This window comes from Ipomoea nil, unplaced genomic scaffold (genome assembly GCF_001879475.1).
Source record: "Ipomoea nil cultivar Tokyo-kokei standard unplaced genomic scaffold, Asagao_1.1 scaffold1034, whole genome shotgun sequence".
Taxonomy (NCBI): Eukaryota; Viridiplantae; Streptophyta; class Magnoliopsida; order Solanales; family Convolvulaceae; genus Ipomoea; species Ipomoea nil.
In genome coordinates, this window is record NW_017617462.1 from 171,068 (window position 1) to 243,156 (window position 72,089).

The window sequence follows — 72,089 nt, forward strand, 5'->3', positions numbered from 1 at the left end:
CTCAGCTTCTTGGGATAACCCCATTATCTTTCATAAGAGGCGGTTAGCCCTTTTCTACTCAAGTTAGGGGTCTCTTTAGGTCTATCTCAACATAGACCATGGTAGCCCTTTTCCACTCAAGTTAGGGATCTCTTTAGGTCTATCTCAACATAGACCATCCCAATTGAGTATAAGAGGCTAAACTTCCAATGTGGGACAACATGGATAGGCAAAAGGAAGCCTTTCCTTTTAAATGCTCCCAACACATGCAACCCAAAAATCTGCTTATTCTACAACAACAATTGATCGATGGGATGACACTCAATCCGGAGTTCTTCATGATTGGAGTAGTCGACAAGGAAATAGCAAAGATGATTCTTAATGCTTTGAAGGATTGTGGACTATATGACTTCTTCACCTACAAATATGCTGGAGCTTTTGAAATAGATGTGACCGAATTCTATCTTCATGCTACTGTGAAGGACAACGTGATTCATTCTAAGGTTGGAAGAACAGATGTCCAAATTTCTGAAAAGGACATCAAGGATTGCTTCAAATTCCCTGATTCAGAGTTGATGCCAGAAGCTCACCACTATGATGTTCAAACTTTCTGGGATGAAATTCGTGGGCCAAAAGCACCTGTAGCTCATGGCTTGACCGAACCAAAGAACGTGTTGAAACCGAAGTATGATATGCTTATTGAGATGATGTACAAAATCCTTGACAACAAGCTTGGAAGTGTGGACGATCTATCTGGAACTTCCGTGAGTTTAATGAACGGAATCATGCAAGGAATAACGTTCAACTGGGCTAAGTACATCTTCAATCGCCTACTATTCTTTGTAAACAATGCAAAACCTCATGGAAGACCACTTGAAGGAAATCACTTTCTTCATAAAGTTGGGTACGAACTTATTGTTGGAGAAATTCTAAGAAAGAAGAATGTGCCTCTTAGAAGACATAAAAGTGTTAGAATTTACAGAACACTTTTCAGAAAATTTGGACCCGACTATGGCAAGAAATCAAACCGAAAGAACGGATCTGAAGGAGGTGGTTCCACAAGCACACCACAAAGTTCTCGAAGAAGGAACAGTAGAACTGTATCGGCAGCGAGTGCACATATGGGTTCTAGCAATCCAAGCAACAAAGATCAAGAAGCCGTAAGCTCGGCTCTAGCACTTATTCCATCTCAAGAAGTGGTAGAATCTGAAGCTCTTGAAGTAGACATACCCGTGATGCCAGCTGAAGAAGAAACCACCCAAATGGAGTTTGCAGGAATTGAAGTGCAAGTTTCAAATGACTTGCAAAGGAGAATCTCGAGTCAATCAGCAGTGGAAACTAATGTTGAACCCATCGTGTTTGACTCAACACAAACCCGAGATGATCCAGAACTGATGGAGGAATTAAACCAAGTTCAAGCATGGAAGGAATGGAGACTTGAAAGATATCATTCTTTCATCTCAAAAGTCGACTCAGAGTTGATACGAAGTGAAGAATTTGCCTTTGAGTGGCTTAGAACCAACTCAATGCTAGAAGCACTAAACATGGATGCAAATCAAGTTTATGGACTAAAGCTTCAAGAGAAAAATAGTAAAGGAAAACGAGTGGCCGCAGCAGCACAAGAAAATGTCACTCAAGTCCATTCTGACAATATTGAAAAGGAGAACGAAGTGAGATTACAAATTGCTCTACACAGATCTCTGAATGACACTCATCGACATCCAGGTGATACTTCAATTAATATAGCCAATGATTTTCTTGAAAATTTTGAAGAAAGGGCGAATGAAGGAAGTACACTTGTTGAGGTACCAATTTCAGCTTCTGAAAATCACGAGTCTATTGCTGTCAGAGTTCACTGTGCTAAACTTTAAATATCTAAAGTGACCCCCACCAATATTGATATAAATGAAATGGACCCGACATGGGATGAAGTAAGGGATCAAATTGATGGTGAAATTAGACCCTCAATTGGGGGGGGGGGGGGGAATGTTTGTATGAAGTGCCAGTGCACGCTAACAACTCTGTGATGTCTCTTCAAAATAACTCTCTGGAAGAAGTCAATTTAAATACAGAGATTATTTCAAGAACAAAGGTTATTGCAGAAGAAACTGGAAATCATCTTGCAGAAGCCGAATCACCAGAAGAAAACTTGCAGCTTGTTGAAAATCCAGTTCTTGGTGATCCACGAAGAAATTTGTTCAAAAGTCTACACTCTCTGAACATGAGTAGAAGCCGAACCCGAGAAGAAGATGAAGAAGATTTTTTAACATCACTATTTGCAAAAGTCACAGAATCAAGTGATGTTGTGTGTCAAAAGATTGGAACTACTCTTACCGAGCAAGGACATCTCTCTTTGCAACACTTTGAGGACACACGAACAAATTTGAAGGAGCTTTTGGAACATCAAAACGCTCTGCAAACAAAGATAGACAGAGCCGAAAGACATTTGAAAGGAGATCTCACCGAAGGATTATTGAAGATAATCCAACTCATGAAGAAGGAACGAGAAGCTACCGAGAAGATCAACAATGAAAGACACATGAGACAAATAAAGGCCATACAAGACTAAGAGACAAGGATAAATCACCTTGAGGTAGAATTATCCTCTATGGCTAACAAAATATCTGATTTGCAGGATGTTTCTCTCAAAACACATGATGGTGTTAAGCTTGTTAAAGCCAATCAAGAACAAGATTCCAAATCCCTTGGCTTTTTGATTGATAATCCCATAAGGGGGGAAGAAATTCTCAATCATCTGGCTTTACAACGACAAGAATTCATCCTTGGAAGTCAACCGCAACAGCCAATTTTGACCGCCGCACCAACGAAAGGCCGTGGACGAGGACGTGGTCAACAATCCCAAGTTGGTTTCGCTCAATTTGCAAATCCGAGTCTTGGATCAAGCTCATCGAAAGTTGCTGAAACTCGAGGCTGGTTCGAATGCTCAAAAGGAACCATAACACCGCAAAAAATCTAGACATCCGAGAATGTGCCAAGTATGGTGAAAAGATGGCCCAAAGTTGATCAAGCTCAATGGATATCTGAGAAGAATAAGGAAGAAGAAGCAAAAAGGAAGCAAACCGAGATGTGGTATGAGCTTAGAGATTATACCAACAATAATGGTGAAAGTTTGGGATTCCAAAGAAGCTTTGAAGAATGCATAATTTGGTGGGAAGTCGGAGCTCTTCCCGGCACCAATATTAAAGAGGCCTTTGGACACTACATGGCTGGAAATGTGACTAAGAGGTTTGAATGTGAGAAGTTCAAAAATGATATCTGCAAGATAAGAGAACATATCAAGGACATATTGAAAGCTGACATGGGAGTCAAGAAACCCAGAAGATAATCAGACATGAACTCCTAAAAAATATGATGTTTTGAATATCTATATTTTGGAATGATTTTGGCTATAATAAATATTTCCTTTAATCGACTAATATGAATAAATATTTCCCATGGTCTGATCTAAGTCTGTTTTGATTTATTTTGGCTATCATGTATTAGTTCGTGAATTAAAAGACAAGAATTGTCAAACGCATGCAAAAATTTGAAAATATAAAAATTGATTAAAAATTAATCAAGGATGCGTATATGACTTGTCTGAATTAATTCACAAGTATTTCCTTTCCCCTAGAATTATTTTTTGTCAAACTCATCTTGGCTTTGTCAAAATAAAATTGAGCAAAAATTAAAATTTTTCAAAGACTTAAAGCCAATGTTTGAGTATAAGTTATGTCATTATCAAAAGGGGGGAAATTGTTAGGAATAAATTGTAATAGATTTTGATATGCCATATTGTAAATCGTAGATCCCCAATTTTATTTTGGTTAGACTAGTCGAGTCATAGACCAAGAAAAGGAAAAATAAATTCATTAGTTGAGGAAATGGATGAAGAAGATATAAAGCCTAAAATGAAGAATTTGCCTAGTGAAAATGGCAAACAAAAGAGGAAGATGTATGCATATGAAAATATGTATACAAGTTATGAAGACTATCATCCGAAGAAGAAATCTCTCAAGAAATCAAGAAGAAATCACTCAAGAAATCCCAAAGAAGAAAGAACGTGACATAAAGTTTGCATGAAGCTATCTTGAAGATCAAACATCTATAGAAAGAAAGGAGTACACCAAGTGAAACAAGATGATAACCAAAAGGCTGTATGGACGAGTAGGATGAAGCTTGAAATATTATATGCAAGGTCATAAGTTTGAATATCACATCTCACATATTTTAAAGAAGCCAAGTTTAAATCCATCATATGAAGTATGGGCGATGGTTTGGCCTTGAAGGGATGAAGTATCTCAAAATTGATATAGGGATACAATTTGAAAGGATCAAGTAAGGGATGAGATTTCAATTGCAAAATCAAGGAAGGATGAGATTTCACTTCCAAATATAGTAAGGGATGAAGTTTGATGAGATGAGATTTGCAAAGGGCTTCAATTCAAGAGATGAAGTTTCAATTCCAAATTCCAAATCAAGTAAGGGATGAAATATAGTAAGGGATGAAGTTTGATGGGATGAGATTTGCAAAGGGCTTCAATTCAAGGGATGAAGTTTCAATTCCAAATTCCAATTCAATTCAAGGGATGAAGTTTCAATTCCAAATTCCAAATCAAGTAAGGGATGAGATTTCAATTTCAAAATCAAGGAAGGGATGAGATTTCACTTCAAAATATAGTAAGGGATGAAGTTTGATGGGATGAGATTTGCAAAGGGCTTCAATTCAAGGGATGAAGTTTCAATTCCAAATTCCAAATCAAGTAAGGGATGAGATTTCAATTGCAAAATCAAGGAAGGGATGAGATTTTACTTCCAAATATAGTAAGGGATGAAGTTTGATGGGATGAGATTTGCAAAGGGCTTCAATTCAAGGGATGAAGTTTCAATTCCAAATCAAGTAAGGGATGAGATTTCAATTGCAAAATCAAGGAAGGGATGAGATTTCACTTCCAAATATAGTAAGGGTTGAAGTTTACATGGGAAGAGATTTCCCAAGTCAATTAAGAAGATGAAGTCTGGAAGCAGTCTACAGACCCAGACACATGAAGTACAGAGGAATTACAAGAAGAATTTGTAGAAGCAAAAACACTAGTCTAAACTAGTAAGGGATTAAATTGGAGATTATATTTTGAAGATAAAAATCCCAAGAGGCGTGATCTACACCAAATGAAGTTTTTGGGATGCCATTTTTGCGAAAACTTCAAGCTCAACTTGCAGAGAATATCTAACATATCTGCAAACGTTATCATATCCTCTGAAAAGGCTATACAGCTAGATGAAATTCAAAAATGAGAACGTTTCTTTCCAACGGACGGATTCTCATTACCAGCTATAAAAAGATGAAGATTGAAGCTTTGGAAAGCAGGGGGCGAATAAGTAGAAACAAATAGCAAGAATACAAAGAGAAAAGAACAGAGCTAAACAGAGCATGCAAAATTCAAAGAAAGCTTTCCATCTCAAGAGTTTAAATTGATATATTCTTTGTGAGATAAACACTCAGAGTGATACAGAGCTTACAAAAGAAATATCCAAGAGTGTTAGAATCTTCATCAACTACAAGAGACTGAGCGCATCAACGAAGATCATCTACAGAGTCTCAAAGTTGGAAGCAAGGGAAAACTTGTTTTGGAGCAAAACAAGGGAAAGGAGGAAAGTAACACGGAGTTGTGAAATCCTGGATTGTCACACGGAGTTGTGAGATTCGAAGCAGCAGTGTCGGAGGACATTGGGCATAATTAGTGCGGGCTTTGTGATCAAAGCACTAGATCACGGAGGATACGTTTCTACCGGATCGTAGAAGACGGGGGGAAAGTAACGCGGAGTCGTGAAATCCTGGGAAAGTAACGCGGCGACGTGAAACCCGAAGCAGCAGTGTTGGTGACACTGGGCGTGATTAGTGTGGGCTTGGTGATCAAAGCACTAGATCACGGAAATTCATTGTATCTTAGAACCAAGAAGTGGTGGATATAGTGAATTGCTCTTGGAGATAAGAGCAATTGGAGTAGGAGGATTACACCACCTCGCGAACCACTATAAATTGCCTTGTGTTCTTTACTGCTTTCTTTACTTACTACTCTTGTTTGCTTCTCACGAGAATAATCTTGACACAATCTACACACACACCGTATCGTTTATTTATTTCCGCTGTGCACCATACTCTAACAATCTAGTTAAGAGTTTTGGTTTGTCTCTGGCTTAGCAATTGTGGTACTGTGCTAAAAAGTTTGAAAGTCTATTCACCCCCCCCCCCTCTAGACTTTCACCTTATCTCTTTATGGACCAACAATATATATATATATATATATATATATATATATATATATATATATATATATATATATATGTGTGTGTGTGTGTGTGTGTGTGTGTGTGTGTGTATATACATATATATATATGTGGGCTAGGTGGGGCGGGCAAAAAAGCCCGTTTTTAAAACGGGCTTCAAAAACACAAGCCCTCCCCGCCCTTTTGGCGGGCGGGGTGGGAAAGCCCGGCGGGCTAAGCCCATTTTGACGGCTCTACCTGTAGGTAAACGACCAATGGTTGTAAATGAGTGTTTACCATCAAAGTTAATTCTGATGGATCTGTGGCTCGGTTGAAAACCTGTCTTGTGGCTAAGGGATATGCCCAAACTTATGGGGTTTGAAATTTATATAAGCGCAGCACACAGTGATGTTGAAACTGCCGTTGTAACACAAACGATCTGTAACGCAGTTCGGGCAAACAACCCTAATCTGCGAGGCACTTCTCAATTTGAGAACTTGCCTAAATCCACTAAAAGCTCAATATTTAAAGTACACTGTTTGGAACCTGAGATTACACAATAGAATGATCTTTCCTACCAAACTATTGAAACCTAAACACATGTACTACTTTCTAGGGGAATTTAGTATCCTATTCTCAAAGACTCTCGTACCTCACAAGATTAATGTTGAATGCTTGGGTTTTACAAGAAAGGACAACCCCTATTTATAGTAGCTATTCCTAACAGATTCGTGAATAATAAAGCTATTCCTAATCAGACTAGAACTAAATACTTCAATAACAATTCCCTTTAGAACTAGTACTCTTCAATAACTACTCCTCTTACGCTTGGTATTCCTTTATAGATCTGGTATTCCTTTTGCACATAACTTTGACAAAACACTTTGAGTCAACAATCTCCCCCTTTGTCAAATTTTTGGCAAAAACCTTGATCTCATAGTGGCTTGATTTCCTATTCTTCTCCCCCTTAGTTGATTCTTCTCTCCCTAAACTTGATTCCTGGAGTTCTTGGAAAAAAAAACTTGAAACTTGTATTTGAATGTGTGAGTGAAGAGAATTCTTTACTGTCTCTGTACATTTTACCAATGTGTGGTAAAGTAGATCCACACAGTCACAAAAGTAGAGGATTTGATCATAGATAAGTTCAAATGGTTTTTGGATCTGTAAATCAAACTTCGCCATTTACGCAGGGCAAAGCCCGCCTCATGCATTTCATTTGGAGGAGGAAGCACCGGGCCATCAGAGATGAATATTCCGGTGGAATCTTCTCCGAGATCATATGTATTTCCATTGCCGTTTGAAACCGGAACGGTAGAGGATCCGAAAGCTGGGTGCAGATCCGACCCGAATCCATAGGGATCGGGACTGTGGACGGATTGAGGAAAGTGCTCAACTGTCACTTCATCGTACTCTCCCGGAAATCCCCCGGCTGATTGGTACGGTGGCGCGTATCCGCCGTAATCGCCGTCATCAAACGGCGGAGGAGCCGTTCTGACGTGCTCATCCATGGTAGATACATCGAAGATGCTGATTTCCCCGTCTTGTTTTCTTGATTTTCTGGTGATCCTTCACACCAGGCTCTCTTCTGGGTTGTTGAGGTAGCAAGAAAATGAAGTCACCCGAAGACTCATGTCATTGGCTTCCATGGAGATTATTATAATAACCGGACAGTAACGGGTTTTGATTGGAAATCAGTCTCGTACTTGTATTCATTTATACAAACCCCTCTCGCATTTGGGTGCGCCCCAACTCTTCGACAGAATTTCGGAGTCATTGTAAGTGCAATCCAAACTTCATATTTTGTTCACATATGTCATAGCTCAACTTTATACCCCAATCATGTATATCTGTTACAGTTTAAGGCTTCATCAATGTTTTTTGGGATCAAACTTGGAGGTGTGGCAGTATACTCCTTTTATTTTGTGGAAATCTTGTTTCTTTCCTCTAGTCTTTATTCTTTGATTGAGATCTCCCATGATATTTTCCAAAGGGTGATTTTTCTGATTTTTTAAGACAGTAGAATGACTTTTATCCTTTTCTTCATTTGGCTCTGTTTCTGTTCTGCAATTCTGCATATCATTAGTCAGAGGTGTTGGAACAGTTGTTTCAACAACTCTTGGACTTTTGTCATCATCAGTGGTTATTGCTGGAGTTACATCATCAATGATCACACTGTTTGATGAATAGCCTGGGGATGCTCCTTGGTCATGAAAATTTATGTGTCCCATACGTTGGTGCCATAATTGTGTTTGACTGAGGGTTGTCTGTAAACCGGATAGATCACTATCCCATGTGTAGCATTTGTTTGTAGACCTTTTTCCCATCATGACACAATCATGATTCTGATTAAACACATTGCAACTGTCTCTAGAGAACTCTACTTTGAGTTCATCTTCACAAAGCTGACTTATGCTGATTAGATTTGCTTTTAGGCTTTGTACTAAAAGGACTTTTGACAACTTAGGCAGCCCATGGACATTCAAGGTACCATTTGCAATAATTTGTCCTTTTCCACTGTCTCCAAAAGTGACATGCCCTTCATTTTTGTACTGGATGTTCTCAAGATTTTCTGAATTTCCAGTCATATGCCTTGAACATCCGCTGTCAAAGTACCATATATCTTGCTCTTTGTTTGTTTTGGAGGTATATGCAACATTTTGGTCTTTTCTTACCCAGATTTTCTTACTATTATTTCTGTTCTGTGTTGGCCACACCCTGTTGTTTTGTCTGTAGTAAAGATCATTATGTCTCTTGTAGCAGTGAGCTTTGATGTGTCCTAGTTTCTGGCAATAGTAGCACCTTATTCTTCTTCGGTGTCGGAAGTGCTGTTGTGACACTTCCTGTGTCTCGGTTTGATGATTCTCACTAGTGTCTGTGCTTGGAGTCCTGGGTCTTTCGGTAAGCTCCTTGATTTCTTGTAGTAGTTTAGCTTCTTTGTTTTTGAAGTCTAATAGTTCGTTTTGAGCTTCTTTGTATTGTTTCTCTATTCGTTCTTTTTCATTCTTCAAATAGTGATTATCTTCCATGAGTTCCAAATTTTTCTTGATGATTTGCTCCCACTTGGCATTTAGTTGAGTGTATGTCTCTAGTAACTCTTGCATGTCATCGCTATTGTTGCTTTCATGGCTAGCCGTGAAGGCTACGAAATTTGTGTTGCTGTCATCTTCTTCACTATCTGAGTCATCGCTTAGGGTTGTTATATATGTTTTATTTTTCCTTTTCAAGTATGTGGCACATTCTGATTGGATGTGTCCAAAACCTTTGCATTCATAGCACTGTATTCCTTCTGTATTTGAACTGTCTCTTCTTTTTGAAATAGATTGATTTTGTCCAGTTGGAAAGTCCCCTTGATTGATTGAAGCACTTTTGTTTCTAAATTTGTTGAATTGTTTGAGAACTCTGTTGAAATTCTTTGTTAGGAGAGCGATTGATTGTTCTATTGTTTCAGTATCAATTTCTGGACTTCCTTTCTGCTTTGATTGGAATGCAATTCCTTTGTCATTATTTTTCCCTTTTTGCAGTATCTCAAGCTCATATGTTTGAAGGTTTCCCATTAGATCACTCAATTTGTAGGTGTTTAGATCTTTATGTTCTTGAATAGCGGTGACTTTCATTTGGAATCTTCCAGGTAGTGAGCGTAGTACCTTTTTTACGATCCTATGTTCGGGTATAGGTTCGCCTAAGTTGAATGCATCTCCGGATATACTTAAAACTCTGGCACTGAATTGGGTGATGCTTTCATCCTCTTCCATTTTCAGGTTTTCAAATTCAGTTTGTATCATCTGAAGCTTAGATTGTCTTACATTTGTGTTTCCCTCATGATGATCGCACAATATACTCCACGCAATTTTGGCTATGCGAGTGGAGGCAATCAGTTTGAAGGTATCTTCGCTCACAGCTCCATAGATTGCATTCATTGCCTTCGAGTTGAAGTTATATTCTATTTTTTCTTCTTCACTCCAGTCAATTTTAGGTTTTATATTTCCTTTATCATCAACTGGAGTTTTCCATTCGTTTTCTATAGCATTCCAGACACCTTCTCCTTGTGCCAGAATGTATATTTGCATTCTGGCTTTCCAGTAGGAAAAATTCGTGCCAATGAGGGCAGGTGGCCTAGTGTTTGACAGTCCTTCTCTGGGAAACTCCATTAGGATCCTGCTAATAACTTAAGCAGTTTGGCTCTGATACCAATTGAAATTTATATAAGCGCAGCACACAGTGATGTTGAAACTGCCGTTGTAACACAAACGATCTGTAACGCAGTTCGGGCAAACAACCCTAATCTGCGAGGCACTTCTCAATTTGAGAACTTGCCTAAATCCACTAAAAGCTCAATATTTAAAGTACACTGTTTGGAACCTGAGATTACACAATAGAATGATCTTTCTACCAAACTATTGAAACCTAAACACATGTACTACTTTCTAGGGGAATTTAGTATCCTATTCTCAAAGACTCTCGTACCTCACAAGATTAATGTTGAATGCTTGGGTTTTACAAGAAAGGACAACCCCTATTTATAGTAGCTATTCCTAACAGATTCGTGAATAATAAAGCTATTCCTAATCAGACTAGAACTAAATACTTCAATAACAATTCCCTTTAGAACTAGTACTCTTCAATAACTACTCCTCTTACGCTTGGTATTCCTTTATAGATCTGGTATTCCTTTTGCACATAACTTTGACAAAACACTTTGAGTCAACAGGGTTGATTATTCTGGCACTTTTTCTCCTGTGGCTAAGCTTACTTATGTCAGGTTACTCATCTCAATGGCTGTCATTCATGATTGGCCTTTGCATTAGCTTGATATCAAGAATGCCTTTTTGCATGGGGATCTTCATGAAGAAGTGTACATGGAACAACCTCCTGGGTTTGTTGCTCAGGGGGAGTCTGGGAAAGTATGTCGTTTTCCGCGATTGTTGTATGGGTCGAAACAAAGTCCACGTGCATGGTTTGGGAAATTTAGTCAAGCTGTTGAGAGCTTTGGGATGGTGAAAGGTCAATCGGATCATTCCATGTTCTACAAGTGGTCCAAAGCAGGCATCATTTGGTTGGTGGTCTACGTAGATGACATTGTCATTACATAGAGTGACACCGAAGTGATTTTGTCTCTCAAGTCATTTTTTCATAGTCAAATACAAACAAAAGATTTGGGACCACTGAAGTATTTCCTAGGTATCGAAGTTATGAGGAACAAAACATGTATATTACTATCTCAAACGAAAAAATTTTCTTGACTTACTCTCTGAAATGGGAAAACTAGGTACTAAACCATGCAATACTCCCATGTTACCGAACTTACAATTGTCAAAGGAGGGGGAGTTGTTTGAAGATCTTGAGAGGTATAGGAGATTGGTTGGGAAGCTAAACTACTTATAATAACTCATCCAGATATTGCATACCCAGTTAGTGTTTTGAGTCAGTACATGGCATCTCCAACTATTGATCACTGGGCAGCTGTAGAGCACATCTTGAGTTACTTAAAAGGGAGCCCCGGGATATGGAATCTTGTATAAGAATCATGGTTACACTCGGATTGAATGTTTTACTGATGCGCATTGGGCAGGTTCCAAAGAGGATCGTAGATCAACAACTGGATATTGTGTTTTCTTTGGAGGTAATCTACTTTCATGGAAGTATAAGAAGCTGAATGTAGTCTCTCATTCGAGTGTAGAGATTGAATATAGAGCGATGACACAATCAACGAGTGAAGTGATGTGGATACACAATCTTTTGTATGAATCTGGTTTCAAAGCTCCAATTCCTGCAAAGTTATGGTGTGATAACCAAGTTGCTCTTCATATTGCATCAAACCCGGTGTTCCATGAACGAACTAAGCACATAGAGATTGACTGTCATTTTATGCGTGAGAAGATACAACAAGGGTTAATATCCACAGGATTTGTGAAGACAGGAGAACAACTCGGGGACCTATTCACAAAGACTCTTACTGGAACCCGAGTCAGTTATTTCTGTAACAAGTTGGGCATGATCAATATCTTTGCTCCAACATGAGGGGGAGTGTTATAGAATATTCTGTGTGATTAAGTATCCTACACATTAGGAAACTAAAGATTTGGGTTTCTAGTTTATGGAAAATGAGTACTATATCAGTTGCTCCCTAATTTATATTTAAAGTGTGGAGGACTAACCTGTTAAGTGCTTGAACTATGAAAACTGTGTATATATATCTCACACTGGAACTGTACAGAATAGAACCTATTTATACATAGGCTAAAGACTACTAGGCCACATAATTCAAAAACAGAAATGAAAGATCAAGAGTAACTCTCTCTAACTACCCTTATTCCTCTAACACTCCCCCTCAAGCTGGAGCATAGATGTCAATCATGCCCAGCTTGTTACAAATATACTCAATCCTGGCTCTACTAAGGCCTTTTGTAAGAACATCCGCCAGCTGATCACAAGTTCGAACATGAACAGTAGAAAGTAGCCCTTGTTGAACCTTGTCCCATACAAAGTGACAATCTACCTCAATATGTTTAGTGCGCTCATGAAACACAGGATTACTCGAAATGTGTATAGCGGCTTTGTTGTCACACCATAAAGGAACCGGCTTACTCACCTCTACACCAATCTCCCCAAGAATATTACACAACCACGTTACCTCACATGCCACATGAGCCATTGCTCTATACTCAGACTCTGCACTAGAGCGAGCCACAACACCCTGCTTCTTACTCTTCCACGACACCAGGTTGCCACCCAGGAACACGCAATACCCCGTTGTCGACCTCCTGTCACTCGGTGACCCAGCCCAATCAGCGTCAGAGAAGGCCTCAACACACATATGCCCATGATTGGCATACAAAATTCCTTTCCCAGGAGCACTCTTTAAATACTTCACAACTCGAACTGCAGCTTCCCAATGGATTTTTTTTGGACTCGCCATGAACTGACTCACCACACTCACTGGAAAGGCAATATCCGGACGAGTGATAGTAAGGTAATTTAATTTCCCCACCAGTCTCCTATACCGCTCTGGATCTTCAAGAGGCTCCCCCTCACCGGCTACAAGCTTAACACTCTGGTCCATAGGAGTCTCGCAAGGCTTCGACCCTAAGAGCCCAGATTCTTCAAGTAGATCCAACACATATTTCCGTTGTGAAAGAAATATACCTTTCTTAGAACGAACAACCTCTATCCCAAGGAAGTACTTCAATACTCCAAGATCTTTTGTATGGAATTTCTTTTTAAGAAAAGACTTGAGCGCATCAATCCCCGTTGCATCACCACCTGTGATCACTATATCATCCACATAGACAATCAACAAAACGCTGCCACGGTTAGAATGCTTATAAAAAACAGTGTGATCATAGGCACTACGTTGCATGTCAAATTCAATAACAACAGTATTGAACCTCCCAAACCACGCTCTGGGAGACTGTTTTAACCCGTACAAGGACTTCTTCAACTTACAAACCTTCTCGTTCCCCCCCTGAGCAACAAACCCAGGTGGTTGCTCCATATACACTTCCTCTGCCAAATCACCATGTAGAAATGCATTTTTGACATCTAACTGGTACAACGGCCAATTATTAACAGCAGCTAGAGAAATAAAAACTCGCACAGACGTTAACTTCGCAACCGGAGAAAAAGTCTCCGTGTAATCAACTCCATAAGTCTGTGCATACCCTTTAGCCACCAACCGCGCTTTAAGCCGAGCAACCGACCCATCAAAGGAGGGGGAGTTGTTTGAAGATCTTGAGAGGTATAGGAGATTGGTTGGGAAGTTAAACTACTTGACAATAACTCATCCAGATATTGCATACCCAGTTAGTGTTTTGAGTCAGTACATGGCATCTCCAACTATTGATCACTGGGCAGCTGTAGAGCACATCTTGAGTTACTTAAAAGGGAGCCCCGGGACATGGAATATTGTATAAGAATCATGGTTACACTCGGATTGAATGTTTTACTGATGCGCATTGGGCAGGTTCCAAAGAGGATGTAGATCAACAACTGGATATTGTGTTTTCTTTGGAGGTAATCTACTTTCATGGAAGTGTAAGAAGAAGAATGTAGTCTCTCATTTGAGTGTAGAGTTTGAATATAGAGCGATGGCACTATCAACGAGTGAAGTGATGTAGATACACAATCTTTTGTATGAATCTGGTTTCAAAGCTCCAATTCCTGCAAAGTTATGGTGTGATAACCAAGTTGCTCTTCATATTGCATCAAACCCGGTGTTCCATGAACAAACTAAGCACATAGAGACTGACTGTCATTTTATGCGTGAGAAGATAAAACAAGGGTTAATATCCACAGGATTTGTGAAGACATGAGAACAACTCGGGGACCTATTCACAAAGACTCTTACTGGAACCCGAGTCAGTTATTTGTGTAACAAGTTGGGCATGATCAATATCTTTGCTCCAACTTGAGGGGGAGTGTTATAGAATATTCTGTGAGATTAAGTATCCTACACATTAGGAAACTAAAGATTTGGGTTTCTAGTTTATGGAAAATGAGTACTATGTCAGTTGCTCCCTAGCTTATATTTAAAGTGTGGAGGACTAACCCTAAGGGGTGTGAGAAAGAGAGAGTTCTTCAAGGTATTCCTCTCCCAGTTCATCTATCAGTTTAACATCTTTCATAAATTAGGCTTTAAATTTTAACTTCAAAGGGTCAAATGCTTACATATAGTCTAAGTAGGATAATAAGAAAAAAAATATAAATACACGTCATCCCAATCAGCTCAAATTAGTTGTTAACCTGCTAAAAATGCTAATTACACTTTTTTTTTTTGGATTCATGGATGAATTTGGAGCTTATTCGAATTCAGTAGCTTAATTGCTATCCCCAAATAATTCAATCTTCAATCTTATATGCCTTTGTATACTTCTTTTATTTTGTATATGTTTTTAATTGTATGAAGAAATACAAGCACGACATGAAGCTACAACGCAAGAAACTGTAGGGTTAACTGAGCCACCAATTATAAACATGTCACAACTGTATGTGGATGTTGTTGGTGGGGTAAAAAAATAGCATATTTATGGCTTAGGGACTAAGGCATCCTCATTTATCAAAGAGAATAGTTATAGTTCTTATGCTACTTCACAACATCATCAAGATGCAATGATGGAGATGGTGAACCAATAGTTAGAGACCATGTGAGCTGAGATAGAGGCCAAACTACAAGTTGAAAGAAATCAAATGCAAGCTCAGATTACAAGTTTGATGGATGAGATGCGTCGCAATGGCATGCTATCCACTTCTATGCCACAACCCCCAACTATTGAAGATAAGCATTCTGCTAATTCAAATGCTTAAAACTTGGGAAATGATTAGATTATGTTTATTAATATATTTGGTACAGTTTTTATCGATGTAACATTACACATTGCTATGTTTTTGTTTTTGTTATTGAGTTTGAATGCTTTAATATAATATATTTTGTAATTATGTTATTGAAGTATTATATTATAGGTCTAATGTTGGTATGTGATATTAATTAGTGGGTAGATTTTTTAAAAAAATTTTAAAATTTAGCGACGGACAAATATTGTAGTAAATCTGTAACTAAGTATCTAATAACAATAAAAAATGGCTACAAAATAGAGACTGAAAAATCCGTAGTTAAATTTAGCGACGGATATTTTCATCATTATGTTGTAGCTAAATGGAATTCAATTAAAATATTAAAAACAAAATAGTGACGATAATTTTCGTCGCTACATTTAGCGACGCGATAACGAAGGAAATTTCAAATGCTATATTTCGTCGCTATTTCCTTGCAAATTTCATCACTAGATCGTTGTGGTATGAAAATAGCAATAGATATTTTGTTGGTATAGCAACGGAATTTCCTTTGCTAGATTTAACGACAGAATATTCCGCCGTTAGTTCCTCACAAATTTCGTTTTCTAATCCATCTGCGGAAGAAATTAGCGAGGATTATTTTCGCTTAGTGATGTATTCCATCACTAACTGTAGTTACGGAAATAAATTGTGTTGCTAGATTTTAGCGATGCGCATTTTTGTTCGAATGAGTTCCGTCGCTAAACACTTTAGCGACGCATTTTCCCTATTTAGTGATGGAATCTGTCCTTTGCTATTTCCGCATTTTTTTTTTGTAGTGAAAATCTAAAACTTCATACTCCATAATCTCATTGCGTGACGCTGCCCACCAATAACCAAATTGCACATGACACTGCCAATAAAAAAAAAGAGGACAAGTACTGAAGATGAAGACAATGACAATGCTACCAAAAAGAAAATTAAGAACACTTAGAGAAATTCAAACCAAAAGTAGTATTTATTTAGACTATCACTTATGGATTAAATATTTAGACTATCATTATTACAAAGTTGTAAATATTTAGTTTAGTATTCATATACTTTGAATAACTGACTTAAATATAAACAAATTCAACATTCAGTTACCTATGCATAAACATCTCCTATATAATTATGCATTGATATATTTTGAATTACTTATATAAAAATAATTATTGAGCATTATCGCACACGCAATGCTCGAGAAAAACTAGTAGTACTATATATATATATATATATATATATATATATATATATATATGGAGAAAATTATTTAATTTAACTTGCGTTTTATTCATAGAAACACGATTAATGCAAAAGACCACAATGAAACTCAAGATTTCATGTCTAATGACTTGCATATGTAATAAAAATTAAACATTCCATCTAATTTAGGAATTTCTTTAAAAAAATTAAATAATTAATTCTTTTAAAGACATGCCCAAATTCAAAATGGAATTAATTTATTTGAAAGACATTAGGAAATTAATCATTCCTTTTTAAGGTATTGTTGCAGGATGTTCAAGCTGGGGTTGAAAACTATCTTCAACCATGCTGCTTCCTGAGCCTGTTTGTCACCTTCGATTTGGAACACGACGGTGGGATCGATGCAGTGAATGGGCCATCCCAGCTCATCCCTCAGCCGCCGGATTTTGCCTACTTGACGGCGGATTAAGCCGATGGTGTTGGTCTTGATTTCAGCAATGGCGGATTCAAGCAGTGCCTTCTTCTCAGCGCCGGACATGTCTTTGCTAGCTTCAGCTCTCAGATACTTGTCCATTTCAGGAACTCCGATGGCTCTTCGGACACCCTTTGTGTAATCTTTGTCGGGAGCAAAGATTCCTCGTACCTCATCAACCAAACCTACATGCATATAATTAGTACACCAAACAAAAATTATGCAAATAGACCAGTTAACCAAATTAGTTTGACCAATTATATAAGTTCGTTTTGACGATTCTACCTAGAAATGAATTTAAGTTACCTTGATTAACCATTTGGTCAACTCGTTTAGACACAAAAGTGTTCAAAACATTTGGAGAAACATCAAGCCAAATGAAGCAGCCCTGGTAGTTGGACTTGAACTTGAAGTCAGGGTCCTCCACCAGGGCTTCAATGAAAGAATTTGACCCTCCGACGACGATCGGAACCTTGCCGGAGTTGATGATTCGCTCGATCACCGACGTGGCCTGGAAGCAAAAGTCGCGGGCAGTGTATTCTTCATCGGGGTTCCCAACATGCCCAAGCAAATGATGAGGCACGCCAAGCTTCTCGATCTCAGGAATCTTGTTACCCAGAACGTCAAGCCCTCTGTAAACCTGAATCTTGTCGGAGTTGATTATCTCTCCTCCAATGTGGGCGGCTAGACTGACAGATAGCTTCGATTTTCCCGATCCGGTGGCTCCCATGATGAACACCACCACCTTCTTGTTCATAGCCATCTTCAGTCAATCGATTGCCTGCCTGTTTGATCTGTTCATAGCAAATCATACATAAACACACATTAAAACTTAAAATTGATTACAAATTTCTACATGATATATATATATATACATATATATATATATATATATATATATATATATATATATATATATGTGTGTGTGTGTGTGTGTGTGTGTGTGTGTGTGTGTGTATATAATATGATGTAAGAAAATATTACTGATATTGAAAATGTCTGGAAAAACGAGAGTGATATGAAAATGAGGGTATGGGTGAGGGTATATATATTTCTATAGGAGTGACCAGAGTATGGCAAGTGAATATTAATAGATATGCGAATTTAGTAAAAAAATTAACTTATTATTTTTTTTTCTAATTTTATTAATTCAATTTAGTATGCTAATTTGTTAAATTATTAAATGATTTAGTGAGAAAATGTATTGTTCAACTTTTTATTTAATTTAAAATTAGTATAATATTTATATATATTCCAAAAATATCGATACATTTGATCATTTGTACAAACTGGGACGACCCCAAAATTTTATTTAGGACTGAAAAGATTTTTAACTAATTAAGGAGCTTTACTGAAGAGAGTCAATGGCTCTCCAAATCAGTTTTGATTTTAATTTAACATAAATATTAGAGCAGTAATACTTTTTAGTTAAAATGTACCGAGTAATTTTTTATATGCACCTCTAAAAAGTATTATACGTCACATATTAAGACTATAATACAAGACATATTTTTATAATAATCATTTCAAGGTCACTATTATTTTCTCTAAATTACACAAATTTTATCTCTCATAATTTCAAATGTTATTATTTAAAAGTCATTGTTGCTCCAAAATTATATTATTACCAGTCATTTTTTTTTTTTGGAAATTAAAGCTTAATTCATTAAATCATCAGCAAGGCAATGAACAAGAAAAGGGGATGGAACATCTAGCCACCCCGCGCAACCTGACTCAGAAACGGCCTCCCTAGCAACAGTGTGGGCTGCACGATTCACAGATCGAGAATTTTCGTCTATCAATTTTTTTTTTAATTTTTTTATTAGAAATTAAAGCTTAATTCATTAAATCATCAGCAAGGCAACGAACAAGAAAAGGGGTGGAACTATTAGGACTCTATTATCCATATTAGACTGGGACTATATTATTCGTGTTAGACTAGGATTCTATCTAGCATCTCTATATATTCGCTCCCTATACTCTCAGACATTATTATTGAATACAACACAATTATATTCTCATCTAGTATCAGTTAGCCAGGGTTTTCTTTTCCAACATCCATGTTCCTCACTTCGTAGCAGTAGCCGATGGCATCAAACCAAGATACATCGTATCAGAAGCGGTCCGGTCAATGACGTGACGTTGATGATCCGTGTCAAATTTGTAACGGTTTCGGTCACACGAGAGCCAATTGTGTTTTGCGTTATGATGATCCGTGTCAAATTTGTGACCGTTTTGGTCACACGGGAGCCAATTGTTTTTGGCGCTATGATGATCCGTGTCAAATTTGTGACCGTTTTGGTCACACGGGAGCCAACTGTCTTCGGCGTTATTCAGGGGCTCCGGGTTTTAAGGCTAATGCGGCCGTCTCTGGTGATAATGGTGATTCCAACGGTCCTCATCAGTGATGCCCTGACACTGGTGCTACAAATCATGCAACGCCTGATTCTTCTTTGATGACTTCTGCGAGAAGTTATGATGGCCTGGAGACTCTGCGAGTCGACAATGGTACAGGTTTGCATATTGTTAATGTTGGTTCTGCTTCGTTAGCCACTGATTCTATGTCTTTTAAGTTACATGATGTTTTGCATGTCCCTGGTCTCTCTTCTTCTCTATTATCTGTCCAACGTTTTGTAAAGGACAAAAATGTTTTCTTTGAGTTCCACCCTCTTTGTTTCTATGTAAAAGACATTTTGACCAAGAAGGTTCTTTTTAAGGGACATGCGTCTGGGGGTTTCTACACATGGCCTGCGTCTTCTACTTTCCCTGCTGCATTTGTTGCTGCACGGTCCTCTTATCTTTGGCACATGCGGTTGGGACATCCTCATTCTCGAGTCTTACGTAAAATTTTAGCGTCTTCGTCTGTTGGTACATTTAATTCTAGTGATCTTCCCAATGTCTACTCCTCTTGTCAATTAGGAAAATCTTCTCGTTTTCCTTTGTCTCATGTCGAAACTACTAGTACGCATCCTTTGGAATTAATTTATTCAGATATTTGGGGCCCTGCGCCATTACTTTCTGCCTCTGGTTTTAAATATTTTGTGTTGTTTGTGGATGATTACACTCGTTATATGTGGTATTATCCCATGCGTGCTAAATCTGATTTGTATGCTATATTTGATAAGTTTCGGTCACTAGTTGAACGTTCCTTTTCTCGCAAGATTATTTCTTTTCAATCTGATTTAGGGGGAGAATATAAAAAGCTTGGTTGCGTCCTTAGGTATTCGTCACAGGCAATCATGTGCGTATACTCATGAACAAAATGGCAGGGTAAAACGTAAGCATAGGCATGTTGTTGAAACGGGACTAGCATTATCATTTTTGGGATTATGCTTTTGAAACTGCGGTTTATCTAATCAATAAAATTCTCACTCCTGTCTTATCTGATAAATCTCCTCATTATCTTTTAGATCGGTCTCCTCCATCTTATTCATATCTGCGTGTTTTTGGGTGTTTATGCTTTCCAAATCCGCGTCCCTATAATCGCAACAAACTATAGTTTCGGTCATCCCCTTGTGTCTTTCTAGGATATCCTCCATCTTTTCGTGGCTATCGTTGTTTAGACACTAACACTAACAAGGTTTTTATCTGTCGCCATGTGCGATTCGATGAGGCTGTCTTTCCTTTTGTTGCTTTTGTGGATTCGCAGGTTCCAAAACCACGCTTGGTGCCATGGGGTGTTGCACCAATTGTTTCTGGGGGTGATCCGACTATTGTCACGGCTCGTGACCCTCCTGCCGCACCCATAGCCGCTTCTGACCACCACTTCCAACAGCCTGCTACTGCCGAGCCTGTGACTGAGTCCGAGCGGACAGTCACGGACCAGCCGGCTCCTCGGCCAAGAGGCCGGCCTCGTGGTCGGTCTCGTCACGCGCCCTCACCCGTTCGCTCTCATGGAATGAATACAAGGAGTTCGGGACCACATGATCATGTTGCTTTATCTGCTGCTGCTGTTACTCCTAAACCTACATGTTTTACTCAAGCGGTTAAATTTCCTGAATGGCGGGATGCAATGGATTTGGAATTTAATGCCCTGGTGCACAACAATACATGGAGGCTTGTTCCCTTTAAATCAGGTATGAATGTAGTTGGATGTAAGTGGGTGTTTAGAACCAAGAGAAAGACGGATGGTTCGATTGAGCGTTACAAGGCTCAGTTAGTTGCCAAGGGATTCAATCAAATTGCCGGCGAGGATTTCTTTGAGACCTTTAGTCCCGTTGTTAAACCGACTACGGTACGTCTTCTTTTATCCTTAGCTATTTCTCGTGGATGGACTATTCGACAGTTGGACATACACAATGCTTTTCTAAATGGCAATCTCGCTGAGACGGTTTATATGTGTCAGCCCCCTGGTTATGAAGACAAAACGATGCCCGGGCACGTTTGTCTCCTTCAACGTTCTTTATATGGGCCTAAGCAAGCTCCTCGTGCTTGGTTCACTCGTTTGCATGATTTTCTGGTTTCCGCTGGTTTCTCACCTTCTAAGACGGATGTCTCTCTATTTATATATTCACATGGCAATACTCGTTTATATTTTCTGGTTTATTTGGATGATATTTTGGTTATGGGATCCGATCCAGCTCATGTGACTGCTCTTATTGACAAGTTGGCTCTTGAGTTTAAAGTTTGTGATATGGGTGTGTCCTCGTTCTTTCTGGGTATTGAGACCATTCCGTTGTCTGATGGCATGCTTCTGTCTCAACAACGGTACATGAAGGATATTCTAAAACGAGCAGGTATGATTGATTGCAAGCCCGTGGCTACTCCGGTTTCAACCACGAAGGCCGATACTGATGCCGTGATCCCATACGCTGATCCCACTCAGTATCGCAGCTTTGCAGGTGCTCTGCAATATCTTACGGTAACTCGGCCTGATCTTTCCTATGCAGTCAATCGTTTGTGTCAACACATGCACTCTCCCTCTACTGCGGATTGGGCGGCTCTCAAGAGGGTGTTACGGTATGTAAATGGGACACTACATCTTATTCTTAAGATTACGTCTTCTCCTTCTCTAGATATTCATGCATATTCTGATTCGGATTGGGCTGGCAATCCTAATGATCGCAAATATACTATTGGTTTTGCTGTATTTTTGGGGACCAATATTGTCTCATGGGTTTGTCGAAAACAACGTACTGTGGCTTGTTCATCAACTGAGGCTAAATACAACGGACTGGCTGATGTCTCTGCAGAGGTTACTTGGCTCGTCTCTCTGATGAAGAAAATCAGGTTTGCGCCACCTTCTGTGCCCAAACTCTGGTGTGACAATCTGTGAGCTACTTATCTGTGTGCTAATTCGGTGTTTCATGCTCGCACCAAGCACATTGAGATCGACTACCACTTTGTTCGTGATAAAGTCGCGAAGAAGGAATTACAAGTCAATTTTATTTCTACCAAAGATCAGATAGAGGATATTTTTACTAAGTCTCTTTCGTCTGTACGTTTTAATTTACTCCGTTGCAAGCTCAATGTTTTGGCTGACCAACCTTGTGCTTGAGGGGGAGTATTAGGACTATTAGGACTCTATTATCCATATTAGGCTGAGACTATATTATTCGTGTTAGACTAGGATTTTATCTAGCATCTCTATATATTCGCTCCCTGTACTCTCAGACATTATTATTGAATACAACACAATTATATTCTCATCGGAACATCTAGCCACCCCACGCAACCTGACTCATAAACGGCCTCCCTAGCAACAATGTGGGCTACACGATTCACAGATTGCTTGACAAAACTAAGATTAACATCCAACAAAGATGATGCCAATTCTTTTAAATCTCCTACAATCAAACCGAAAGCAGAGTCAAAGGAAGGACCTGAAAGAGCATTAAACAGGAGCTGCGAATCTGTTTCCACATCCACCCCTCCAATCCCCGTATTTTTGAACCAACTCAACGCCTCCCACATACTCATAGCTTCAACCACCTTCACATCGTAAATCCCGAGCACAGATATACTCTTCGCTACTAGGAATAAACCATTATCATCCCTAACAACCCAGCCATAGCCCATGGTGTTACTTGTCTGATTTATAGCGGCGTCTGTATTCAATTTTAACCGCCCAGCTTGCGGCTTGTTCCAGCGTTCAACCTGGCGTGGTGGTTCAATAGGCAAGATGGTACTCTCATTAGCTACCAACCAGTTATCCAAGAAAAGTAGAACATGAAGCACTATCAGCATTAAATCAAAAGCAGCCCCTCTCCAAACACAGGCGTTCCTACTACACCAAATCCCCTAGCATACCATTATAAATTTGGGAATCAAATCAGCATGTAACATAGAAAGACAGCCAAAGAACCACTCATGCACTACATTACCCGGCACATATGTAATTGGTAAGCCAATCGCATGGCATATGTAATTGGTAAGCCAACCGCATGGTAAGCTCGCATAGCTTCTGTACAAGTCTCAAAGATATGCAAAGTTGACTCTTCCTCCTGCCTGCACATGTGGCACAACAAATTACAGTCAACTTGTTTCCTCCTAAGAGCATCCCAGGTTGGTAAATAAGATGATGCCAACTGCCAAGTGAAGGCTTTGACCTTTGGTGGTACATTGACATTCCAAAGTACCTTCCAAGGCCTATCATCATGTAGTCAACTCGCTTGACGACTGTAGCTCGATTTTACAGTGTAAGCCCCTTTACTATCCCAATGTCAAACCCAAGAATCAGGAGGTTTACGCATACTTATAGGGATTTTTAAAATTAAGCCAGCATCACGTTCAATGAAGATATCCTTGACACAATCCCTATCCCATGACGTACCTTCTTCATTAAGTAAGGAAGACACCGATGCACTTGCAATCGCCCCGGGGACCTCTGTTTGTATATATGGATCGTCATCGTCAGGCAGCCAAGGCATGCTACCAATTACTGTGTCATAACCGTTCCCAATCGCATGTCGACAGCCGTCCTTCATCAAGTCCTGTACAGCCAACAAGCCACGCCAAATATACGACGGATTAGCCCTGTAACACCCCCGATTTCAATACAAATTTAAACCTTAAACATGCAGATAAACTAACCATAAAACATACACAGCGGAAGACTAGATATGAAATATATGGAAAATGTAGAGTGCTATGCCACGCTCACTCAACAGTGAACGCACAGGCGTAAACATCTGCAACATAATCCAAATATCCAAAAACAAAGTCAAAAACAAGAAGTCTAAATTCTAACAAAGGCACGCAGGCCCAAACCATCATAAGGTTCAAGGGATCTATACTAACTTTCTCTAGACCGCGCCCTCGTCTACTCAGCACCTGAAAGAACACAAATATATATATATGGGACGACGCCCGGTTAGCGAATGATGCTGGTAACCCACCAATACATGTGAAATATCATATGTAGATAGTTTATATATATACAAAATTATTTGCGAAACAGGATATAGTATATATCAATTTCAAAGCCAAGATAGAAGTCAAACACAAGACTCTTTGCACTCACAATAAAGATAAGGGAACACATCCCAATATAAGAAGAAGTAATAACGACTCACAAGAACGGCTCAAGGCATAATCTACCATCACACAGTAGATTAACACCCGACATGCATAACACAATAGGATAAGGACACAACCATTGGCAACACATTGCCTTTTTGACAACACATGTCACAAATAGAGAAACACACAACGACGGCTACACAAGCCTTCGTGACATCACCCATCATGAATTGATATGCCTTCCTTATGCCCGGTTCCAACCTTATGGCTACCCCCAACCTTATGTCTAGTTCCAACCATTACCTCCAGGACCCCTGTACAACCAAGTCCAACCTTTTCCCAATCGCACATCGGCAGCCGCCCTTCATCAAGTCCTATACAGCCAACAAGCCACGCCAAATATAGGACGGATTAGCCCCATCCTTAGCCCCAAAAAATCAGTGTGTGGATAATAGCGGGCTTTGTATACCTTGGTGACTGGAGAAGAGGGTCTCGTGATGAGATGCTAGGCTTGTTTTCCCAGCAAGGCAAGATTCATTTCGTCCAACGTCCTAAAGCCCATGCCACCTGTGGTCTTAGGAGCACACAAACCTCCCCACGATCGCCACCTTATTCCTTTCCCCGTACCAACCGAGCCTGTCCACCAATATTCATTCATTAGTGTTTCCATCTCTTTGCACAAACCCACAAGTAAGAGAAACACCATCATAGCGTAAGAGGGCATTGCCTGGACAACATTCTTCAGAAGCACCTCCCTACCTGCACGAGAAAGAAAACGGGAGTTCCAACTCTGAATTGTGGTTAAAATGCGCTCCTTAAAAAAACCGAGGATCTGCTTCTTTCTTCGGCCAATCAAAGATGGCAAGCCCAAGTATCGACCAGCAGTATTCCTTTCCCGGACACCCAATATCTGAACTATATCTTGACGGCCCAGCACTCCCACATTTGCATTAAAACAGATTGTTGACTTATCGAGATTTATTTTCTGGCCAGAGGCTGCTGCATATGTGTCAAGAGCCAACTTCATCTTCAAGTTTTCCTGGGCATTTGCCTTGAAAAATAAAAAACAGTCGTCCACGTAGAATAAATGAGAAATGGACGGTGTTCCCCAAGCCACAGTAATAACATGTAGGTTTCCTTGCTTCATCTGCTTGTCAATAACTCTATAAGCGCACTCAGCCCTTCTGCAACGATTAGAAATAAGTAGGGTGAGAGTAGTTCCCTGAAACTATATTATTACTGCCATTTTAAATGCTTCAAACACAACTTTTCAAATGAAACCTACACTCATACAAGCATATTGTTTTTTGAAGTATTCTATGAATCAAATTAACCACACACCAAACATGTTGCTCATTTTTTAAATTCAAATATAATGTGCTACTGATCATTATTTTCAAATGATGTAAATATATGTATAGATGTTGGGATTATACCTCTAGACCCGGCCCAGTGGAGTGGGTATATTGAGTCTAACCTACTTGGAATAGCAAGGAGTTGAGAAAGAAGAGAGAGGGCGAGGTAGCGAACAACTCATGAGTAATATAATGTTATAGAGTAGTTGACCGGCGTTCAGGAGAAAAAAGCAATTGTGTGGGGCAAAGTGAAATTCAAGAATGGCGTTATAGCATTATTGTATTGTCACACACACACACACACACACACACACAAACACACACACACACACACACACACACACATATATATATATATATACATATATATATATATATATATATATATATATATATATATATATATATATATATCTACTATACTAATAAGAGCCCAAGAGAGTTAGGCCTATAATGGGTAAATGGCGGTCAAATTTTTTTTATCAAATGAATGGCTCAGATTGATCAGATTTTAGTTTTTCTTTAGAGATTTCCTAATTTATCCTTAATGAATACGATTATCCGTTAACTTTTCCGTTAAATATAAACTTTTCCGTTAATTTATGTTAGTTCACCGTTAATTTACTCATTGATTTCAATAAGAAAGGTCATAGGTTCGAACCCCATCCGAATCAAAGTTGGCATAATTAGTACTATATTTTACTCTTATTAAATTAAATAATAATTTAGTAGCTACAACAAAAAATAATACATATGCATTTCTTTAATTTAGAATTATGTGTCAACAATGTCTTTATTCAAAAAAAAATTATTCATTATCAATAAATTAAATAAGAGAAATAATTTCATTAGTTATATTGTTTTTAATTTTCTCCAATATAAAAATTCTTTACATTCAAATTCATCAATTGATTATATTCGCTACATTGTCCCTACAATGCCTTTATTAAAAAAAATTATTCATTCTCAATAAATTAATTAAGAGAAATAATTTTATTAGTTATATTGTCTTTATATTTCTCCAACGTAAAAATAGTTTACATTCAAATTCATCAATTGATTATATTCACTACATTGTCTATTATCTTTTTTGTGCACTATTTTTCAATTAAATATCAAAGTTATAATACAAAATAATGCTATATATTATTTACCAGGTATTTTATTAATACCATGAAAAAATTTTAAAAAAAAAAACATAATTAATAAAACCAATCATATTAACTACGGGATATGTTTACAAAGAGAGTATTCAAATCACACAACAAATTGAAGTGAGAACTACCTCGCAATGTCCTTGTTTGACAATCAGCAGTTAGCGGTTAGTGTTAGCGAATTTGACCAGCGAATTATATCAACGGTTGGTAAAAATTAGCTGTTTAGATTAACATGTAAAATGACCTAAGGGTATACATAATAATAATAATAATAATAATAATAATAATAATAATAATAATAATAATAATAATAATAATAATAATAATTGTTTAATATATATATATATATATATATATATATATATATATATATATATATATATATATAATTAAGCCAATCATATTAACTACTTTGAGAATTTATTGATAAAAAGAGTAATCAAATCACACAACAAATTGAGGTGGGAAACTACCTTGCAATGATCTTGTTTGGCAACTAGCCGTTAACTTTTCTGTTAATTTATGTTAGTTCACCGTTAATTTACTCATTGATTTCAATAAGAAAGGTCTTAGGTTCGAACCCCATCCGAATCAAAGTTGGCATAATTAGTACTATATTTTACTCTTATTAAATTAAATAATAATTTAGTAGCTACAACAAAAAATAATACATATGCATTTCGTTAATTTAGAATTATGTGTCAACAATGTCTTTATTCAAAAAAAAAATTATTCATTATCAATAAATTAAATAAGAGAAATAATTTCATTAGTTATATTGTTTTTAATTTTCTCCAATATAAAAATTCTTTACATTCAAATTCATCAATTGATTATATTCGCTACATTGTCCCTACAATGCCTTTATTAAAAAAAATTATTCATTCTCAATAAATTAATTAAGAGAAATAATTTTATTAGTTATATTGTCTTTATATTTCTCCAACGTAAAAATAGTTTACATTCAAATTCATCAATTGATTATATTCACTACATTGTCTATTATCTTTTTTGTGCACTATTTTTTAATTAAATATCAAAGTTATAATACAAAATAATGCTATATATTATTTACCAGGTATTTTATTAATACCATGAAAAAATTTAAAAAAAAAACATAATTAATAAAACCAATCATATTAACTACGGGATATGTTTACAAAGAGAGTATTCAAATCACACAACAAATTGAAGTGAGAACTACCTCGCAATGTCCTTGTTTGACAATCAGCAGTTAGCGGTTAGTGTTAGCGAATTTGACCAGCGAATTATATCAACGGTTGATAAAAATTAGCTGTTTAGATTAACATGTAAAATGACCTAAGGGTATACATAATAATAATAATAATAATAATAATAATAATAATAATTGTTTTATATATATATATATATATATATATATATATATATATATATATATATATATATATATATATATATATATATATATATATATATAATTAAGCCAATCATATTAACTACTTTGAGAATTTATTGATAAAAAGAGTAATCAAATCACACAACAAATTGAGGTGGGAAACTACCTTGCAATGTTCTTGTTTGGCAACTAGCCGTTAACTTTTCCGTTAATTTATGTTAGTTCACCGTTAATTTACTCATTGATTTTAATAAGAAAGGTCTTAGGTTCGAACCCCATCCGAATCAAAGTTAATTGGCATAATTAGTACTATATTTTACTCTTATTAAATTAAATAATAATTTAGTAGCTACAACAAAAAATAATACATATGCATTTCTTTAATTTAGAATTATGTGTCAACAATGTCTTTATTCAAAAAAAAAATTATTCATTATCAATAAATTAAATAAGAGAAATAATTTCATTAGTTATATTGTTTTTAATTTTCTCCAATATAAAAATTCTTTACATTCAAATTCATCAATTGATTATATTCGCTACATTGTCCCTACAATGCCTTTATTAAAAAAAATTATTCATTCTCAATAAATTAATTAAGAGAAATAATTTTATTAGTTATATTGTCTTTATATTTCTCCAACGTAAAAATAGTTTACATTCAAATTCATCAATTGATTATATTCACTACATTGTCTATTATCTTTTGTTGTGCACTATTTTTTAATTAAATATCAAAGTTATAATACAAAATAATGCTATATATTATTTACCAGGTATTTTATTAATACCATGAAAAAATTTTAAAAAAACATAATTAATAAAACCAATCATATTAACTACGAGATATGTTTACAAAGAGAGTATTCAAATCACACAACAAATTGAAGTGAGAACTACCTCGCAATGTCCTTGTTTGACAATCAGCAGTTAGCGGTTAGTGTTAGCGAATTTGACCAGCGAATTATATCAACGGTTGGTAAAAATTAGCTGTTTAGATTAACATGTAAAATGACCTAAGGGTATACATAATAATAATAATAATAATAATAATAATAATAATAATAATAATAATAATAATAATAATAATAATAATAATAATAATAATAATAATAATAATAATAATTGTTTAATATATATATATATATATATATATATATATATATATATATATATATATATATATATATATATGTATATATATAATTAAGCCAATCATATTAACTACTTTGAGAATTTATTGATAAAAAGAGTAATCAAATAACACAACAAATTGAGGTGGGAAACTACCTTGCAATGTTCTGGCAATTAGCCGTTAGCTCTTCAATATTAGTATATATTTAATATTTTATACCCTAATTTTTATTTGCTCTCCCTTATGTCGTATTTGGTTTCAACCATACCAATACAATTATAATATTATCTATTATAATCAATCTTGACTATATTATCTTGCATTTATAAACTTAGAATTACCTATTTAAATATGAAAATTCAACATTCAATTATGTATGCATGAAATTCCAATATAATCATGCCTTAATATACTTTAAAGTACTTATTTTAAAAAAATATTGGGCATTATCCCAATCGCGCAATGCGCGTAAAAAAAAACTAGTATATATATATATATATATATATATATATATATATATATATATATCGGTTCCTGTGAGAACAGGTCTTCCCGTGCGGTCAGTGCTGCATACACCATTAGGTATGCATAAATGCACCATACAGTGTTCGAGAATACACCAGAATGAAATGTCAAAAAATGCACCACAAAAAAAAAAAAAAATACACCACACATAATGGTGTATTTTCGAACACTGTGTGGTGCATTTGTGCATACCAAATGGTGTACGCCGCACTAACCGCACGGGAAGACCTGTTCTCACAGGAACCTGCCTATATATATATATATATATATATATATATATATATATATATATATATATATATATATATATATATATATATATATATATATATATATATATATATATTTATTTATTTATTTATTTATTTATTTATTTATTTATTTATATATATATATTATCTATGAGTTAATTACCGAAGTGGTCCCTTGACTATAGCGAAATTACCAATTTGATACTTTACTATTTTTTTGATCAATTAAGTCCCTCAACTTTAAAAATCTTAACCAATTTGGTCCTCCGTTTGTTTGAGCGTTAGACAACCGTTAACTTGGGACCAAATTGATAATTCGCTATAGTCAAGGGACCATTTTGCTAGTTAACTTTAAGGGTGGGCAATTCGGTTCAGTTTTCTCGAACTGAACCATACCAAACTAGTTAGATTTGGTAATATACAGAACAACAGAATGGTAATAGATTCTTGTATACTGAACGGTTCGGTAAAAACTTGAACCGAACTGAATTGTTCTGTAAAAATCGAATCGAACCGAATACGGTTTGAACTTTGGATTGCTATGTTATTATATATTAGACTTTGGATATGAACTATGTAAACACCACAACACATAATATAGAACTTTTGATAACAAACCATAAAGAAATCAAATAAAACATTTACGAGATATACCTGTGAGAATATGAGCCGAACGGCAGAGCAAGCAACAAAGGACTTGGATTTACTTTTTATTTATTTATTTATTTATTTATTATTATATTTTAAAAAAATCAAACGGTATTCGGTTCTGTTCAATTTTTTACCGAACAATTCGGATCGATTTTTTATCGAACCGTTTGATATACAAGAATCCAATACCGTTCGGTTGTTCGGTATATTACCGAACTAAACTAGTTCGGTTCGGTTCGAGAATACTAAACCGAATTGCCCACCCCTAAAGTTAATTACCAAAATGGTCCCTTGACTATAGCGTAATTACTAATTTGGTCCCAAATTAACGGATGACTAGCGGTCAAACAAACGAAGGACCAAATTGGTAAAAAATTTTAAAGTTGAGGGACTTAATTGATTAAAAAAATAGTCAAAGAACAAATTGGTAATTTCGCTATAGTCAATGGACCATTTCATTAATTAACTCTAATATCTATTGTTATAGTATGTTTTCAAACTGTACATTTAGATTTTAACATAATTATAATGTACTTAATTATTATTTATTGTTAGAATAAATTTTATTGAAACAATGTATTATTCAAATTTTTATTTAATTTATAATTATTATGAAACTAGTTTTTTAAGCACATTGCGCGATTGAGATAATGCCCAATGTTTTTTTTTTTTTTTTTTAAATAAGTACTTTAAAGTATATCAAGGCAAGATTATATTGGAATTGTTCATGCATAGATAATTGAATGTTGAATTTTTGTATTTAAATAGGTAATTCTAAGTTTACAAATGCAAGATAATATAGTCAATATTGATTATAATTGTCAATAAAATAATTGTATAGGTATGATTGAAACCAAATACGGGACATAAGGGAGAGTAAATAAAAATTAGGGCATAAAATATTAAATATATACTAATATTGAAGAGCTAACTGCTGATTGTCAAACAAGGACATTGCGAGGTAGTTTTCCACTTCAATTTGTTCGGTGATTTGAATACTCTTTTTTGTCAATAAATCCCCCAAGTAGTTAATATGTTAGGAATAAATTTTAAATTTTGATGAGCCGAATGTATTTTTGAAAAATCAAGTAGTCCCCAATTGTATTCTATTTGAGTCAGGTTGAGTCTACACAGTATGGTGCACCCATATCATGCAACCCATGTACAAGTTTGGAAGATCATAATTTATTTGAAGAAGTTAAGCGGGATTATGGCTTAAAACAATTATGATGCGGATAAATCACCAAGAACCATTCTAGAAGAGTTGGATGATATGTATGTGAGTTATGCCAAATGATTTAAAGTTCAAATCTCAAGTAAAGCATTTTTACCTTGCTTGGAAGACTATGGAAGCCGTATGGGGCACTAACCAGTACCGTATGGGAGACTAGCTAAATCGTATGGACCGTATTGGGGACTAGCTAAATCGTATGGACCGTATTGGAGACTAACCAACATGGGAGACTAGCTAGCTTTGGGGACTAGCTAAATCGTATGGACCGTATTGGAGACTAACCAACATGGGAGACTAGCTAGCTTTGGGGACTAACCAAGATGGAGACTAGCTAGCTTGGGAGACTAACCAACTTGGAGACTAGGCAAGAAGGAGACTAACCAACTTGGAGACTAGGCAAGAAGGAGACTAACCAAGTTGAATGCACAAGTCTCACTGAAGCCATGCACCAGATGAAGAAACACACCAAGTAAGGTGAACCAAGCACAAATTCGAAACAGAGCATCTCACCACACACAAACTATGAAGTTTTTACAGAGGTTCAAATATATCATTCTACATGGATTTTCAAGGAGAAAATAACTGATATATTTTCATCTGAACATCAATCTTTTTACGGTGGAACCGGAGACGCTCGAAGGAGGCTGATTCACGGAGATATTGCTTCATACTCAAGCAAGAATCAGCAGATAAATTATTTGATCAACTTGATATGTCAGAACATTAATGAAGGACAAGAAGTGTCAAGCTTGCCGCGCCGAACTTATTCAAATTTTGGAGGCTACAAAATTCAAGACACGGCAACGGGCAAAATATTCAAATCATCTGACAAAAGGCGAAAAGACTTCTACCTAATATTTCAGATCAAGTTGACAATTTTATTTTGATCAACTACATACGAAGATGGACGATCGAGATCGAAAGTTGATCAACGGGCAAATAGCTTTCATTAGCTATAAATTGACCAAGCAGACTTGAAGACAAGTACAGATTCTACACTTGACCCCGATTGTGCGATTTTCAAATTGAGTACGGCTAAGACATACAAGCAAGAGATACAATCAATATTTCTAATTAGCCGAAAAGGGGGAAACAGAGCTTCATAGAATTACATTCAAGTCTGAGTGAGAGGGAAATTTTTATTCCTTTGTAATATTCTCTACTGAGTGTAGAAAGAGGGCGGAGTAACTAGAGAGAGTGAAAACCCCTGGTTGAGTGTAGCTTTGTGCGTAGCACTCGTTGTAAAGGGCAGAGTAACAAGAGGAGCTTGTGAAAACCCTGTGAGAGCGTAACTTTGTGCGTAGTTCTCGTGGTGTAGGAGTACAGCTAGGTGCGAAGTACTCGGGAAGGCGGAGTAACAAGAGGAGCTTGCGAAAAACCTTGGAGGAGTGTAGCTTTGTGCGAAGCACTCGGAGAAGTGTCGGTGGACACTTATTCACTATTGTATCTGGGTGATCGAAGAATAGTGAATTTCCTCCTTGAAGTGAAAGGAGAAGAGTGGAGTAGGAGAATTACACTATCTCCAAACCACTATAAATCTCTCTCTCTATTTACTTACTGCTCATATATTTCGTGCATGCTTATTTTAACTGCGAACTAACCCGATTGCGATTTATTGCATATCTTTATCTGTCTGGGTTTAATAGTTTCCACGTTTGCATACAAGCCAAACTTTACGTACATCATCTTTGAACCATATCAAGTGTTTCTAACGTGTTGCATGTTTAGAATCTCTCTTTGAGCACCACACTTAAGCATAACACTTAACCGCTATCTGTTTCGCTGCACACTCTAAGTTGTTTATCTTGTTGGTGCTTGTTACTTAGAGTTGAAATTATCAAAGTGTTATTTGCCTTGTGTGTTTTTAAAGAAAGTTGAAAAAGTTAGAGAAGTCTATTCACCCCCCTCTAGACTTCTCGCCACCCATTTGGGACCAGCATAATATGATTGGCTTAATTATATATTTTTATTTTTATTTTTTATTTTTTTAAAACAATCATTATTATTTTGCCAAAAAAAATACAATTATTATTATTATTATTATTATTATTATTATTATTATTATTAAATATATTTATACTCTTAGGTCATTTTACATGTTAATCTAAAAAGCTAATTTTTTCAAATATCTTTTTACCAACCGTTGATATAATTTGCTGGTCAAATCCGCTAATATAATTCGCTAATGCTAACCACTAACTGCTGATTGTCAAACTAGGACATTGCGAGGTAGTTCTCACTTCATTTTGTTTTATGATTTGAATACTCTCTGTCAACAAATCTCTCAAATAGTTAATATAATTGGCTTTATTAATTATATTTTTTAAAATTTTTTCATGATATTAATAAAATACTTGTTAAATAAATATATAGCATTATTTTGTATTATAACTTTGATATTTAATTAAAAAATAGTGCACAAAAAAAGATAATAGACAATGTAGTAAATATATAATCAATTGATGAATTTGAATGTAAAGAATTTTTACATTGGAGAAATATAAAGACAAATATAACTAATAAAATTATTTCTCTTAATTAATATATTGATAATGAATAATTTTTTTAATAAAGACATTGTAAGGACAATGTAGCGAATATAATCAATTGATGAATTTGACTGTAAAGAATTTTTATATTGGTGAACAAATAAAGACAATATAACTAAAGAAATAGTGTTAATTACCAAAATGGTCCCTTGACTATAGTGAAATTACCAATTTGGTCCTTGACTATTTTTTTAACCAATTAAGTCCTTCAACTTTAAAAATTTTAACCAATTTGGTCCTCCGTTTGTTTGACCGTTAGTCAACCGTTAACTTGGGACCAAATTGGCAATTTCGCTATAGTCAAGGAACCATTTTCGTAATTAACTTTAGGGGTGGGCGATTCGATTTAGTTTTCACGAATCGAACTGTACCGAACCGAAGTAGTTTGGTTCGGTAATATACCGAACAACCGAACGGTATTGGATTCTTGTATACCGAATGGTTCGATAAAAAACCGATCCGTTCCGATCCGAATTGTTCGGTAAAAAATTGAACTGAACCGAATACCGTTTTATTTTTAAAAATATAATAATAATAATAATAATAAATAAATAAATAAATAAATAAATAAAAGTAAATCCAAGTCCCTTGCTGCTTGCTCTGCTGTTCAGCTCATATACTCACGGGTATCTCCCGTAAATGTTTTATTTGATTTTTTTATGGTTTATTATCAAAAGTTCTATATTATGTGTTATGGTGTTTACATAGTCCATATCCAAAGTCTAATATATAACAAAATAGCAATCCAAAGTTGAAACGGTATTCGGTTTGGTTCGGTTTTTACCGAACAATTCAGTTCGGTTCGAGTTTTTACCGAACCATTCGGTATACAAGAATCTATTACTGTTCGGTTGTTCGGTATATTACTGAATCTAACTAGTTTGGTACAGTACGATTCGAGAAAACTGAACCGAATTGTCGACCCTTAAAGTTAATTACCAAAATGGTCCCTTGACTATAGCGAATTACCAATTTGGTCCCAAGTTAACGGTTACTAACGGTCAAACAAACGGAGGACCAAATTGGTTAAGATTTTTAAAGTTGAGGGACTTAATTGGTCAAAAAAATACTCAAGGACCAAATTGGTAATTTCGCTATTTCAAGGGACCATTTCGGTAATTAACTCAAGAAATTATTTCTCTTATTTAATTTATTGATATGAATAATTTTTTTTTTTTGAATAAATACATAGTAGACACATAATTCTAAATTAAAGAAATGCGCAAGGCTGGCCCAAAGGGGCGGGCGGGATGGGCACCCACCCTGGGCCCAACGTTGGGAGGGCCCCTAGTTTGGGTTGTTTTTTTTTTTTTTTTTTTTTCTTTGATCAAGTTAAAAAAATGCTTACATATATGTAAAGATTTGAATCAATGACTTCAAAATTATTTTACTAGTTTTAAATATACTTAATGTCAAAGACCTTGTGGTCTAATGACATTAAGTTGTTCCCTCATAGGGGAGGTTGTGGGTTCGAGCCTCAGTGGAGGTGATTGGCTCTTTGTGCTTCATTTGGTTGAGAAAGAAGTTATGAATAGATACTCATTGTTGTAAAAATCGGTCTAGGCGCCAGGCGCCCTAGACCGTGGCGATTCCCCCCTAGAGGCGTCCAAGTTAACTCGTCTATTTTAGTCGAGTTAACCCGATCAGCTCAACCTTGGTAATTTTTTTTCATTATATATATATATATATATATATATATATATATATATATATATATATATATATATATATATATATATATATATATATATATATATATATATATATATATATATATATATATATATATAGGGAAGGGCTCCCGTGCATTTACTCCTTCCCGTGTATAATGAGGTTAAATCTAAGCCCCACGTAGCTCTTGATCGAACGAATCAGATTAATAGGAAAATTTAAGCGCGGATTGCTCATTAAGGGCATTTTTGTCCTTTTGATTATATTAAAAAAAAATAAAAAATCGTTTCTTCTTCTTCGAGCGTTTTCAAAATTCACCATTGATTCCTAATCTTCTATATTTCCTAATCTCAGACGAATTTATGATCTCTACGGAATTGGCAATAAGATCTATTCTCTTCGTCGTTGAATATCATATTCGTTAAAATAAACCCTAAACCCATCAAAAACGTCAACCGAAGAATAATGGAAGAATTCGATCGAGGTATTACCCAAATTCTATCGCTTTTCTGGAATTAATTTTATCTGCATTTGTATTGGCATCATTCTTGTCTTAATTACACGCACATTAAGCATGCAACTTAACCACCGAATTACTGAGCTACTTTAATTAATCCGAGCCTAGAGCCTTACGCACGTAGATGATTATGTAGCCGCATCAATTTAAAAAATGCACATATTACTGTTTTCCTCACACATGTTATCCGTTGAGCACACGCACATTAATTCCTTTCCAGACGCATGTTATGTTACTGGACTCTCTGACGCACGTTAAGTAATGGCATAATATTTTAACAAACACTCACGCATATTAACTGTTTAACATGCGCACGTTAACTATTACCCTGACGCACGTTAATTTCTCACTTGCCGCACCTACTCTTGTATTTTATAAATCTGCCATATTGACAATGATCTGATTAACTTAACGCATATTAAGTGTTCACATTACGCACGTAGAGGCTTGCAACAACACGATCATAACTTCATGCTTTATATCTTACAGTTCCCATTGACATTCAATCTACCAACAACCCCAGTTTGAGTCCCAGTAGCAGCAGCAATGGTCATACATTGACCATATCTCCTGGAATGACACAGTATTGGACTCCTCACTGTGAAGACGAAATCAGACCAGCAGTAGACATGATTTTTAAAACATTGGATGCTGGTATTGAATTCTACAAACATTATGCTTCCAAAGTTGGGTTTGACACGAGGTCTAGTTCCGTCGTTACAGCACGTGATGGGACAAAAATTCAAAAGCAAATCGTTTGCAACAGAGAAGGATTTAAGAATACAGGAGCTCAACATTGTCACTCGCAGTCAAGTGCAGATGCAGGGGATGGTCCTTCCCGTCCAAAGCGGCGAAGGGTTTCAAACAGAACTGGTTGCAGAGCTAGGAATATGTTTAAGTACATTGGAGCAGCTGGGTACCAAGTTACCACTTTTATTGAAAAACATAATCACAACATGTCTTCGGTTCTGGCAAGGCAGTTTCTAAAGGGAAATAGAAACATCTCCAGTGTTCACCAGAAGTTTATACTCGACTGCGCTAAAGCAAATATTGGAGCACCAAAATCACACGGTTTATACAGTCAGATTGTGGGGGATTACTCTGAAGTTGGAGCAACTGTAGTGGACTTTAAAAATGTCAGAAGGGATCTCAGAGCATACATATTGGGAGCTGATGCACAAATACTGGTGCATAATCTTATTAAGAAACAAGAGATGTGCCCTGCATTTGCTTTTGACTACGAGGTTGATGAAGATGAGCAGACTGTTTTGGGCAAATCCAATGTCAAAAAAGAATTTTGCTGCATTTGGAGATGTTGTCTCTTTTGATGCCACGTACTCAACAAACAGGTATATACTATTCTATTCACATTCTTGCGTACGTTTCATTAATTAATACACATTTAGCATTGCCTGATCTGTTGAGACATGTTAAGATTTAGACACGTTCACTGTTTTATTGAAAAAGAATTGAAATACAAATAGCGCACATTGTCGTTTTATACCACGCATCTTAAACGCTTCTGTCTCGCATATTAATGCGGAATTTCCAGAATTAGACCTCAATTACATACGTGTGCTATTTTAATACTTAATGTGCGTTACTATAATTCTCTAAGTGTGGCAGTTTGACACCTGCATACTGTGATGACGCTTTTTGTCTTGTAGGTACGATCTGGTTTTTACACCCTTCACCGGAGTTGATAACCATAAAAAATGTATAACATTCGGTGCTGGACTACTGTTGAAAGAAGACATTGAGTTTTATGTTTGGCTCTTTGAAAAATTTAAAAAGGCAATGGGTATGGAACCAAGAATAATTGTCACCGATCAAGATCCAGCTATGAAAGTGGCGATTCCAACAGTTTTCAAGCAAGCAAGGCATCGTTATTGCATGTGGCACATCATGTGTAAAGTTTGGGAAAAGGTGGGTCCTACGCTGAACAAGGATGAGGAATTCAGGAACAAACTGAACTCAATCGTTTGGACGTCATCTTTGGAACCTCCTGATTTTGAGAAGCAGTGGAGAGAGCTAATGGAAAAGTACAACTTAGTCGAATACAACTGGTTTAAAACTATGTTTGAGGCTAGAAAGCATTGGATCCCAGCGTATTTTAGAGATGGCTTTATGGGAGGACTACTCAGGATAACTTCTCGTTCCGAAAGTGAGAACTACACGTACAACCGTTTTACTGGTCCCCAATCAAGCCTAGTTGAATTCATGATGAACTTTGACAGTGCTCTTAAATCACAACATAACACAAATGCAAAGCTCAACAGTGACAACGAAGGGTACAATCCAGATATGAAGACGCCTCTGGGGATTGAAAAGCACGCTTCAATCGTCTACACCATTACTGTTTTCTATCAAGTTCAGGAAGAAATATGTGCCTCCTGTTTCAAATGTATGGTGTTGAGTGTTAGAGAAGACGGTGGACTGTTGCACTATGATATTATGGATGGAAAGAACAAAAGATTTACTGTGGTGCACAATGTAAATGACCATGAGGCCAAATGCAGTTGCAAGATGTTTGAGATGGTTGGACTGTTGTGTAGACACATATTTGTGGTCTTTAGAGACCTTGAAAGGATCCCTCTGAAGTACGTGGTTAATCGGTGGACTAAGGATGCATCTTTAAAAGCTACATTTGAAATAGATGGTGTGATTTACAATCAGAATGGACCAAAGGATGAAAAGAAGATGTTGCTGAACAAAGTGTGGTCTGATATACACTGTTGTATGGATCTGGCAGGTTCAAACATGGAGCAATTGCCTGCATTTTCCCAAGTGATTAATGAACAGAAACAGCTGCTACTGTCAGGAAAGGATAAATTGTCCCCTCAGCACAGCAGGAGGACTGTTATAGAATCATATTGTGGATCAACCGAAATTTCAGAGATCAACATACTTCCACCGAAACATGCAAAGAACAAGGGCATCGACAAGCGTATCAAAAGCAGCAAGGAGTTGGCAATGGAAAAAGAAGAGGGCAAGAGGTGCAATTTTTGTGGTGTTAGAGGAGATCACCATGACACCAGGACTTGCCCACTTAACCCCAAAAGTAAGGACAAGCAAAAGGGTAAGAAAAATGCATAGCAGACTATTTTTTCAACTCCTTTACAGTCGAGAACGAAAATGGATAGCAAATATGAAACACAACTACTTAGTTAACTCATTTCAGAACGCTTTTTACAGTTGAGATACTTGAATTTAATGTCCAGCTATTACTAGTTTTTGTTTTTATCACTGATTTGTGTTTAACAATCACTGCTACTAGCTTAATGTGCTTGTTATTACTACTTTACCTGCGTGCAGTTAATTCTTAATATGCGTTTATTACATTTTTAACGTGCGTTACATTAAACCTTAATGTGCGTAGTACAGAAACAGAATGTGCGTTGGTTTATGAATAGAAACTTTGGTCCGTGGTAAACGTCTTTACATGCGGCGATTAACATTTAACTTGCGCGACATTAAAGCTTAATATGCGTACAAATGCAATATTTAACACTTTCTTTCTCTAATATGCGTTTAATTATTAGTTAATATACGATGCGTTAAAGATAATTCTAATATGCGCGACTAGAAAACTTAAAGTGCGTTTATTTGATTATGAAATAATTTGCAGACAAAATGATACAAGAACAACATGCGTGTAAATATAAATTTAATTAATTTGCATCGAAATAAATGATTTTTTAAAGCCAAAAGTTTAATGTGCGTTGTGAATCCAATTAAAGTGCACGAAATATCAATCTAATATGCGATTATTATATATTATTAATAAATCCAAAAGTTTAATGTGCGTCGGGAAACCAATTAAAGTGCGCGAAATATCATTATAAGATGCGTTTATTATATTTTATTAATAAATACAAAAGTTTAATGTGCGTCGCGAAACCAATTAAAGTGTGCGGAATATCATTCTAAGATGCGTTTATTATATTTTATTAAAAAAAAAAGCAAGTAGAATATGCGTTAATGATAACATAATAGATCACATAATGGACATAAAATGATAATATATAATTTTTATTAATTCATAAATTGTATGATGAAAATAACAACAAGTAGTCACATAATACGCATAAAAATCTTGATATTTTCGTCAATATTCATCCTTATTACGTAGCCTCCTCATTGATTACATCCTCATTAGCCAAGTTTCCAACAGGAGCGTCAGGCACCTGTTCATCCATCAAGTCGTGAAAGTTACTAAACTGTAAATACATCAATAAAATTATATATATATATATATAAAAAGGGGGGAAAACAATGTAAGTATGCAGTAGATCACCTCTTGATCGAAATCATAATCTTCTCGGTCATAAGCATATGTTGGGAACTCAGCATCGTCTTTCAGTAATATTGCACCAGTTCTCTCACAGAACATCACCATATACCAGAGACTAGAGGTCTTGTTTCTATAGGTATTATAGGTCACCTCAAATCTAATGAGTGGATAAGCTTTTCTTTCCACAAATCTGTTGCCGCGCCTTTGCGCAAACGGTTGTGGAATGTGCATATGAATAAAAGTCCCCTGAAATTATTTAAAAACAAAAAAAAAAACACAAAAAACATATGCATCAACAGTATATTTTATAAATATAAAATATTACTCCGTAAGATTTATATTACACTAAACAAAAGTAATACCTCTACATCGTGAAGTACACACTCTATAGATTGGATTCTTTCAGAACCTTTAGTTTCTGGAAAACGAACAACTCGTAGAACTCGAACCCTAATTAAATTCCAGCGCAGTCCTATGCGGAGTTGGTTTCCAACTACTTCGGTGTGGGGTTCGGCTGCCATTGAAACTCTCTTTACAAGGTAGAGTAGAAAAGCAAAAATGTGTTTGAAGGAGACAGGTTTGAGTCGAGAATAATGGTGGATTTAAATAGCAAATTCTTAAACGAATGCGACTATTTGTATGTGACAACTTTAAGTCTAGTAGAACGTGACTGTTGATATGAAAATGTTCGATTGGGTATTATTGAACGAAAATGCGTCAATTTATTCACTAATATGCGCACCTTAAACACGTTATTATGCGTATTATTGCTACTTTACCTGCGTGAAGTTAATTCTTAATATGCGTTGATTACACTTTTAAAATGCGCTACATTAAGCCTTAATATGCGTAATACAGAAACAGAATGTGCGTTGGTTTATGTATATAAACTTTGGTCCGTGGTAAATGCCAACGTCTTTAAATGCGTCGATTAACATTTAACTTTCGCGACATTAAAGGTTAATATGCGTACAAATAGTCAAATACAATATTTAACACTTTCTTTGTCTAATATGCGTTTAATTATTAGTTAATATAATGTGCGTTAAAGATAAGTATAATATGCGCGACTGCAAAACTTAAAGTGCGTTCGTTGAATTATGAAATAATTTGCAGACAAAATGATACGTACATAAACGATTGCAGATATTTATTTCTTCTAGTACTTTGAAGACATTTCTTCTGGTTTCGGCAGCATCCGACACATCACCAGCCACCCACAATTGCTCAACTCTCAGCCTTTGGATGTTGTTTGGAAACTAGACGATGAGCTTGAAGAAGAGAATGACAAATGCTGCTTCAGATTTAGAATGTGTTGTTTTTGTATTTAGTTAAAGTCACTGCAGCCTGGAGGGCGATGAAGATGAAAATGCTAGAGAAGATGAAGAATAAATGAAGAGGATTCTTCTCTACTTGCGGAAAAGTGAGAGATAGCCATTTCAATAACCTGATGCTCAGTTGTGTGTTGTTCCTTGTAATAATTTATATATAGGTGAATAACTTGGTCACATGCACTGATTTGAGATTTCAATGTTGCGTGATTTACAGACACATTAGATTTTTCAAGATTTGCTTTAATGGGTGCGTTTTTTAAGGCATTGAATGACCATTCAATGTTATCCGTTTCCCCCACCAACTACAAATGCCTTAAAGTTCTGACATCAAATATCTTTGAATGTTACGTGGATTGGTATAAAAGACTTAATATGCTTTGCTTTGATCTGTTACATGCGCGACCTACAAGAACAACATGCGTGTAAATATAAATTTAATCAATTTGCATCGAAAATAAATGATTTTTTAGAGCCAAAAGTTTAATGGGCGTCGGGAAACCAATTAAAGTGCGCGAAATATCAGTCTAATATGCGTGTATTATATTTTATTAAAAAAAAACAAGTACGGAGTAAAATATAATAAAAACTTCAAGTCTTTACAAGGGTTCGATCCTGGGTAAAATCATTTTAATCAAAAACTTCTACCATTTCGCTAGTGGGATCATCCATCACTTTGATTATAATATATTATTAATAACAACAACAGAGGCAGACATGAGAGCTTGTTTTTAATATGCGTAAGGCGTAGATATAATGTGTGTTGGTTTATTTATAAAATCTTTGGTCCGTCGTAAACACCAAAGTCTTTAGATGCGTTGATTACCGGCCTAAAATATTTAAAGTCTTTTGGGGGGGATTCAATCCTGGGCAATTCAATATATTCAAAGACTTCTACCATTTCACCAGTCGACTCATCCATTTTTTCCTTGTATACCAAAATATATGTTGCCTACTTACTAATAACGAATCAAAAAGGAAGCAATGTGCCTCTATTTAATTCTTAATATGCGTTGATTTACACTTTAAAGGTGCACTACACTGCGGCTTATATATGCGTAACACGTAAACGTAATGTGCGTTGGTCTATGTATAAAAACGTAATTGTTCAGACATTGCGTTGAAAATTAGTCTAGAATGCGCGATTGCAAAAATTAAAGTGCGTTTGTTTGATTATGAAATAATTTGCATTTAAAATGACACATACATGCTTTGAATTTAACATGCGCGACATATCAATTTAAAATGCGTGATATTGGAACACAATGAGCGTTGGTTTCTATAGTAATAAAAATAATAATTTACACTCTAGTACATTAGTATTTGTAAACGTAAATACACATTGAAACAACACCAATAACATTCAGTGCATCTTTTCTAGTGCTTTGAAGACATTTCTTCTAGTTCCGGCATCATCCGACATGCTGCCAGCCTACCACAGGAGCTCGATTTGGACATGAGCAAGGAGTGTGGATGCATGTAGGCTCGTGGTCTCTAAGCTTGCTATATATGATAAATTCCTGGCAGCCGTAGGTGTTATTTGGGATGTCGGATGTCCTCAACTCTCTCAGCCTTGAATGATGTTTGGTTGCAGCATGACGAGCTTGCAGCTGAGGATGACGAGTGTTCTTTCAGGTTTAGAATGTGTTGTCTTTGTATTTCTTTACAATCACTACAATCTGGAGGGCGAGGGGGGTGAAGAGGGCATGCAAGATGAGGAATAAAAGGAGATGGTTCTTCAGAACGTCCGGACACATGAGAGGTAGCCATTTCAATGAAAATTGATGCTCAGCTGTGTGTTGTTCTTTCCAATTTATAAGCGAATAACTTGGTCCAATGAACTGATTTGAAGATTTCAATGTTGTGTTAATGTGCATGTTTTTTAAGGCATTGAATAACCGTTCAATGTTATCCGTCTCCCCAACTACCAATGCCTTAAAGTTTTGACATCAAATATCTTCGAATATTAAGTGGATTGTTATAAAACACTTAATGTGCTTTGCTTTGCTCTGTTAAATGCGCAGAGGACAAGAACAATATGCGTTCAAATATACCTTTAATTAACTTTTATCAAAAAACGATATTTTTTGAACCCAAAAGTTTAGAGTGCGTCGGGAAACCAATTTAAGAGCGCGAAATATCACTTTAACATGCGTTTATTGTATTTTGTTAAACGAAAAACAAATAAAATATAATAAAAAAATCAAGCCTTTATAGGGGTTCGATCCTGGGCAAAATTAGTTTGATCAAAGACTTCTACCATTTCGCCAGTTGGCTCATCCATTAAATTAATTATATTAAACAATTCTTAACGAGCAATTCTTGAAAATTAAAAACAAAGAAAAAAGCTTGATATGCGCAATACGTACGCTCAATATGCGTAATACTGCAACAAAATTTTCGTTTCGTTATCTACTTAAACTATAGTCCGTGGAAAATAAAAAAAAAAAACTTAACATGCGCAATACAGTAACATAATGTGCATTAGAAAATACAGTAACATAATGTGCATTTTTTTTATTTTTTTTTTACGTATTGAATGACCAGCCAACTTTAGAAAACTTTATTATTCATTAATTTGATCATGTTAACACTTTATAGTGTGTATCTAAAATTCTTAATGTGCGTGAGATTGTACAACACTTTATTATGCGTTTCTATCATCATCTATTATTATGACAATGTGCGATGGGGTGTTCTTAAAAGAAGATGCGTCCATACTGACATAATATATCACCATAATATATCATTCAAATAAAAATTGTTGGAGTATAGTAATACGGAATAACAAAATAACATGAAAAACATAAAATTTTCACATATTCATCGTTATTCATCCTCACGCAGCCTCCTCCTTATTTCTATCCTCATTAGGCAAATTTGCAACTGTGGCGTCCGGCACCTGTTGATCCATAAAATCGTGAAAGTTATGAAACTGTAAATACATCACTAAAATTATATTAAAAAAAATTGTAAGTATGCAATAGGTCACCTCTTCGTCGAAATTGTATTCTTCTCCATCATAAACATACGTTGGCAACTCATCATCTTTCAGCAGTCCTGCGCGAGTTCTATCGCAAAACACCAACATATACCTGAGAGGCGAAGTTTTGTTTCTATAGGTGTTAAGCGCCACGTCAAACCTATGCATTAGATAGGCTTTGCCTACTTCAAATTTGTTGAGGCACCTTTGAACATGTGCTTGTGGAATGTGCATGTGTACAACAGTTCCCTGCAATTATTAAAAAAAATGCATAAACACTAAATTTTAGAAATATAAAATATTAAAATTTATAATACGGTAAATAAAAAAAATACCTCAAAATCATCCAACACACGCTCTATAGACTTTATGTTTTCAGAACCTCTTGATTCTCGCAGCCTAACAACACGAACCACCCGGACCTTCATGAAATTCCACCGCAGATCTATCCTAAGTTGGTTGCCAACAATTTGAGAGTAAAGTTCAGCGGCCATTGAAAATTTGCCTAAAAGGAAAAATACAAATGCAAAATGTGTTTGTAAGTGACAGATTTGAGACTAGCAGAATGGTGGGTTTAAATAGCAAAATGCGTCGATTCATTCACTCATAAGCGCACCTAAACACATTAATATGCGTGTCTTTCATCCTTAATGTGCGTGATATTGTACGTACGCTAACTTAGACGCAATAAAAGAAAAATAAAATAAAATAATTCAATGGTTGCGTCTTTTTAAAATATTGAATCACCATTCAACTTCGAAAGGTTACCATTATGGGAAATATAAAAATTGCTGACATAGAAATTGACTTCTCACTTATTTCCAGTGCCAAGTACAAATCTATCGGAAATTATTGCTTTAATATGCGTTACATTTACACTTAACGTGCGTGTACGTGTATGGACAACATAAACTTCACGGAAAAAATATATATTTAAAATGCGTCTATTACTATTACAATGTGCGTTGGGATATTCTTAAAAGGATATGAGTCAATTTATTTATTAATATGTGCACGTTTATACTTTAATATGCGTTACATTTACACTTAACGTGCGTGTACGTGTATGGACAACATAAACTTCACGGAACAAATATATATATTTAAAATGCGTCTATTACTATTACAATGTGCGTTGGGATATTCTGAAAAAGGATATGAGTCAATTTATTTATTTATACATTGACTACTAACTGACTTAGTCCCAATAAAAAAAAAATATTGAATGACCATTCAACTTCGAAAAGATTACCATTAATAGGTGCGTTTTTTTAGAAGTTGAATGACCATTCAACTTTAACAGATTTCCTTTATGGGAAATGAAAAAACTGCTGACAATGAAATACAGTTGTCACTTATTTTAACATGCACCCGTTCATTTCCATTTTCCATCACACCTTTGAAGAGCCTATATAAAGAATGGATCATCCATCAGTCCATCACACCTTATAATCTCAAATCAAAGATGGAAAAAACAAAAAATGCTGAGAAAGACAGCCAGTCCAAGCAACCCCGAAAACCACTTTCCAAAAAACCAAAACACCATCTACCCGACCTGAAAAAGGATCTAAACGATCCAAATTTCAAAGAAAGGTTCGAGGCTTTTATTGACGACTTCCCTGATGAGGATACCTCTGATGATTCCACCGGAACAGAGGTGTCTTACGACACCTGGAAACGGAGGCTCTTGCCTACCTAGCAGCTGAGGACGCTGCTGAAGAGGAAGAAGTCGACTCAAAAAATGGGCCAATCTTCGTGAAGAAATAAAGGACATGTTAAGCTTGATCATGCATGTTATGGTGGACACACGTTATTAGTATTACGTTTTGATGTAATAAGTGTCTACTATTTAATGTTTTAATAATATAAATTTTAAGTTTATTATGGTGAAGTTGGTTGTTTTCACGGTGCTTACATATGCGTTGATAAGCCCTTTAACTTGCGCAGCATTAAACCAACAAATGCGATAAAATTTTGTTCACGTGTTCATCCATGCATCTTTGCGTGCGAGAACGTTAGTTTAAAGAAAAAAAAAAGTCATCCGTTCGTTTAATTACATAAAATAGAATATATTAAAGAACAATTCTAGAAAATCAAAACAAAAAAAAGAAGAAAAATTGATTACATTTACTTGAAATGCGATGCGAACGCTTAGGATGCGTAATACTGCAATATAATGTGCGTTGGTTTATGTTTTAAAAGTTTAGTCCGTTGGAAATACAAAAAAAAAAAGCTTAACATGCGCAATACAGTAACATAATGAACTTTAAAAAATACGTACGTCTGGGTGTTCTTTTCCGGAGATATTAATATGCATAGCATTTGATCTTAATGTGCGTTGATTGAATTTTGTCTAATGGTACTCGGATTTGCATGTTTATTTACCCAATATGAAAAATAACCAATTGACCAAAAATAAATAAATTGCAATGGGATATATTATTCACATTGCAATAACTTACACTTTGAACTGCTACTTCTACAAATATAATAATATTAATAATGACAACAACAACATCAATAATAAAGGAAACATCCCACTTATTATCAACCAACAAACACAATAAAGAAGACATGAGAGCTTATTTTAATAACAGAAAAAAGAAAAAAAAAAAAAAAACACCCCGGGCAAACGACAGGATCCATCTATACCTTTTGAAGATATTTCTTTTGGATAAGCCTGCATTAAGGTACCAAAAGATATATCTACAAAAGGATTAGAGGATCCTGCCGTATGTCTGGGCTAAAACGACACATTCTAAACCTGAAAAGATCGACATTTATGAAGCTAAAATCTAACCGATCCAACACATCCAAATCAGTTAGCGTTTAGCTCCACAGAAGAAGATCTTCTCAGGCTTAGAATGTGTTGTTTTAGATGAAAACAACTAAAACATGTGCTCTGCATGAAGAACGTCTGCTTCGCTCATATCTCCTGTACCTCCTTGTATATACTTCCGGGGTTGTGGTATTTTGTATTTGATACATGGGATGTTTAGAATAAAGTTGCTATTGTTATCAACTACATTGACAAACAAATAGAAGGAGGGCGAGTAAGATGAGAATATGTAAACATCGTTATGAATGGTCTGTAAAACTCAAATTACAACATTTCAATATATATACAGTATGGTAATGAGATACTCCACTATTATAGGCGAATAACTTGAATGCGTACGTTTATTAACAAGTGGATTGCTTATCAGAAGCCTAATAACACGCACCCATTGAAGAATCTGTTTCCTATTATAATAAAGGGTATTATTATTCAAATAAATTTTTATTTTTATTTTTTTTCCGTTTTCAATTTATATTATTTCACATATTGAAATATTTTTCTTCCATTTTTAAATAACTTTCCATTGTTATATGGCGTATGCATGTATTACTTAACATGTGCAGCAATATATTTTAAAATGCGCACGTTAACACGCTATTGTGCGTGTCTTTCATACTTAATGTGGGAGAGAGATTATATACTCGTTTCAATATATATACAGTATGGTAATGAGATACTCCACTCTTATAGGCGATTAACTTGAATGCGTACGATTATTAACAAGTGGATTGCTTATACGAAGCCTAATAACACGCACCCATTGAAGAATCCGTTTCCTATTATAATAAAGGGTATTATTATTCAAATAATTTTTATTTTTTTCCGTTTTCAATTTATATTATTTCACATATTGAAATATTTTTCTTTCATTTTTTAAATACGTTTCCATTATTGTATGGCGTATGCACGTATTACTTAACATGTGCAGCATTATATTTTAAAATGCGCACGTTAACACGTTATTGTGCGTGTCTTTCCTACTTAATGTGCGAGACATTATATACTCGTTGACTTGGGCAAAATAAAAATAAAGATTAAAAAAAAACAAAAAAAACAATCGGTACGTTTTTTTAAAGATTGAATGACTAGACAACTTTAAAAGATTCCCATTATGGGAACACCTTTGACGGGACTTATTGCCCTGATATGCGTTACATATGCACTTAACATGCGTGTTGTTTATGTATAACTTAACATATATTTTTGAGAAAAATAAAATTAAAATGTGTCTATTAATATTACAGTTTGCTTTGGGGTGATCTTAAAAGGATATTTGTCAATTTATTCGTTAATATGCGCACTTTTATACTTTATTATTCGTGTATTTCAAACAAAGTATGCATTAGATTGTATGCTAACTGACTTAGATCCAATAAAAATAAAAAATGCGTTGACAAACCATAAAACTTGCGCAACATTAAACATTATATGCGTTAAAAAAGGAAGACAATATGCCTATATTAAACTCTTTATATGCGTTGAATTGTATAACATGCGTATATATATATTATAAACAATATGCGAGTTGGCTTGTGTATTAAAACTTTACTTTATTAATAAATTTATCCAATGAAAATACATGTGTTACATAACATCTAACATGCGCAAACTGCCAATATACAATATTATCCCTGTTCTTAATCAAAAACACAAAAAAAAAACATTAAATAAAAAAAAAAACACCACGTTCATGTCCTCTGCGAGCTTGTAAGTTTCTTGGATCTGCTCTGAATGGGAGGGCAGACCACGTCTTTCAGACTGGAATCGGTAGCAGAAAACATCCCAAACTTCCATCCATCTCAGGATGGACGTTTGTATTAAGTGATGTTCGATTTCAGGTTTAGAATGTGTTGTTATTGAAATCAATTACAACGACAACACAAAGGAGAAGGAGGGCGAATATGATGAGGAGGGTACACACTGTAAAGAATGTACATAATACGACGATGAAGGACTGATGGTGGTTGTGGTAATGGAGTGAAAGACTCAAACAATGCGACGATGTGGTAATACGACGATGAAGGACTCCCCTTTTATAGGCGAATAACTAGGTTAAATTGAATAATTTGAAAAATACAGTGTTACCCCGTTTCATAAAATAAATAATATATTCTTTCCATCTTTAACTTACCTATAATTGGTGTTGTATACAGTTAATGATATAATCAAATATTATCCTTCCAAAAATAATAATATGTGCACCAAAAAATTATTTAAAATGCGTATGTTAATATTTCAATGTGCGCGACTGATTTTTAACACTATATTATAATGTCTGTCCATGAAAAAATTAATGTGCGTGACCAGTTGTATTAACATGCGTGAATGCATACACCATTGACGCTACGCCAATACTTTAAAAAGCGTGCGTGATTTTCATCTCTAACATGCGCACAGAAATACTAATTTATTATGCGTAAGGTCAGGTCTTAGTGTGCGAACAAATGATAAAAGACAATTTGCCTTATTGATTAGTAACACTCTGAATTTCTTTATTTGAATAAAAAAATTAAAGTCTTGTGATGGGGGAAAGTTCGATCCTAAACGAAGTTGATAATGACAAAGAACACTACCACTTCGCCATTAGGCTCATCCATCTATTTATTGTATCTTAAAACATATGTAACCTTTCAACTGATCACAGATTAAAAAGCTTGTGTGAAATGCACATTACGGCCTTAATGTATTTTATAGACTAACTTAATGAATATGCATTAACTTAGTTCTTAATATGCGAACAGTAATATTTTGACGTTTAATAATTTATGTATGCAACATTGTATTCTTATTGCATGCATTTAAAACACCAAATCAACGCATATTACGGATTTTGCACCACTCACGTTCAAAAAAGGGTATTTACTCCTTCTGTGTTGATAATAATATTAATAATAATAATAAAAATATAACAATAACAACGCGCGTTTGATTTTTGTCTGTTTATTTAATGACTATCAAGTAAATAAACAGAAAAAATATATAACAACCAAAAAAAGATTTATTATTTACATTGAACTAATTTATACATTGATCTGCCACTACCACTCACATAATGAAAATAATAATAAACAACATCCCCCTAACGATCTAAATCAACACCAACCAACACAACAATTCAAATCAAATGCCCGAAGATAGCTTATTTAATTGATAAAGAATCCTAGACAAATGGCAGGATTCGTCTACACCTTTTGGAGATATATCTTTTGGTTAAGCCTGCATTAAGGTACCAAAGGATATATCTCCACGAGGAGTAGAGGATCCTGCCGTATGACTGGGCTAAAACGACACATTCTAAACCTAAGAAGATTGACTTCAATGAATGTAAACCCCAACTAATCCAGAAGTGTTAAATTGCTCCGGGATTTGTTACGGTTTAGACCCATAAAAGAACCTTCTCGGGTTTAGACAGTGCCGTCTTAGTCGATAACCACGCGGTCTGCCACGGCTACCACCGCCGAGCTCTACTCAAAGGATGTCGAAGCGTAGCAGTAACTGCTCAGCGACATAGGGGAGTGGCTGAGTATGCTAACTTCCCGCTCCGGGGCCAGTGTGGGGAAAGATGGGGGCATCTGGGGACGACTGAATTATTGTGGTGTTGTATTTCATTAATGGGATGTTTATTCTCAGGTTTAGAATGTGTTTTTTGTAACTAATTACAATCACAACCAGAAGAAGGGGGGCGAGTATGAAGAACATGAGGGTAAATATTATGAACAACATGAAGAACGCGACGAGGAAGAAATGATGCTTGTTGTTGAGATGGAGTGGGTAACTCAATTGATGCCATTTCAACATATAAAAATATAAAGAAAACCCTTGATACTTGGTCGTTGGGTGTTCATTCCTTTTTATAGGCGAAATACCTGTTCACATTCCCTGACTTGACACATTTTATTATTATTTTGACATTTCATAAACATTGAAATCAAATGGAGCTCACACATTTAATGTGCTTCACATAAATTTATAAAGTGCGCCAAACATTAGTACTGCGTGCGTGAAAAAAATGATGTCCGTTTGTTTAGTCCTTTAAAGCATTGAATGACCACTACAAAAATACTGTACGTTTCACCAACTACACATGCATAGTTAATAGTCATAAATGACAACTCAATGTTGGAAGACTTCCTTTTTGGGGAAAAGGTAAATTACTGACAACGATTAGTCTTTTCACCTGCCTTGCCCATACGATTGGTAATTGAATAGTGACGGTGTCAGCCAATTTTTAATGTGCTTTAATTTCCACTGTAACATGCGCGAATAAACAATACAATGTGCATGTTGGTAATAATTTATAATGTGAGATGATTTCAAAAAAGTTACATTTACCAAGATTTCCTTTATGGGGAGTAGATAAATTGCTGACAACGATTAGTCTTGTCGCCTGACCACGCAACCCCACCGTATGGGTGTGTGGTGAGGGAGGATTTATAGGGGTGAGGTGGTTAATTTGCCTATGCATGACAATTATATATGTGCGTGACAAAATACTTTAAAATGCTTTTATTGTTTACTTAATATCGGCTCATGAATACAATACCATGCGTATAGTAAACTTATACGTCGACGCACGCTGTATTATTTTGAAACGCACATAAGAAACTGAGTAAGCGCATATTAAAATATGATGATCTATAACCACAAAAGTAAATGTCCCCCACCCATACCCCGTACCATGTTATTATTGGCCTATAAAAGGGAGGTAAGATGCAACAATCCAACATCAAAATTCATTACCTATATATTGTCTAATTGTTTAATACTCCTACTTGGTTTCTTTGCAATACATGGATATACACAATGCCGTATGGTGACTCTTTCTCACCCACGCTGGATTCTTCATCTTTTCTTCATCTCCTTCTTATTCTTCAAAATCTTTATACTGGTCATATTAACCACTCTCCCCCCCCCCATCACTTGTTGTTTTAAACATAATTAATAACTAAAGTGACACATTCTAAACCTGAAACAACCGACCTGGACAAAGAAGCCCAGGTGACGATTTTCCCTACCCAACAACGCTGGATTGTTCAAGTTGTGGAAGGGAATATCCACATCCCATTTTCGGAATTCAACTTCCCAGGTATGAAGCATGCTTCGAGGGGCTATGATTACCGGATGGAAATCGGGGAAGAGCTTTATAAACGACTGGAGAAACACTATCGTGAGAGCAGGTTTTCTCCCACAATCAGACTGCAGCTTTTTCATAATCTCGATATGAGTATCCCCACCAATGCTTCAGCACAAGAACTCAAACCCCTCATGTTGATGAAGATACACTGTTCCACACTGTCGTTCCACCATGTATTGAATTACAATGATTTCCAGAACCACCATCCAATCATTATTCAACTTTATATGCGTCTTGATACTTTGACAAATTGAAAACAAAACTATATGCCTGCATTTAATTGTTTATGTGCGTTACATTATTCTATCAATGCCTTTTAACAAAATCATTAAAAAATTCGGTTACTTCGATTTATATTCGTCCAATTATCTCAATCGTAAAATGTGCTCTTACGTATAACTTAATGAGCGTATCCACATGGATTAACATGCGTCACACTTCGCAGGTCCAAATAGCTTAATGTCCGTGTACACATGGATTACATGCGCATGTACACAAACCATTGAACGTGCGCCCGTATTTTAACGAGTGTGCGTGAATTTAATCTTTAATATGCGCACACTAATACTTTAATATGCTTATATTCTGTTCTTGCTGTGCGAACAAACGGCAAGAAAACTTTTTAAATCTTTTAGGGAAATTCGATCCTAGGCAGAGTCGATGTGTTCAAAGACTTCTACCGTTTCGCCAATGGGCTCATCCGTTTATTCCTTGTATACCAAAATATATGTTGCCTGCCAACTGTTCATAAATTTGATAAGAAACAACATACCTGTATTTAGTTGTTTATGTGCGTTAGATTATTCATTCATTTCCCAAAAATACATAACCTTGATTAACAGCTAATAACAAATTAATAATAATAATAAAAAAAAAACAGAATATCCCTTTAGTATAGCCTTTACGTGCGTTAAATTCCTTAATCAACAACTTTTAACAAGATGATTACAATGTGAAATTTGTTAATTAAACGAGGACATACTGATTTGTATCAATAATATAATAATTTATTTAATTGTATATATTATGTGTCTGTGCCTAATAAATAGAGATACGCTGCGCGTGTCAAAATCGCTTAATGTGCGTGTACACATGCATTACATGCGCAAGTCCAGACACCATTGACCGTGCGCGATTACTTCAATGAGTGTGCGTGAATTTAATCTTTAATATGCGCACACTAATAGTTTAATATGCTTATATTCTGTTCTTGCTGTGCGAACAAACGGCCAAAAAAATTTTAAGTCTTTTTAGGGCATTTGATCCTGGGCGAAGTCAATGTGTTCAAAGATTTCTACCATTTCGCCAATGGGCTCATCCGTTTATTCTTTGTATACCAAAATATATGTTACCTGCCAACTGTTCACAAATCTGAAAAGAAACAATATGCCTGTATTTAGTTGTTTATGTGCGTTAGATTATTCATTCATTTCCCAAAAATACGTAACCTTAATTAACAACTAATAACAAATTAATAATAATAATAAAAAACAGAATACCCCTTTAGTATAGCCTTAATGTGCGTTAAATTCCTTAATCAACAACTTTTAACAAAGATGATTACAATGTGAAATTTGTTAATTAAACAAGGACATACTGATTTGAATCAATAATATAATAATTTGTTTAATTGTATATACCTTAATGTGCGTGTACACATGCATTACATGCGCAAGTCCACACACCATTGAGCGTGCACGATTAATTCAAAGAACGTGCGTGAAGTTTATCTTTAATATGCGCACACTAATACTTCAATATTCTTATATTCTGTTCTTGCTGTGCGAACAAACGGCCAAAAACATTTTAAGTCTTTTAAGGGCGGGGTGCGGGGATTCGATCCTTGTCGGAGTCGGAGTGTTCATAGACGTCGATTAGAATTCCGGTCAATTCAAATCAATTTCGTCCGATGTCAACGGAAATTAACTAAAATACCACCCCGGGTATTAACTAAAAAAAAAAGGAAACAAAATACGCAAACCTTTCTTCTTCCCCACGACCGGTTAGAAACACATTATCAGAGCTTCTTACCTTTAACAACGCGATTTTCCAGTTTGTTTCACAGTCCCAGTGCGCAACCTTTACAAGCTTTTACTACTTCGACGGTGCTTAACTACCAAGACCTTGCGTGAAGCAAATATGGCGTCTGAAGAGCATCCAACCCACACGGCCGAATCCAGCCAATAGCCACCTTCTAGAAAAGGTAAATTTCATACATTCATATCACATGCGCATCTTATAGATTAATTTCACGCACGTTAGCTATTGTATGTATAATTTTAAGATTTCAGTTTCTCACGCATTGTGATTTTAGTTGACAATCCCTAATAAATTCGAATTCAGGAATATTATTTCGTTGAATGTATACTTCGCGTGGATTCATCTTAATGTTTTTTTTTTTTTTTTTTTTTGCCGCACATTGTTTACTATTTATACGCATATTCTATTTCTATGTTTTATGATTAGCCCCAAAAATTATGAAATTGTTGTACGCATTTTGTTTTCATCTTTAACGCACACTAACCTGTAGACTGACGCACATAAATTATAAAATCGCACACCTTCGAACAATGAACACACATTCTGCATTTAGTCTCTTTTGCAGTTTAAAATAGCAAAAGTTTGTATTTGTTTGCAAATATAGGTTCCAAACGCAAGAGGGAAGCTAATATGCAGATTGTTGTAGCTCCAGTGGATGATGGACCTATACGGTCTTCAAAAAATAAACGATCACGAAAGCCTAAACCTGATGACATTCTTGACAAATTTAAAGAAGCTCAGAACAGGGGGTCATCACCAATGTTGGTTAATGCCATTGTAGAATTTAGTCTATAACAAAAAGCTGCAGTTCGGGAGATGGGATTTGGAAGTATTTTAAATCTGAAAATCAAAGAGTTCCCGAACTACCTATGCTACTGGATCCTAACACACTATGATGGCATGGCAGGCAAGCTGACTCTACGTACAAATGAAACTTTGGACGTAACCGAAGATGATGTGGAAGCTGTTTTAGGCTTGCCTAGGGGACCCCTTGAGATTAAATACAAGGGAAAGAGGATATCCTCTACTAATGCATTGTTCAACGAGTGGAAGAAGAATATTGTGGCAAAAAAACTGTCGTCCGTTAAGTATTCGAAAACTTTAAGAGCAATGCTTGCCTGCACTGATGGAGGGAAATGGTTCAAATTCCATTTTATTCTTCTATTCAACTCCATGTACATCGAAAGTACAAAAAATGGGTATATTGTGCCACATATTCTGGAAGTTGTGGACAATGTAGACAAAATTCCCCATTTCAATTGGTGCAGATTCATCCTCCGAACCTTGAGTGCTGCAGCTGTCAGTTGGAGGGAAAACGAAAAGGGATAGTTTCCCGGTTGCATGCTGTTTATGCTTGTAAGTTTTGAAGCATATTTAATTTCTGCAAAAAAATAAAAAGGCAAAATGTGGAAGATATTTATTTTAACGATCTTTTCATTTGTATTCAGGTGCATTATGTTGATAGGGTGATCCTCCCCTTCGACCGACCTGTTCAGAGGTCTATTCCGGCATTAGTAGGGTGGACAACTCGACTTCTAAAGCAGCGGCAGAGAGCAGAAGCTGTGGCTGGTGGTTTTGGACAAGGAAGAGTCGAGCCACGCAATCCAGAATATATACTAACCCAACCAGCTTCTCACATTCCTGCTGTTAATGCTCAGAGTATCCCTGAGGTACAGAATGTTAGGATTGATGCTGAGGAGGTATGTTCATTTTTTGTTTTTTTTTTTAAACGCATATAAAGTTATAATCATATGCACGTTTAGTATTTTTATCACGCACGTTAGGATTTACTGTGGCGCCCACTAGTTGATAACCCTTTGCATATTACCACGGTTATATACATATCGGTTGAAAGCACATTAACACAATACAAGACGCACATTAAGGTCTGTTAGATGTAATTAACATTGATACACATCATGTAATAATCATACAAACGTTCATTTCCCACACAGGAATACTGCAATGCATATGAACAGAGTTTAAAAAACTTCTGTGATGAGGTGAACAATCTTATTCAATACAACAGCAGATCATCCTGCATCATCCACAACAGTGATAGGGTCAGGAATCTGAAAACGCTTGCACACAAAGCACTTGCTGCTGCAATTCCAGGGGTGGAATCAACCCTCTCCCAAGAGGAAAGAAGTGCATTTGACCCTGAAACATGTACTGCAATTGAACTTGCAATACAGAATAAGGTGAAATATATTAGGGAATCTTGTGATATCCCTGCTTCAGACTCTGCAATTAGCCTCCTTCAAACAACACCAATTCCAACACAACCACATACAAATACTCTGGATGATATTGCACATGTTGCCTCTATCTACCTTAATGAACAACAACAAGACGATGTTTCAGAAGAGGAGCATGAGGATTCAGACCAACAGCCAGAATGTGATAAAAAAGAGGGTGAGCAGGTTGAGGCTGTTGCGACAGAAGCTGTTGCACACGTCATAGAACAAACTATAGTTCAACAGGTTGTGAGTGGGCAGGTTACGTCTCTTGCCAGAGAGTCTAATGCGGGCGTTGAAGAACGAACTGGAGTTGATGAGGTTCAGAGCGAGCAGTTTAATGCTGTTGCTAGTGAAGCTCTTGCAAACGTTGCACAACAAACTAGAGCCGATGAAGTTGATAGTGAGCACATTAAGGCTGTTGCCAGTGCAGCTTGTGCAGAACAAGTTTCACTGCTGGACAGTGTTACACATGCTGATGGTGAGTGTCAGAAAACTATGACTGCTAGAAATGAAGAGCACCTAACAGTCACACCAGACATTTCAGTATCTGACATAGAGCAAGGTGAGATTGAAATAAATCTTCCAGTGTCACATATTGGTGCCGGGGCGAATGCGAAGGACGCTGAGCATAGAGTTTGTCTTTCAGAAGTTGTAAGCATACCAAGGCCGTGTCTTAGTGTTCAAGTAGCTCATCTTCCTCTCGATGCAGTGCCTCCTGTTGTTCAAGTAGAGATAGGGCAAGGTGAGATTGAAATAAATCTTACAGTGTCACCTATTGATGCCGGGGCGAATGCGAAGGATGCTGAACTTGTAAGCATACCAACACCGTGTCCTAGTGTTCAAGAAGCCCATCTTCCTCCCGATGCAGTGACTCCTGGTGTTCAAGCAGACATAGTCCCAGAAGCAGCAGCTTCAAAGAAAGCTGGAAAGGCTATATCAGAGCCTGCTGAAGATCATCAGCAGAGAGGACGGAGAACACAAGAACGGTCAGAAACAATGAAATCCCCGTTCTTTTTAAGACAGGTGCAACTCTCATCACCAATCACTACTGCTGAAAAAGCACTTAAAGTTTGGATTGAAAAGGCAGATGCATCGATTGAGTAAGTTATACATAAGATCCCTATTTTGTTTTGTTTTTTTTTTTGTTTTTTTTGCTAATTGATCCTACTAATATCTTGAATTTTTTATTTTATTATTTTTTTGTTTTTTCTAATCTTTATGTTAAATATTTTTATCTGCATATTTGTAGCTTTGATAAAGTGTTTGAGGATGGTGAAAAACTCCTATTCTTGATCAATATGAAATCACTGCTAAAGAAAAATCATGTAGAGTTGGCAGTGTTAGACACATGGAGTTTGATCCTAAACTACTTGGAGTATAACTACAGTTCCAAAGACTCAGTTAAGAGATTCTTTTATACGACAAATCCAGTGATAAGTTATTCTTTGAACCAGTTATAGTTTCATGCACATTTAATAACATATTGAAGCATCTATAGGATTGAAACTGTAATTGTAAACATTTTCATTTAGGCATGCACATGATAACATATGCTTTCGCAGGCTTTGATTTCAGAAAAAGATATATAAAATAACATCACTTATTAATGAAATGTATAATTAATATCTAAATGACAGGATTTTGTAGGCAAATTGTATTGTGAATGCACCAACAGAAGAGATCACTGATAAGTTCTACTATAAGTTCGAAAAAGAAGTTGATGGGGAGCTTGAAGCTTATGATAATCCTTTGACCCGACGTTTGGTATATTATATTCCAAATTCTTTAAATAAGATTTGTATTTATTGTTTCTCTGTGCTAACACATTTTAAACAAATTCCGACTTGCAGTTCCTTTTTCCAGTCATCAAATCTGATCACATTTATGTAATATGCATTGATATATTCACTGGGTATACACGGATTGATATACTTGACAATTCCTCCGTTGGTGGTACTAGCACAGAGAAATATGGCAATCTACCTCGTACATTGGTAAGTATTGACTCACACATTTTAAGTCATTATACAAACTTTAACATTTTATTATAATTTTTTTTTAAAAAAAATAATTATCTATTTTATTGTAGCAACAATATTTTGCGCGATATTTGAACAGTAGGATGCTGCGCACTTCTTCAGAGACACTTAAAAAAGCTTTAATAACAAGAATGGAGATGAGATGTCGAGATACAACAAACAAGCATGACTGTGGTGTATTTACAATGCGCCACATGGAAACATACATGGGGACTGGATCGAGCGATTGGGACTGTGGCATCAGGAAGGGAAAGACAAAAGATCTTGATGATCTCAGGATCAAGTGCATTGCAGCGATTTTAAATGCTGAAAATAACCAATTGTCCACTGAGAACAACAAAAAAGCTGGTCTTGAAAAAAAATAGCCCACTTAGTATTAGTTTATGTAATTAGCAAACATTAATATATTTTTGTTATATAAAAATCCTTTTGATACGTTAAGCAAATTAGGTTATATTTTAGCGCACATTACAAGTTGCGTGACTGCATATCTTAATGTGCGTTCATTTGCATACCAAAAAAAACATTGAAAATAATAATTATTAAAAACAAAGAAAAAAAATCAAGTAAATTAATGTGCGTTCATATTTATCATTACGTGCGACTTACTAACGAACAACGTGTGACACCTCATATCTTAATGTGCGTTCGTTTGAGTACCAATTGAGATAAATCATTTCTCTCATTACTCTTTTAATATGCGTATCATATCTATTTAATATGCGTCTCGAATATCTTTAATAAGCGTCTCGTATATCTTTAATATGCGTCTCGTATATCCTTAATGTGCGTATCATATCTCTTTGATGTGCGGCCGTTAGAATAATACTTCGGTATGCATTTGTGTTAGTTTATTTTGCGCATTCAAATTAAAAATATCATTGTTCTATCATTTCAAACAAATTTCGCGCACTCTGGTTCTAAGACAACTGAATTAGTATTCCACAAGTACTCCACAGAAATCTTCCTACATTCGCCTTCTTCAGATTCCAATATCATTTTTCAAACATTTTACAGATTACAGCCGTCATTCTCCATTCCAAACTGTTTTTAACAACATCGCACGCATGGCGTCGCCGGGAAATGCTCCACAATCTGATAAATCTACTCAAATAGCAGCTACTGCGCAAGGTAAAATCGACCCCTATTCATTCCAATAATATCGTTTACTGATTAATTTCACGCACCGTATGATTTCCATGTTTATCTCAGAATGATACAAAAAAATAAAGTTTAGATGCAAACACAACGTCATGCTACTTCAACCATGCTATGAGCTAAATTGTTGCAATATATATACATATATATATATATATATATATATATATATATATATATATACTCATTGACGCATACTAGTATCTAATTGTACAAACATGTTTTTTCAACGGACTGAACTTCAAATTCATACATTAGGTTTTTATTAAACACACACCTTAAGTAATGTTTCTATTCAATTTACTTTACGAACTAACGCATAATAAGTACTAAAATAGCACATAACCTGTACTCACCTGACGCACATTAAATTGCAGACTCACTGAATAAGTTATACTAACACGCATATAAAGAACTATCCTAACGCACATTAACTTTCAAAACTCCCAAATCTTTATGTTACATAACTTATGTAGCTTTCCTTGTGCAAACTACATTCAACTTACTGCACATTGATCATGCATTTACCCTTCCTTGCATTTATTTATTTTTTTCAAAAAAAACAATAGGTAAAAAATGGAAAAGCCAGCAGAAATTAGATATGGTTATTGCTACATCATCTGGGGGGGCTGTACAGGTTGGAAAACAAAGACAGCGATCAAAAAATAGAAACCAAGGAATTTATGACGGTGTGCCTGAAGTTAAGAATAGGGGATCATCAGCTAAGTTGGTTGACGCAATGAAAGATTTTAGCGCTGAACAACGAGCTGCAGTCAATGATATAGGTTTTGGGAGTATCCTTAGCCTGCAGATTACTGAATTCCCAATACGGCTGAGCTATTGGATACTCCATAACTACGATCCAATAGACGGAACCTTAACATTGCACTCTGGTTCCAAGCTTGATGTGACAGAAGATGACGTTGAATCTGCCTTGGGCTTCCCAAGGGGACCAATTGAAATTGCATATGAGAAAGACAGGTTGTCTCCTACTCTCCCGCTGTTCTTGGATTGGAAAGCCAAGATTCAACCAAAGAACCCAACCAAAGTCCTGTATGGTGAGGCTATTAAAGCAATGATGGAGTGCACTAATGGAGGAGACTGGTTCAAGATCCACTTCATGGTGATACTAAGCTCTATGTACATCGATGGCCCTAAGAGTGGCTACGTTGGTCCACGCATCTTAGAGGCATTAAATGATATATCCAAAATCCATGAATTCAATTGGTGCCGCTTCCTATTGCAGCGATTGAATACCGTAGTACTTGCTTGGCAACCATCCCCGACTGGTTATTTCCCCGGGTCCCTCCTGTTCATGCTTGTAAGTCTTACATATGTATTTGTTCTATTTAAAATACAAAACATAGAACCTTCTCTTGCTAACATTTGTCATTTGTATTCAGGCACACTATGTTGATCGTGTTCTGTTACAATTCCATAGACCTTTTAAAAGAGCTATTCCAGCTTTAATAGGATGGACAACTAAACATTTAAAAGACCGAGAGTTGGAAGAGTTTAAGTCTGGGGCTTTTGGAAGAGGCAGAATTCATAAAAGTAATCCACAGTTTGTGCCCACTCAAACGTATTCAGAAGAATTTGATTGCACTAATCAACCGGAAGTGGAAGCTTTTCCTGCTGTCAATGGTCAACAACAGACTGAAGTACAACCTGTGCCACTTGAAAGAGTGAAGGTGTGTTCTTCATTCTATGACGTTTTTTGTTTATTTTTATTCAAACTACTTTCACTTATATTACTGTATAATTGTAAAGCACACATTACGTTTTACCATAACACACACAATAATTCATTTGCTTGCAAATTTAAAGATCCTATTCCACGCACATTATGACATAATCGTACGCACATTAATTCTTGCAACAAGAATTCTGCACTGGTTATGTACAGTCTATGCAGAGGTTTACTGGTGAGATGGTAACCCTGATTGACTACTCAAAAAATTCACCAGCCATGTTTGAAAACAATGAGAATCTAAAAACCCTGCATTCAATGGCTATGAAGGCACTCAGTCCTGTAGTTCAAGGCGTGCAATCATGTCTCTCCCAGGAAGAGCGGGAAGCATTTAGCAGCCAAGACTCCTTTTGGGGCGATCCAGAAACATATATTGCAATCGACCTTGCAATACAAAAAAGGAAAGAATATTTGGAAGAACAGCTGTATGAAATTCCTAAATTCAACCTTTTAAAAACACCAACCCCAAGCCCCACTTGCAACAATGCTGATAGTGCTACAGTGACCTCCGTTGCCACTTCAAATCCAAAGGAGGCACGGACAGAAACCAGCATCTCAAATGATGTTTTAAATATTGCTGCTTGCTACGTTGTTGATGATCTTCAGCAGAATACTTCGAATGGGAACAAGAATGACCAGTTTAAGTCTTGTGACGAAGAGCACAATGCTGACAGTCCAAATAAAGAACATGTTGAAACACATAACACTCAGAATACAAATAAGACAAGTGTTAAAGAAGCTGAAAAAGAAGCATCAACACCTGTTGAGGAGAGACTACAAACACACTGTGCCCAAATCAAAAAGATCTATTCGATGGACTATCCATGCTTTACAATGAACCTGAACTTCACTGCACCGCACACTCTGAATGAAATCATGCTCAACAACTGGGTTTATACCGCCAATAATACAAATAAGTAAGTTACATTTCAAATTCCTATATGTAAAATGAGTTTCTTAACAAGTTAGTGTTTCCTGTATGCTATTAAATGTTACTGATGTGTGTGAGTTTTATACTTAATATGCCTGAAATGTCGGCTTAATGTGCGTCTATGTAATGCTTAATGTGCGTGCGTATTTAATTACTGATTTTTTTACTTCATATCTAAAAATTTTTGTAGGTGTGAATTTGTTTTTAAACATAGAGACAAACGTTTACTGATGATTGAGTTGAGGTCATTGAGAAAGGGTGAAAATGTGGAAGCAGGTGTTTTGGACACTTGGAGCTTAATTCTATATAAAATCTACACCTTTAAGTATTGTAACAAAAGACGATTCTTTTTCTCAACGACACTAGTTGTAAGTTATTTTATTATTGATTTATGATTTCATGCACATTAACAACTGTCTTGAAGCACATACTGCAATGCTAACAACATTATCATACTCTTGTAGGCATCTTCTATTGTGTATAAACCACCTGGATACAGTACTGATCAGCTGTATGAAAATTTTCGAGAAAGCGTTAATAATGACATTGACACTGCTACTGGTGACCCTATGAAGTGTCGTTTGGTAAATTAAATTCTACATACTTAAATTACATTTGTATTTATAATTTCTCTGAACTAAAAGTGTACAAAATGCAGTTCTTTTTCCCAGTGATTGCAGCTGATCAAATATATGTCATATGCGTTGATATGGATGTCTATCATACATGTATACACATACTTGACAGCTCTTCTACTAATGTTGCTGGTATTGCCAAATATGGTCAAATACCATTTCTTTTGGTGAGTACTAATTAACACATTATAAAACATTTTATGAAATCTAGTTTTTCATGTATTTAATGCTTTTCTATCTATTTGCAGAAAGACTACTTTGTAAGATATTTGAACGAAAGGAATTCATACAGTGCTGCAAACAGGCTTAGAAAAGCTACACCTGAAAGAATGATAATCCAATGTAGTGGCCCCGAGAAGAAAGGTGATTGTGGAGTACTTACAATGTGCTACATGCAAACATACATTGGGGGTGGAGTGATTGGTTTTCAAACTGACAGCAGTGAAATTAAACCATCAGATATTGTAGACCTCAGGGTCAAATACATTACAGCAATTTTGACTGCTGAAATCAATGAATTGTCTGTAAAAAACATGGAAAAGGCTGGTATTAAGTATGAAAAATAATGAATATTTTTTATTGTTAAAGGATCTATTAATTTACATTATTTCAATCTTGATGTAAACTACTTTGTAAGATAATTGAAACACATTAATATATATTTTCACGCATCTTGTATGTTGCATGAACGCATATTAAAAATCAACTTATTAATTCATACAATTTATATTCTTAATATGCGTCCACTTAACCTTTAACGTGCTTTTAAAAAAACTTTAATGTGCGTTAATTTTCGTGACAAATGAAAAGTTGAAATAAAAAATTACATTACACATTGCTTAAGTTCATATATTAATGAGCGTTCGTTTGCATACTAAAATAAGATGGAAATTAATTATTATTAAAAACAACTATAAAAAAATATATAAATTCAAATAAATTAATGGGCGTACAAAAACACCATTATGTGCGAGTTATTAAAATACAACATGCGGGATCTCAGTTCTTGATTCCGTACGTTTGAGTACCAATTAAAATAAATCATTTCGCAAAACTCCTTAATATGCGTCTCATATATCCTTAATATGCGTCTCAAATCTCTTTGATATGCTTATCATATATCTTTAATATGCGTCTCATATCTCTTTAATTATGCGTCTCATGTCTCTTTAATATGCGTCTCGTAACTCTTTAATATGCGTCTACTATCTCTTTAAAATGCATCTCTTATATCTTTACTATGCGTCTCATATCTCATTAATAAACATCCGTCCGTCTAACTCTTACTATGGGTAGATGTAATACACAATGTGCTTCAAAAATATAACTTATCGTTCTCCATTTTCATAACCAAATAAAGTAGATCAAATTTCTGAAAAAAAAATGTATATCCACGATAACTACATACTATATAACAACAGAAAATTAAAAAAGATTTGGAAGCAAAAGCAATGGACATCGCAATGCTAAACGATCGAGAAACGATAGACAACTGGGCGATTCTTTGAAAAGCAAAAACAACGGCGACGGCAATGCGAACGACGATATAGAACAGCGATGAAAGTTAATTTAATCAAAATTACTAATTTGTCCCTCAGTACGCGAATACAATTAAAAGTACACGAATTTCAAACTTTGAGATCAACGGTCAGGATATTTGTGCTCATTAAAAACGAACGGCATCCTCGCAACCGCACAACCGCACCTAACAGTGCCACCCGCACCAGAACCCTTGACTATATATATATATATATATATATATATATATATATATATATATATATATATATATATATATATATATATATATATATATACACATATGTGTGTGTGTATATACATACATAAATATAATATGACATAAATACATCCGTAGACTAATTTGATACTTTGAATCTTTGGATGATTGAAGTATTTGAGTATTTTTAATTTTTAATATTGTTTTGATGTTATGACTTATGAACTATCATTATTTCATTTATTTGGATGTGATATTTGATTGAATGTTGAAAACAGCCTTATTAAAATTGTCAAATGCTAGTCTGCCACTGTTTTTTTGGCACCCGCCTAGCGCCGCCTAGACCGCCTAGGCGCTAGGCGCTGTCCGGGCGCCCGACTAGCGCGTAGCGCGTACTGCAACCATAAGATACTACATTTTAATATATATTTGCAAACGTCGAATTAATTTATAATTACACTTCATATAGGGTCCAAAGTTTGAATGGGTACTGCTCCTTGGCAAATTATTGTATGGACAATGAATATCAGGTACATTTTTAATATATTAAAAGTACATTATTTTTGTACTGAAGTTACATTATATAAAATAATGTACCCTTAGTATTTTAAAAATGTACTTTCAAAAAATGTACCTTACGTACATAAATAATGTACCCATAGTATATTAAAAATTTACTTTTTATTTATGGTCCACACAATTGTGTGGATCATGGTCTATGTAATAATGATTTGACTCCAAAGCTAATCTAATTCTTTTTTAATAAAAAAATATATATTTATAAAAATTCAAAATTATCATTTATTTATTTTCAATTAACTCGTAGAATCTTTTAACTTCATATAGGGCCCTTGTTTTTATTTTGCTCCGGGCCTATAAAATGATAGGACTGGCCCTGGAAATGCATATGTATTATTTTTTGTTGTACCTACTAAATTATTATTTAATTTAATACAAGTAAAATAGATTACTAATTATGCCAACTTTGATTGGGATGGGGTTCAAACTTAAGGCATTTCTTATTGAAATCAATGAGTAAGTTAACGGTGAACTAACAAAAATTAACGGAAAAGATAATATTTAACGGAAAAGTTAATGGATAATCATATTCATTAATGATAAATTAGGAAATCTTTAAGGAAAAATTAAAATCTGATCAATCCGAGCCATTCATTTGATTAAAAAATTTGACCGTCATTTTTTCTACCCATTATAGGCCTAACTCTCTTGTACTCTTATTAGTATAGTAGATTTAGATATATTCTAAAAATATAGATACATCCAATCATGTGTATCTATATTTGACCATCACCAGACCTGACATATGTTTTGCTGTGCAACAATTGTCTCAATAAAAAATGCCTCAGGTCCAAGGTGGCAAATACTTGGATTCGTGTTAGTATTGGTCACTGTATGGTTTCTACTGTTAGTCATAATTCTGGGACTTTTGTAAATTTTAGTTCTCATAATGATGCTTCTGTGAGTTGTGATATTGGAAATGTTATTTCTAATTCCCTAACTGTTGGTAACTTGGTTGTGGCTCCTTCTGTCGTTTCTAAAATTTGGCCAAAGGTAACATAAACTAAAGCATTAATATAATACTTAGTTTTATGCTTTTTATTGGAGGTAGCTGTGCAATGAATGAACCAAAAGCAGGCCTATCGAGGTTAAAATTTTGTCATAATTTATGAGTTCTAGTTGTTCTTAATGATGAACCTTTTAACATTTAATAGATGCAAGTTGAAAAATTACCCATAGAAGTCACTACAGATTTATACTTTACTATAATTTATTCTTTTGATTACTACTAGTGACATATGAGGTATGGTTCAGATGTACATTATCTAAAATTACTTCATTACTAGTACTTCATCGCAAATGACTTAGCTTCTTGAAACTTGCCTAAAATTAGTTGACTCTCCAGTGTGATCGGACTTGTGGACTGCAAGAGCAACTTTGCTCTTAATGACCTCTTGAGTGTCCTTGATGTCATGTTGAATTATAATTATGATGATATATGAGATTATCTTTTATTACAAAGTTTCTTTTGTATCATATTGATCTTGAAGAATTGAAATGACAAGATCATTATATTACTTAAATATTCTCTCGTACTCTTAATGTTCAAGATATAAATGTTGAATTTTGATAATTAATATCTTATGTTATTATATGGTTGTGGATGCATTTGTTTCTTGGGCTTGGAGTTGTATGTAAACATTATATATGGTGATTCTTGCAATTTGAGATTTAAAAAAAAAAAAAGGGAGAAAATTTGTTTGTGTTTAAATAATTGAGGAACACAAATGTTATCACACCCTTAATTTATTAATAGGGGCTACTTGTTCTTTCAAAAATTAAATATGATATGCTTATATATCATTGTCACATGATTTTTAAAGATTTGAATCATGTACTGAAATTATCTATATAAAGATATAATACGCATATATCAAAGGCTTTAGTTGCAACTTGTTTGAAGCATAGAATTGAAGAGTTATCATTCTTGAATACTCTTTGCATAGCTCAGTTTACTAAGGAGCCAATGTTGGGCACCAAAAGACTAATCCGGGTATAGTAAGAGTTTAAGTACTTTTGAAAAAAAGGAAAAAAAAAATATCTAACGAACTGTTACATTGTGGGGTAGTTAACTTCTTATATTTCTTTCCTATAAGGCTCTCTATGGTACCGAGAATAATAGTGAAAGAGAATCTTTCATGTTAAGTATGAAAATTTCAAGGGAATTATTTGTGAGTAAGTAATTAAGCACTCGTCAAAGTGTAATTTGATCGAGAGGATCAACTTACTTTAATAAAGAAGAGTAATTATGAGGTAGTCGTTGAATCATTGATGAAATGACTAAAAGTCTAAGAGGTGATGAATTCGTGGTGGATCCCACATTTGTGGTCAAACGAAGCCATGGAAAGAGTCACAACGCAGTACACTTATTGATCATTCTTATAATGTATATACTTGTGAGGTTGAGCTACAACTCTTAATGAATTCATAACCCTATGAGAATTATGGTTTTGTTGAGACGGACCTAATGAGTTCACAGCTTAATACTTGAGTATAAAAGTGCTCTTAATGATTTATACCCAATTGTGGTGGTCTATTTTGAGATAGACGTAACAAAATCAGTGACTTGAGTGAAAAAGTGTTAACATCCCTTTATGAAAGATAATGTGGGTACTCCAAGAAGTTGGGTGACTAAGAAATATGTTGAGAGATGTGAAGTTGTGGGGGTGTCCAATAACTTCACTACATATACGTTGTGATTTAGAAACTGTCGTTTGCGTTACAAATTAAAGAATAGTGTCTATGATAGAAAGAGAAGACACATAAGGGTCGAACAAAATCATGGAAAGACTTACACCTAAATTGTGTAATAAATGGCTTTAGTTCTCTCTGTAGCCTCTAATAGGTGGTCTATGTTGAGATAGACTTGACAGAGTTAAAGTCTAGATTGAGCTAGACTTGACGGATATATAGAAGTCTATATTGAGATAGACTTGACGGATAAAAATGTCTATATTGAGATAAGCATGACGAGAGGTGGTAAAAGTTGATGTGTGTATTAGAGTTCAAAATTTCTATAACCAATGAGTTCAAGATTAATATAACTCTTGGGAAGAAAATTACTCAATGACACTACATGTTAATTCAAGATCTCGTTCACTAACATTGAGGTCAACTTCTATGAGTTGTTCAAACATTCCATTAACTAAGCCTTCCTTTTGAATGGGTGGGGGATGGTTGGAAAAAAAAAAACCATTCAAATGGAAGGAGTCCTCCCTATTTTTAGGATCAGTCAATGTGGTTGCTTCTGTTAAGTCCCACTTCCACTTAATTTGCTCTAATTGTGAGGATTGCATGAGGAAGTTGGTTGGAGATTCTCAATAAAAATAATTTACTCTCAACTTTCAGCATAAAGACACAGAATATATACTAAAGAGCTCCATTATATTCTTCTTCCTTATCTCTTCCTTGTCTGAGAATGATATATATAACATAATATGTGTTTGCCAGTCGGAAGCATGCCAACACCGTCACCGGAGAATTTTACGTTATTAGGATAGTGTTCCAGGAACACGACACAGACTTCTTACATTAGCTTTCTTTACCAGTTCTACATTCAGATTTCCACCTTCAATTCATTCGACATTGTTCCAAACACATGTATTCTACAACATATTGTTCTAAATAATCAAAAGAATATTAATTAAATGAAAAAAAAGGAAAAAAAAAAACTTAACTCAAATTTGTTTTTTTTTTTTTTTAAATGCAAGAAACTGATTTCCAAGATTCACGATTAATAACATTTGATACTCAACTTTGAATACCATGTATTTAGTCGGGCCAACTATTTGAGCAAAGTTTATGATAAATTTTATATTGTATTTTTTAATACATTTTAACATATTCGTAGTATATTTTTAACAATTATGCCAACTATGATTGAGCTGAAGTTCGAACCAAAGTCCTTTCTTATAGAAATTAATGAGTATGTTTATACTAACACAATGCAGGTTATTTAAGGGAAGAAAATAATATAATAGAGGATAAATAAGAAAAATCATTAAAAAAATACTAATATCAAATAATATGAACCATTCATTTCAACAAACAATGACACCAACATTTATTGACTCTTATTAAATTAGTAGATAGTAGATTTGTCGATGTCAAGGGAATAATATCGTAAAGAATTTTTAAATTAAAATATATAAAATTATAAATAAGCTTACAAGTTTTCATCTAACCTATCTCCATGCACATTCTTCCACTAACAAAACTTCCCATGCCTATAACTAAAAAAGCGATGAATATAACTAAAGACAATCAAATTTGACTTAATAGCAACAATTAAAAAATAATAATAATTTTAATCAATTACAATTCAATATCTCCCTTTGTGATATATTCTACTCTACTATTAGTAAGTAGATAATAATATTAAAGGGATATTCTTTATTTTCATGCTTTCCCTTGAATTGCCCAACCTCATAAGAAATTAATCAAAGAAATAAATATGTTTTTTTTTAGCTTCCAAATTTATATTCTAATGTTTAAATTCAAACATTGCATTAAAATATTTATATTTATTATTTTTTAAAAATTTACCTAGCTACCACATGTGACAAAATGGAATACATTTAATAACCAACTATAAAAAAAAATAAGTAATTACACGTGAAGATGATAATAGTAAGAAGTAAATTTAAAATGAGAACATCGCATGCATCACTCTTAATATAGAATTCTCTTAATCATTAAATAGTAAAAATCCAATAAAATGACCATATTAAGTCATATAATGTATACTAGTATTCTTATGCGCGATGCGCAAAAATAGGTGCCCAATATTAATATTTTATACTAAAATTTTAAATTTATTTAGATTTTAAAAATTGAAATTATTGTAAACAATAATAATAATAATGTAAAACATTTCTATAAATTTAATATTTATATTTTAAAAAATAAATAACATATCACCATATATAATGTGTATTTATATTTTAAGAAATAACTAACATATAACCCCAATATATGTGTATATTATTATTATTATTATTATTATTATTATTATTATTATTATTATTATTATTATTATTCTTATTATTGTTGTTGTTGTTGTTGTTGTTGTTGTTGTTGTTGTTGAAAATAAGAAAATATATGGTGGATGCATGTGCAATTGTTCATGGTAGCAATAGTGGAAAAGATAACTTAAATTATAACGGTAGAGGTATGTTTGTCTAAAATATTGTATAGTACAACATTTATAGCATAATGTATCATAAAACATAACGAAAAAATCGGACATAAATGAAGGGTATAACATTCATCCACACTTATTATG

At 35.2% G+C, this 72,089-nt stretch overlaps 1 protein-coding gene across 1 annotated transcript; it reads left to right on the top strand.

Annotated features, from left to right (window-relative positions):
- Positions 1-37,062: 37,062 nt before the first annotated feature.
- Positions 37,063-40,210, top strand: LOC109180716 (protein FAR1-RELATED SEQUENCE 5-like). Its single transcript, XM_019330425.1, has 4 exons — positions 37,063-37,081; positions 37,604-38,301; positions 38,369-38,463; positions 38,782-40,210. Exons 1-4 carry the CDS (start codon positions 37,063-37,065, stop codon positions 40,208-40,210), a joined length of 2,241 nt encoding a protein of 746 aa, XP_019185970.1.
- Positions 40,211-72,089: the final 31,879 nt, after the last annotated feature.

Excerpts from the sequence above, each read along its gene's own strand:
- LOC109180716 (XM_019330425.1), top strand. Across the intron at positions 38,302-38,368 it reads GAGCTGATGCACAAATACTG|ATGAGCAGACTGTTTTGGGC; the intron begins GTGCATAATCTT and ends AGGTTGATGAAG. Across the intron at positions 38,464-38,781 it reads GCCACGTACTCAACAAACAG|GTACGATCTGGTTTTTACAC; the intron begins GTATATACTATT and ends TTTGTCTTGTAG.